This window comes from Ovis aries, chromosome 1 (assembly GCF_016772045.2).
Source record: "Ovis aries strain OAR_USU_Benz2616 breed Rambouillet chromosome 1, ARS-UI_Ramb_v3.0, whole genome shotgun sequence".
Lineage (NCBI taxonomy): Eukaryota > Metazoa > Chordata > Mammalia > Artiodactyla > Bovidae > Ovis > Ovis aries.
The window spans coordinates 121,720,049-121,791,663 of record NC_056054.1 but is presented as its reverse complement, the minus strand read 5'-3'; the positions used below and the strand labels follow the sequence as shown (position 1 = coordinate 121,791,663).

Below are 71,615 nucleotides of genomic sequence, written 5' to 3'. Positions count from 1 at the left end.
ATAAAAGAGTCTAATGTGTTGGAGATGCTGTCGCCGAGTGGGAAGCAGCAGGACGTCAGGGTGTGACCACCCAGGAGGCAAGGCCGGCTGGTCCACGGGACGAAAAAGCTCGGCTTTGGCGCCACCTGGTGGCACTCACCTAAATAAGAGCGAGGCGTATTGCTCATTTAACCTCAGAAAGTGACAGAAAAGGTCCCTAAGGTCATCGAAAACATTATTTCATGAGTTTTTGCACTGTGAGCAGTTGTGAAAAAGAATGACATGGGCCTGGTTCTTTCATTATAAAACTTGAGTCCGATGGAAAATAGTCTCTGAAGCCTTCATGCCTCAATTTTTTATCTTTTATATTGTTTTTTTTTTTTTAAGTTTTTAAAAAAATGAAGTGCAGTTGACCTACAACATTGTGTTGGTTTCTGGTGTACAACAAGGTGATTCAGTTACACACACATGTGAGTCCTGTTTCGTATTCTCTTTCATTATGATTTATCACGGGACTTCCTAGGTGGCGCAGTGCTAAAGAACCCACCTGCCAATGCAGGAGACACAAGAGATGTGGGTGTGATGTCTGGGCTGGGAAGATCCCTGGGTTAGGCAATGGCAATCCACTCCAGTGTTCTTGCCTGGAGAACCTCATGGACAGAGGAGCCTGGAGGGCTACAGTCCATGGGGTCACAGAGTCAGACACGACTGAACACACGCACATGTGATCAATCGCAGGATACTGAATATAGTTCCCTGAGCTCTACAGGAAGACCTCATCCTTCCTTTATGATGCAAGCGACTTGAGCGTGTGAATTCAATGCCTTGTGCCTGGGGTTTCTTATCTGTATAGTTGGGGCAATGCTGAAACCCATTTCATGGGATTATTGTGAACCTCAAATGAGCTAATATATGTGAAGAATTAAACTTTTTGAGTTCAAGATTATGACTTCTGGTCATCATTTCCTCATCTCTCAAGTCTCAGATGGGGCTTGCAGGTTGGGGTAAAGAACAGAAGTGCCTCAAACATTGCCTGGCATATAGCAGGTGCTCAATAACTAGGAGCAGCTGAGCTAGTGGCAATGGCTTTGACATTACTGCTGGGCAGGGGTAGGGTGAACCTGGGAAAGCTGGCAGTGGGCTGAAACCTTCGACAGTATTTGAACTTTGATATTGTTAGTGATTTCTTGAGAGAAAGGGATGCAATGGTCCATTAGATCTGTGCAAGAAACCACAAGAGCAGCCAGAGCCTGGTTTCTTCAATGACCGCTAAGTGTGAGGTTGAACTTCCTGAGCAAGACTTCGCTCCAAGGCTTGAACACCACTCTTAGGCCCTGGTGGCTCAGATGGTAAAGTGTTTGCCTGCAATACGGGAGACCCAGGTTTGATCCCTGAGTTGGGAAGATCTCCTGGAGAAGGAAATGGCAACCCACTCCAGTATTCCTGCCTGGAGAATCCCAGGGACGGAGGAGCCTGGTAGACTACAGTCCATGGGGTCGCAAAGAGTCGGACACGACTGAGCGACTTCACTTCACTTCAAACTTTGACAAGTTCACAGAACCATCAGAGAGGAGACAGCTCTGCCTGAGACTGTCGTCAGGGCAAACAGGGAAGACGGTGACAAGGGGAGAATTGAAGAAAGTGGAAATGATGGTTGGGACCCTTCTCTGTGTCTTGGTTCCTCTCTGTGCTGGACTGGAAGATCTTTAAGACCCCATATTGTCCTAATATTCTACCCAGGGTTCATAACCATGGATACAAAACACAAAGCTGTGCTGGTGAGGATATGGAGAAACTGGAATTTTTCACTCCTTCCTGGCTGGAATGTAAACTGGTATCGCAACTCTGGAAACTAGTTCAGCAGTTTCTTAGAAAATTAAATAAGCATCTGCCCCATGACCAAGCTTGGGAAGAAAGCTATGACAAACCTAGACAGTGTATTGAAAAGCAAAGACAGAGTGGGGAAAGATGGCGGAGTAATAGGACGGGAAGATCACGTTCTCCCTCACAAACTCCTCAAAAGAACATTTCAACGCCGAGCAAACTCCACAAAACAACTTCTGTAGGCTGGCAGAGGACATCAGGCAACCAGAAAAGCAGACCATTGTCTTCAAAAACAGGTAGGAAAAAATATAAAAGACGAAAAAGGAGACAAAAGAGGTGGGGAGGGAGCTCCGTCCCGGGAAGGGAAGCCCGTCCCGGGAAGGGAATTTTAAGAAGAGAGGTTTCCAAACACCAGGAAACACTCTCCCTGCCGAGTCTGTGGCGAGCCTTGGAAACACAGAGGGCAACATAACAGGAAGGAAAAATAGATAAATAATTAAAACCAACAGATTACAAGCCCACCAGTAACTCCCCCAGCGGAAAAGCAGCACAGACGCCTGCATCCGCCATTGGGAAGTGGGGGCAGGGCAGGGACGCGCGGGAGGCGCGGGCTGCAGAGCTTTGTAAGAATCGGGCAGGAACGCCCCACGCGCAACCAGAACGACCTAACTTGGGCTAGCAAACCAGACTGTGGGATAGCTGCCACGCGAAAAGCTCGAACATAAGACACCGCCAGGACCGAGCACAGAACAAAGGACGGAACGGAAAAAGCCGGCTGCAGACCATCCCCCGCCGGGGACAGGCAGCCAGAGCCGTAAGGACTGGAAAGGGGCAATTGCAGACCCGGAGAGACTTTACTTACCTAACTGGAAGCAGGCTCCTTTGCTAAGACTTCTGGGGGTGCTGGACAGTCACAGTCTGCCTCACGGGGTGCGCCAGCGGTCCACCCAGAGAGCTGAGCGGCAGCGGCGGAAAAGGTGACAAGCCGCGGCGATCGCGCTCGCCAAACTCCTGAGCTACTCGGACCTGGGAAGGGCACAAAGTGCAGTCCCAGCCGCATTTGTGCCTCTGAGGGCTGCCTGAGGGCCGAACCTGAGCGGCTTGGACCGGGGAAGTGCACGCAGCCTAGGGCCGCCCCCAGACGGTTCCCGGCTGAGCATCGTAGAGCCGGAGCGGTTTGTGCGCCGCGAGAAAGGACAGGTCAAGCGGGGCAGAGATACTGTGTACACACGAGAGTGCTATTTGTTTGCAGCATCCCCCCTCCCCACAGCGCGACTGAACTAGTGAGCCTAAAAACCAGCAAACAGAAGAAGTTAAACAGAGGGAACCACCTTGGAAGTGAGCCCACATGGCCCATAACATCAGAGAAGAGCCAGATATATTTTTAATTTTTTAATATTTTTAAAATCATTCTTTTTTTTTTTTTTTGCTTTTTGCTTTTTTTTTTTCCTTTTTTTCCGAGCTTTTTTTTAATTGTTAAGTCTTCTATTTCTCCTCTAATTTTTATTTCTATAACCTAGTATTACTATTTTAAAAAAAAAAAAGACTTTTTTTTTTTAAGGCAAACACCATATATACTCTTTGGATGGTTGTTGGTGTGTTTTTTTGTTTGTTTGTTTGTTTGTTTAATAATTCTTTTTTTTTCTTTCTTCCCTTTTCCTTCTGCTTTTCTTTACTATTATATCTTTGAAAATCCAACCTCTACTCTAGATTTTTAATCTTTGCTCTTAGGTTTTTGTTGTCAATTTTGTACATTTAAAAACCCAAACTTCACTACCCAAGTTTACCTGAGAGCGAGATTACTGGCTTGACCACTCTCTCCTCCTCTGGACTCTCCTTTTTCTCCACCAGGTGGCCTCTGTCTCTTTTCTCCCCCATCTCTTCTCTAACCAACTCTGTGAATCTCTGTGTGTTCCAGACGGTAGAGAACACCTAAGGAACTGGTTACTGGCAGGATTTGTCTCTCTCCTACTCATTCCTCTCTCTTATCCTCCTGGTCACCTCTGTCTACTTCCTCCCTCTCCTCTTCCCCGTATAACTCTGTAAATACCTCTGAGCGGTCCAGACTATAGAGCGCACATAAGGAAGTGACTACTGGCTAGCTTGCTCTCTCCTCTCTTGATCTCACTGCATCTCATTCCAGTTACCTCTAACTACCCCTCCATCTTCTCTTCTCCTTGTAACTCAGTGAACCTCTCTGAGTGTCCCTCAATGTGGAGAAACTGTTCATCTTTAACCTAGATGTTTTATCATCGGTGCTGTATAGATGGAGAAGTCTAGAGGCTACTGTAAAAATAAAACTGAAAACCAGAAGCAGGAAGCTTAAACCCAAAGCCTGAAAACATTAGAAAACTCTTGAATTCAGGGAACATTAAGCAATAGGAGCTCATCAAATGCCTTCATACCTACACCGAAACCAAGCTCCACCCAAGGGCCAACAAGTTCCAAAACAAGACATACCACCCAAATTCTCCAACAACACAGGAACACTCCCCTGAGCCTCAATATACAGGCAGCTCAAAATTATCCCAAAACCTTTGATGTCTCATAACCCATTACGGGTCACTCCACTGCACTCCAGAGAGAAGAAACCCAGCTCCACCCACCAAAACTCCAACACAAGCCTCCCTAACCAGGAAACCTTGACAAGCCACTGATAGAACCCCACCCAAAGTGAGGAAGCACCATAATAAAGAGAACTCCACAAATTATCAGAATATAAAAAGGCCACCCCAAACACAGCAATATAACCAAGATGAAGAGACAGAGGAATACTCAGCAGGTAAAGCAACAGGAGAGTTGCCCACCAAACCAAACAAAAGAGGAAGAAGTAGGGAATCTACCAGAGAAGGAATTCTGAATATTGATAGTGAAAATGATCCAAAATCTTGAAATCAAAATGGAAACACAGATAAATAGCCTAGAGACAAGGATTGAGAAGATGCAAGAAAGGTTTAACAAGGACCTAGAAGAAATAAAAAGAGTCAAAATATAATGAATAACACAATAAATGAGATCAGAAACTCTCTGGAGGCAACAAATAGTAGAATAACGGAGGCAGAAGATAGGATTAGTGAAATAGAAGATAGAATGGTAGAAATAAATGAATCAGAGAGGAAACAAGAAAAACGAATTAAAAGAAACGAGGACAATCTCAGAGACCTCCAGGACAATATGAAACGCTCCAACATTCGAATTATAGGAGTCCCAGAAGAAGAAGACAGAAAGAAAGATCATGAGAAAATCCTTGAGGAGATAATAGTTGAAAACTTCCCTAAAATGGGGAAGGAAATAATCACCCAAGTCCAAGAAACACAGAGAGTCCCAAATAGGATAAACCCAAGGCGAAACACCCCAAGACACATATTAATCAAATTAACAAAGATCAAACACAAAGAACAAATATTAAAAGCAGCAAGGGAAAAACAACAAATAACACACAAGGGGATTCCCATAAGGATAACAGCTGATCTGTCAATAGAAACTCTTCAGGCCAGGAGGGAATGGCAAGACATACTTAAAGTGATGAAAGACAATAATCTACAGCCCAGATTACTGTACCCAGCAAGGATCTCATTCAAATACGAAGGAGAAATCAAAAGCTTTACAGACAAGCAAAAGCTGAGAGAATTCAGCACCACCAAACCAGCTCTCCAACAAATTCTAAAGGATATCCTCTAGACAGGAAACACGAAAGGGTGTATAAACCCGAACCCAAAACAATAAAGTAAATGGCAACGGGATCATACTTATCAATAATTACCTTAAACGTAAATGGGTTGAACGCCCCAACCAAAAGACAAAGACTGGCCGAATGGATACAAAAACAAGACCCCTCTATATGCTGCTTACAAGAGACCCACCTCAAAACAAGGGACACATACAGACTGAAAGTGAAGGGCTGGAAAAAGATATACCACGCGAATAGAGACCAAAAGAAAGCAGGAGTGGCAATACTCATATCCGATAAAATAGACTTTAAAACAAAGGCTGTGAAAAGAGACAAAGAAGGCCACTACATAATGATCAAAGGAACAATCCAAGAAGAAGATATAACAATTATAAATATATATGCACCCAATATAGGAGCACCACAATATGTAAGACAAATGCTAACAAGTATGAAAGGGGAAATCAACAATAACACAATAATAGTGGGAGACTTTAATACCCCACTCACACCTATGGACAGATCAACTAAACAGAAAATTAACAAAGAAACGCAAACTTTAAATGATACATTAGATCAGTTAGACCTAATTGATATCTATAGGACATTTCACCCCAAAACAATGAATTTCACCTTTTTTCAAGTGCTCATGGAACCTTCTCCAGGATAGATCACATCCTGGGCCATAAATCTAAACTTGATAAATTCAAGAAAATCGAAATCATTCCAAGCATCTTTTCTGACCATAATGCATTAAGATTAGATCTCAATTATAGGAGAAAAACTATTAAAAATTCCAACATATGGAGGTTGAACAACACACTTCTGAATAACCAACAAATCACAGAAGAAATCAAAAAGAAATCAAAATATGCATAGAAACTAATGAAAATGAAAACACAACAACCCAAAACCTGTGGGACACTATAAAAGCAGTGCTAAGAGGAAAGTTCATAGCAATACAGGCATACCTCAAGAAACAAGAAAAAGTCAAATAAATAACCTAACTCTACAACTAAAGCAACTAGAAAAGGAAGAGTTGGAGAACCCCAGAGTTAGTAGAAGGAAAGAAATCTTAAAAATTAGGGCAGAAATAAATGCAAAAGAAACAAAAGAGACCATAGCAAAAATCAACAAAGCCAAAAGCTGGTTCTTTGAAAGGATAAATAAAATTGACAAACCATTAGCCAGACTCATCAAGAAGCAAAGAGAGAAAAATCAAATCAATAAAATTAGAAATGAAAATGGAGAGATCACAACAGACAACACAGAAATACAAAGGATCCATAAGAGACTACTATCAGCAATTGTATGCCAATAAAATGGACAACGTGGAAGAAATGGACAAATTCTTAGAAAAGTACAATTTTCCAAAACTGAACCAGGAAGAAATCGAAAATCTTAACAGACCCATCACAAGCACGGAAATTGATACTGTAATCAGAAATCTTCCAGCAAACAAAAGCCCAGGTCCAGATGGCTTCACAGCTGAATTCTACCAAAAATTTCGAGAAGAGCTAACACCTATCCTCCTCAAACTCTTCCAGAAAATTGCAGAGGAAGGTAAACTTCCAAATTCATTCTATGAGGCCACCATCACCCTAATACCAAAACCTGACAAAGATGTCACAAAAAAAGAAAACTACAGGCCAATATCTCTGATGAACATAGATGCAAAAATCCTCAACAAAATTCTAGCAATCAGAATCCAACAACACATTAAAAAGATCATACACCATGACCAAGTGGGCTTTATCCCAGGGATGCAAGGATTCTTCAATATCCGCAAATCAATCAATGTAATTCACCACATTAACAAATTGAAAAATAAAAACCATATGATTATCTCAATAGATGCAGAGAAGGCCTTTGACAAAATTCAACATCCATTTATGATAAAAACTCTCCAGAAAGCAGGAATAGAAGGAACATACCTCAACATAATAAAAGCTATCTATGACAAACCCACAGCAAACATTATCCTCAATGGTGAAAAATTGAAAGCATTTCCCTAAAGTCAGGAACAAGACAAGGGTGTCCACTTTCACCGCTACTATTCAACATAGTTCTGGAAGTTTTGGCCACAGCAATCAGAGCAGAAAAAGAAATAAAAGGAATCCAAATTGGAAAAGAAGAAGTAAAACTGTCACTGTTTGCAGATGACATGATCCTCTACATGGAAAACCCTAAAGACTCCACCAGAAAATTACTAGAGCTCATCAATGAATATAGTAAAGTTGCAGGATATAAAATCAACACACAGAAATCCCTTGCACTCCTATACACGAATAATGAGAAAGTAGAAAAAGAAATTAAGGAAACAATTCCATTCACCATTGCAACGAAAAGAATAAAATACTTAGGAATATATCTACCTAAAGAAACTAAAGACCTATATATAGAAAACTATAAAACACTGATGAAAGAAATCAAAGAGGACACTAATAGATGGAGAAATATACCATGTTCATGGATTGGAAGAATCAATATAGTGAAAATGAGTATACTACCCAAAGCAATTTACAAATTCAATGCAATCCCTATCAAGCTACCAGCCACATTTTTCACAGAACTAGAACAAATAATTTCAAGATTTGTATGGAAATACAAAAACCTCGAATAGCCAAAGCAATCTTGAGAAAGAAGAATGGAACTGGAGGAATCAACTTGCCTGACTTCAGGCTCTACTACAAAGCCACAGTCATCAAGACAGTATGGTACTGGCACAAAGACAGACATATAGATCAATGGAACAAAATAGAAAGCCCAGAGATAAATCCACACACATATGGACACCTTATCTTTGACAAAGGAGGCAAGAATATACAATGGAGTAAAGACAATCTCTTTAACAAGTGGTGCTGGGAAAACTGGGCAACCACTTGTAAAAGAATGAAACTAGATCACTTTCTAACACCCCACACAAAAATAAACTCAAAATGGATTAAAGATCTAAATGTAAGATCAGAAACTATAAAACTCCTAGAGGAGAACATAGGCAAAACACTCTCAGACATAAATCACAGCAGGATCCTCTATGATCCACCTCCCAGAATTCTGGAAATAAAAGCAAAAATAAACAAATGGGATCTAATTAAAATTAAAAGCTTCTGCACAACAAAGGAAAATATAAGCAAGGTGAAAAGACAGCCTTCTGAATGGGAGAAAATAATAGCAAATGAAACAACTGACAAACAACTAATCTCAAAAATATACAAGCAACTTATGCAGCTCAATTCCAGAAAAATAAACGACCCAATCAAAAAATGGGCCAAAGAACTAAATAGACATTTCTCCAAAGAAGACATACGGATGGCTAACAAACACATGAAAAGATGCTCAACATCACTCATTATTAGAGAAATGCAAATCAAAACCACAATGAGGTACCACTTCACACCAGTCAGAATGGCTGCAATCCAAAAATCTGCAAGCAATAAATGCTGGAGAGGGTGTGGAGAAAAGGGAACCCTCCTACACTGTTGGTGGGAATGCAAACTAGTACAGCCACTATGGAGAACAGTGTGGAGATTCCTTAAAAAATTGCAAATAGAACTACCTTATGACCCAGCAATCCCACTTCTGGGCATACGCACCGAGGAAACCAGAATTGAAAGAGACACATGTACCCCAATGTTCATCGCAGCACTGTTTATAATAGCCAGGACATGGAAACAACCTAGATGTCCATCAGCAGATGAATGGATAAGAAAGCTGTGGTACATATACACAATGGAGTATTACTCAGCAGTTAAAAAGAATTCATTTGAATCAGTTCTGATGAGATGGATGAAACTGGAGCCGATTATACAGAGTGAAGTAAGCCAGAAAGAAAAACACCAAAAAAAAAAAAAAAAAAAAAGAAAAACACCAATACAGTATACTAACACATATATATGGAATTTAGGAAGATGGCAATGACGACCCTGTATGCAAGACAGGGAAAGAGACACAGATGTGTATAACGGACTTTTGGACTCAGAGGGAGAGGGAGAGGGTGGGATGATTTGGGAGAATGACATTCTAACATGTATACTATCAAGTGAATTGAATCGCCAGTCTATGTCTGACGCAGGATGCAGCATGCTTGGGGCTGGTGCATGGGGATGACCCAGAAAGATGTTATGGGGAGGGAGGTGGGAGGGGGGTTCATGTTTGGGAATGCATGTAAGAATTAAAGATTTTAAAATTTAAAAAATAAAAAACTAAAATTTAAAAAAAAAAAAAAATGAAAAGCAAAGACATCACTTTGCCAACAAAGGTCTGTAGAGTCAAAGCTATGGGTTTTCTAGTAGTCAAGTACAGATGTAAGAGTTGAACCATTAAGAAAGCTGAGCCGGAAGAACTGATGCTTTTTGAATTGTGGTGTTGGAGAAGACTCTTGAGAGTCCCTTGTACTGCAAGGAGATCCAACCAGTCCATCTTAAAGGAGACCAGTCCTGAATATTCATTGGAAGGACTGATGCTGAAGGTGAAACTCCAATAGTTTGACCACCTGATGTGAACAGCTGACTCATGGAAAAGACTCTGATGCTTGGAAAGACTGAAGTTAAAAGGAGAAGCGGGCAGCAGAGGATGAGATGGTGAGATAGCATCAACTCAATGTACATGAATGTGAGCAAACTCCGGGAGATAGTGAAGGACAGGGAAGCCTGGTGTGCTGCAGTCCCTGGGGGCCCATGGCTTAGGGACTGAATAGCAACTGTATGACCCAGCAGTTGAGCTCTTGAACATTAATATTGGAGAAATGAAGAACTTACGTTCACATCCAAACCTGTGCATGAATATTCGTAGTACCTCTGTTTGCCATAGCAGAAAACTGAAAACAATTCAAATGTCCTTCAGCAAGTGAAAGGTGAGACATCGCTAGAGTGGAGTACTACTCAGAAACGCAAAGAAACCAGCTATAGACATACACGGCAACTTGGATGGATCACAGGGACATTATGCCAAGTGGGAAAAATCCATTCTCAGAAGGTTGTTTACGTATGATCCTATTTACAAAACATTCTCAAAATCACACTTTTATAGAGGGTGAAAACAGAAGATAGAGGGTGGAAGAGAGGGGTGCAAGTGTAAAAGGGATTGTTAGGGGGTTTCTTGATCTTCCCAGATGGCACTAGTAGTAAAGACTCTGCCAGCCAATGCGGGAACCACAGGAAACACAGGTTCGATCCCTGGGTCAGGAAGGTCCCCTGGAGGTGGAAATGGCAATTCTTGCTTAGGAAATCCCATAGGCAGAGGAGCTTGGCGGGCTGCAGTCCAAGCGGTCACAAAGAGTGGACTCGACTGAGCACACAGAGGCTTTCTTGGAGGTGAGATGGGGGTGGGGCAGTTCAGTATCTTGGTGGTGGTAGTTTCATGAATCTACACATTAGAGGAAAATTGCACCAAACTATACACGCACATTGATTCAGTGGACATGAACTTGGGTGAATTCCAGGAGATGGTGAGGGATCAGGGAGGCCTGGTGTGCTGCAGTCCATGGGATTGCAAAGAGTCGGACATGACTTGGTGACTGAACAACAGCAACAAGCACACAGAGATGAATGTCAGTAAAAACAGTGAAATCTGAATAAGGCCTGTGGTCTAGTTAACAGCATTGTATTGGTATAGATTCCCTGGTTTTGATATTTCACACAGGTTTATAAGATGTCATTTACTGAGGAAAGCTGAGTGAAGGGTACATGGGACTCAACATGTTTGCAACGTCTTCTGACTCTACAGTAATTTCAAAATAAAAATGATTTAAAAAAGCAATGTATACAACAGTTGTATCCATCACTGCCTAATATAAAAATTAATAAATAAATAAGCCCAGACCTTGTTCAGGGCTATTGGCTGTGAGATCCAGCAGGGAGGGAAGCCCAGCGCCCAGAGCACAGCGCATCTCTGATGCCCAGTGCTGACCACAGCTGGACCACGCGGCTCTGTGAGCCAGGCACGCCTGACAGTGCTGTGGGGACACAGTGTGGTCGTTATGAGCACCGCAGCCTCTGGTTTAGATTTGCTTTCCTAGCCTGAGCCAAGGAGAACCTATAATAAACACCGTGCCTAGTCAGGTCTGAAAGACCATCAGCAAGAAAGAGGTGGTCAGGAATTCTCCAGACAGCAGGCGTCATCCCTCTGGGCCATCTCTCTTCTGGATACCCATAAAGCTGTTCTGCCTCCTTGAGGTGGCTAATCTGAAGCAAATTCTTTTGCTTTTAATTTAATTTAATTGTTGTAAGAACATTTAACAGATTTACCCTTAAAAAAATTTTTAAGTGTACATTACTGTTGACTAGGTGCAATGTCGTACAGCAGATCTCTAGAGCTTGTTCATCTTACTTGACTGAAAGCTTATGCCTAGTGATTAGTAATTTCCCATTTACAAGCCCCCCCCCCCCCACAACCCCTGAAACCACCATTCCACTTTTTGATTCTATGGATTCGACTATTTCAGTGTCTCACATAAGTGGAAGTATGCAGTATTTGTCTTTCTGTGACTGGTGAATTTCCGTCAGCATGATGCCCTCAAGGTTCCTTTGTGTTTCGACATACCACAGAATTTCCTTCTTTGTAAAGGCTGTATAGTATTCCATTATAGGTGCCTACCACATGGTCTTCATCCATTCATCCACTGAAGGGCACTTAGGTTGTTTCCATGTCCTGGCTCTTGTGAACAGTGCTGACATGAACATTGGGGATGCAGATATCTCTTCAAGATCTTGATTTGGACACGTCTGGATAAATACCCAGGGCTGGGTCACTAGATCACATGGTAATTCTAGATTTAATATTTGGGGGGCCTCTGTACTGTTGTCTATAGGGACATGGCCGTTCTGCATTTCCACCAACAGTGCGCAGGGCTTCCAATCTCTCCACATCCTCTCCAACATTTGTTGTCTTAAATAATAATAATAATAATAATAGCCATCCTGACATGTGGGAAGTGAAGCAGATTCTTTAAGCTACCACACTTTGGAATCTAGGAGAGTCCTAAAGACAGTTTTCTCCCAGACAAGGCAAGGACTTGTTCTAAATGTTCAAGGAGATGGAATTCTTACAAATCACTTAAGGAGTGGGTACTTGAGTTTGGTGGATGTCCCTCCTTGAGATCCAATCTGAGTGCATCAGAAGGGCAGAAGGGCTGGGTGTCCACAGTAATGGGGCCTAGGTAGGGTTGCTGGGACATCTGGGGGTCTCTTCCAGCCCTGGACACTCCCCATCCCAAGCTTCTGTCTTTGAATCAGACACAAAAGTTCCAAAGAAAACCCACTCAACAATCTGCCTAAATGAAGCAGTCAGGACTAAGGAGAGATGTTGTCATGGACACATCTGGGAAGCATTTCACCAGAGGCATTCACAAGAAGCTGGGTTCTAAGTAGAGACAAAAGGTAGGTCTGATTCTTGGCAAAACTGGAAAGCAAGACGAAGTTTGCTCGTGAGAATCCTCTTCTCTGTTCCCCTTTGGGGTTGATCTGCTTTTCCCTACAAGCGTCCAAGGCCTCCCACTACTTCTAGGGGAGACAAAGCCCCCATGGTTCTCCCTTCTCCACTTTCCATCCAGTTTCATTTGCCCCCACACCTGTGGCCCACATGTTGAGGATTCTTTTTCTTTTTTTGATTCTCTTCCTCTTTGAAAATCATCTTTGTAAAATAATCCTGGTATCACAGTAAGGCAATCATTCATTCCAGATTAGCACAGGGGAGGAAATGATGCCAAAAGCTCAGTTTCTAGGTACACGGGTGCTGAATGGAATCTCAGAGACAGAGCTTCGGGTGAAGTGGGAAAGGAAAGATTTATTACCTTGCAGGAACTGCAGGAGACGCAGCTTTGATCCCTGGGTCAGGAAGATCCCCTGGAGGAGGAAGTGGCAACCCACTCGTGTTCTTGCCTGGAGGATTCCCATGGACAGAGGAGCTTGGTGGACTACAGTCCATGGGATCACAACGAGTTGGGCATGACTGAGGGGCTTAGCACACCCATGAATCTGGAAAGCACCAAGAGCTTTTGTTCAACCAGACTCAGAATGAGAAATTACAGACAAGATTCCTGCTGTTGTGGAACTCAAGTTCTAGTTAGAGACAGGGCATGGGGATCAATAAAACAGGGTCACTTCAGAATTCAGAGATGCCATCGTGCAAGGTGGTACAGTCTGTGCACAAATTCCTCTAACACTCTGAGTGAAGGGTGTCCCCCAGTTGTGCACTGACAGTGTATGGAACAGGATGGGGCAGCCCTACACAATTCAGATAATTTAAAATTGTTTCAGAAATAAAATAAAATTGTTCCGAGTGACTGATGACTGGGCTGAGCATCCATGTTACAGATCTGGTGAGCAGGGGAAAAAACTTCTCTGAGAATATGTCATTTGAAGTGAACAAGAAGCAAACCGTACTAAGATCTGCAGAAATATTGTTCCAGGCAGAGAGAACAGCTGATGCAGAGATGCTGTGGCAGGCCAAATGATGGCCCCTCAAAGATGCTCAGCTCCTGATCCTTGGAACCTATGAATAAAGTTAACTTACATGGCAGAAGGGATGTTGCAGCTGTGAGTAAGTGAAATGCCTTGAGGTGAGATTATTCTGGATTATTTGCACAGGCTAGGTGCAATCACAAAGTTCCTTAAAAGAGACAGGCAAGAAGGTCAGGGTGAGTGGTAAGAAATGTGAGGATGAAGCAGAGGTTGGAGTCACATGAAGAAGGGGCCATGAGCCAAGGAATGTAGGCAATCTCTAGAAGCTGGAAAAAAAAAAAAAAAAGGAAACAGGTCCAAACCCTCAGAATCTCCAGAAGGAATCAGCCCTACTGACACCTTGGTTTTAACCCAGCGAGACCCATTTTGGACTTCTGACCTCTAGAACTTTGAGATAATAAGTATGTGTTGCTTTAAGCCCCTAAGTTTGTGACAGTTTATTGCAGCAACAATGAGAAACTAATACAGACACTAAGGCACAAACCAGGAGAACAGGGAAGCACGATCAGGTTACAAGGGGCAGATGAGATCAGAGAGGGGACCAGGGGTCCTATACTGGCTTGCAGGCTGCACTAAGGAGTCTGAATTTTACTCCAAAGGTGATGGGAAACCAGTGGAGAGTTTTACACAGGGCAATAGCGTGTTCTGATCTATGTTTCTAAAAGGTCATGCTGGTTGCTCTTAGACCTGGAAGGATGAGGACAAAGAGCAGAAGAGGGCTGAAGGCAGAGAGCAAGCCATGACAAAACCACAAGGCGGGTGGTTCAAAGTAGATGGACTTGGGATGTGCTCTGAAGTGTCAGATTAAAACATGAAACCACAAAAGCAGTAAGAACTAAAGCTGAACCCATTGCTTGCCAGACAAAAGGACACGATCAAAAGGTCTGCCTGTGCAGAAATAGGAAGAACAAAACTTAGGGTAACAATAGAAAAAGAATTACAGCAGAGGAGGACAGGTTTCTGAGAACAGGTGTCCAGTTGGTGTATGAGATGGACTGCAACTCTTCTTTGCAGTTGGCCATCACACCAGCTACAACACAAAAGCCCAGACGCAGTTTCCAATGAAGCTGAGTTGGGTTGCCACAGTTCCGGTGGGTTCAATGTTGCCCAGAGATCATACTTACACATCCAAGCTCAAGACTTGGAGAGATTTTTCTCGACGGGAGTGAATCTACAGTATCTGCTGATGGATTGGATATGGGAGGTGAGGAAAAGAAAGGAATAAGAAAGAAAAGAAAAAGGAAAAGAAAGAATAAGAAAGCTTATTCTTGAGGTTTTGGCTTAAGGAACTGAGAGGATGGTGAGTGTACCTTTACTGTGATGGTGGAGGAGCAGATCTGGTGGAGAATTAAGCATGCTGTTTGGACCTTTAAGGCAAGATGTCATCAGACAAGCAAGCAGAAATGTCAAGAAAGCATCTGGACATTTGAGACTGAACTTCACAGGAGAGAATTGGGCTGGAGACATAAATTTATAAATATGGATTTTTAAGATAGCAACTCAATCGTGGTATAGTTTACATCAAGTTACACATACCCATTTCAAGTGTACAGTTGTAGGACAAATGTGTACACTCGGGTGACCACCACTGCAATCAAGATGCAGAACAATTCAGTCACCCGCAAAAGTTCTCTCTTCATCCTTTGCATTCATGCCTGTCCTCACTTGGCCCCAGGAAACAACTGATCTGCTTTCTATCACTATAGATTACTTTTGCCCTTTCTGGAATTTCTAGAAATGGACTTACACAGTAACACCCCTCTTTTGTCTGACATGTTTTGCTCAGATAATGGTTTTGAGATTCATCCATGTGGTTGCATGTATCATTGGTTTGTTCCTTTTTATTTTTGAGCAATAGTCTATTGTATAGATGGACCACAATTTGTTTACTTGTTTGTCTGTGGAAGGATATGTGGGTTATTCCCAGTGTTTATATTTTGAATATAATTGTTATGAACATTCATATGTAAGTCTTTGTGTGGACATAATTTTCCATTTATCTTGGATAAATACATAGAAGTGGAAATTGTTGAGGCCCTTTTTAAAAATTAATTGATTCGGCTATGCCAGTCTTAGTTGTGGCATGTCGGATCTTTCTTGATTGCAGTGTATGGCATCTAGTTCCTTGACCAGGGATTGAACCTGGGCCCCCTGCACTGTGTGGAGTCTTAGCCACTGGACCACCAGGGAAGTTCCCATTGGGACCCTTTTGCTAAGTTATTCAGAAACTACCAAACTGTTTCCAAGTGGTTGTGCCATTTTCCATTCCCACCAGCGATGAGGAAAGTTTCAGTCACTCTTCAGCCTCAACACCAACAATCGGTGTTGTCAGTCTTATTTAAAGCTTAGCCACTCTAGTATATGAGTGGTGGCATCTCACTGTGCTCGTAAATTCATTTCCCGGCTGAGTAATGATGTTGAGCCACTGAAGGGTATAGGAAGGAGTTCAAGTGTAGCTAAAACAGAAAAGAAAAGAAAAGAAATAATGATTAACTCCAAGGGAAGGGGGAAAAACTTGTACAGGAAAGATGTAATTATGGCTCACAATGTAAGTCATCAAGGGACAAGGTTTCTATTACCATAGAAATGCAGACTCTAAGATTGGATTTAACCCTAAATTGTGATGTAACTAACTTCCCAGGTGGCGCTAGTGGTAAAGAACCCAGGAGATGTAAGACACACGGGTTTGATCCCTAGGTTGGGAGGTCCCCTGGAGGAGAAAATGGCAACCCACTCCAGTATTCTTACCTGGAGAATCCCATGGACAGAGAAGCCTGGTGGGCTACAATCCATAGGGTCGCAGAGAGTTGGACTCTACTGAAGTGACTTAGCACACACGTAACATAACTGCATTTGGAGGGTGTGGAGGAAGGCAGGTGCAGGGGGTACAGCCACCAGCCGTCACAGGAAAACAACAGAGGCAGACTGCACAGGGGATCTCTCCTCGCAGGACTGAGGCAGAGACTGACTGATCTGCAAAGACAATTAGCAGCCCTCTACCTTCCCCGTCATCTGTCATCAGAGCTATGTTCTTCTTAAGAAGTTGTGGTAGTCTCTTGGTTTGTATCCATAGTGGTGCCTGAAGAACACTGCAGGGAGCTTGAAAGGCAGACAATTCTTCTTTAATTTTTTAAAAATTTTATCAATACCTTTGGGGCTTCCCTAGTGGCTCAGTGGAAAAGAATATGCCTGTCAATGCAGGAGACAAATCAGAGTTCGATCAAATCAGGGTTTGATCCCTGGTCTGAGAAGATACCACGTGCCATGGAGCAACGAAGCCCCACACGCCGCCAAAAAGAGGGCTTCCCTGGTGGCTCAGCCGGTAGAGAATCTGCCTGCAGTGCAGGAGATCCAGGTTCAGTTCCTGGGTTGGAAAGATCCCCTGGAGGAGGAAATGGCAACCCACTCCAGTATTCTTGCCTGGAAAATCCCATGGACAGAGGAGCCTGGTGGGCTACAGTTCAGGGGGTTATGAGAGTCAGACACAACTGAGTGACTGAATCACCACCACGTGCCCTAGAGCCTGTGTTCCACAACAAGAGAAGCCACCGCAGTGAGAAGCCACTGCAACTCTTCTTCCGCAAGCAGAAAAAAGCCTGAGCAGCGATAAAGACCCAGCACAGCCAAAAAATGAAATAAAAAAATAAATTTTTTAAAAAATTTAGCAATACATTTAATGCAAACTAATATATACAAAATATTATCATTTTTATAACACAATAATATAAAAATTATTAATAAGATGTTCTGTATTATTTGTCATAAGTCTTCAAAATCTGGTTTGTATTATACACTTACAGCACATTTTGATTCAGATCAGCCATAGTCTTAGTTCAGTAACTGTCTTATGGGACAACATATATTTAAATGCTGAGAAGGAAAACTGAGTCAGCTATCTAGTTCAAGCTGAACAAACAAGCCAACGTACTTTTCTTTGCATAAGTTATTTAGATATTTCAAGATAAAATGGTTTTAAGCCTATGTGTTTACTCCAGGTATTAAATTTGTTTCATCTCATTGATATTTGGGATAAAAATCAAATCCAATAGACTTGAAAGAAAAGTCAGTGTTAAGTTCTTATAAGTATTTAAGCTAGCATACTGCTATTTTATAGGGTTTCCCTGGTGGCTCAGTGGTAAAGAATTAACCCGCAATGCAGGAGACATGGCAAGAGCTGTGGGTTTAATCCCTGGGTTGGGAAGATCCTCTGGAGACGGAAATGGCAACTCATTTCATTATTCTTGCCTGGGAAATCCGATGGACAGAGGAGCCTGGCAGGCTATAGTCCATGGGGTCACAAAGAGTCGGATACAATTTAGGAACTAAACACACACACACAGTGCTATTTTGCATGTGTGAAATTCACCAGATTTGGTGTTCAAGTTTTCCAAATATTCCATAACTCTGTTTTAACCAATTTATTATCTGAGTTTGCATAGTTGAAAGGCAGACCCCGTTCTAAACAGTCTTCTATGCTCTTCTCTTTCAAAGGAATTTTGGGTTTTGTTAGTGCTGGATGCCAGACTGAATTTTAAATCCAAAAGCGGATTCAGCTCTCTAGATTTTAAAAAACATGCCCTGTGTAGGCAGAGGTAAGTAAAGCTGTATGTGAAAATGTGGACTGCAATGTAGTTTTGAAGGAGAATTTTTACTTTCATGTCCCTTGCTTTCTGGGCAGGTAGCATTTTATTGTTGGGGACAAGGCAGAGTAAGTCTATGGAGAGCCTTCTGCAGAGGTCAAGAAGGCTGATGTCCATCAAGGGAAACAGGAGACAGCTCTGTCCCCCTTCCACTTTCTTCTCCAGCTTGTAACAGATACTTCAAAGAAAGTGAAAAGTGTGAGTCGCTCAGTCATGTCCGACTCTTTATGACCCCACGGACTGTAGCCTGCCAGGCTCTTCTGTCCATGGAATTTTCCAGGCAAGAATACCGGAGTGGGTTGTCATTTCCTTCTCCAGGGGATCTTCCGAAATCAGGGATCGAACCCAGGTTTCCTGCACTGGAGGCAGATTCTTTACCTTCTGAGCCACTGGGGAAGACCCTTACTTACGAAACAGAATCACAGACATAGAGAATGAATTTAAGGTTGCCCAGGGGACGGATGGGAGGAAGGGATAGTTAGGGAGTTGGGGATAAGCATATACACACTACTATATTCAAAATGGATGACCAACAAGGTGTACTGTACAGCACAGGGAAGTCTGCTCCACGTTGTGTGGCAGCCTGGAAGGGAAGGGAGCCTGGGGGAGAATGGATACGTGCATATGGGCGGCAGAGTCCCTTTGCTGTCCACCTGAAACTATCGCAACATTGTTAACTGGCTATTCCTCAATTAACAAAAAAACAGCTGCCCTTCTCATAAAAAGGCTGGCCAAGTTGTGCTTCTCACTGCCACGTCCTCTTTTTATTTCTCTGAAAAATAATAGCAAAAGTTAGCATGTGTGAGGCACTTACTGTCTTATTACGTGCCAGGTCTATACTAAGTGCTTTATGTTCTTCATCTCGTCTCATTTTTTGACAGCCCAGTGAGACAGAAACTCCTTTCCATCTTGCAGCTGAAGAAGCCACAGATCAGGAACACAATGTAATTTGCTCTCCAGGTTTGTCAGCCTCCAAAGCCAAGCTCTCAGCCTCCAGGATATATCACCTTCCAGTCTCGCTCTAATTACCAAAGTGTAGACTCACTTACTCTTTTGATTCTTCTTAGCTCTGCACCAGGAAAATTCAAGTTATAAGGTTAAACTGATGCTGAAGATGAAGCTCCAATCCTTTGGCCACCTGATGCGAAGAGCTGACTCATTTGAAAAGACCCTGATGCTGGGAAAGATTGAAGGCACGAAGAGAAGGGGATGACAGAGGATGAGATGGTTGGATGGCATCACCAACTCAATGAACGTTAGTTTGAACAAGCTCTGAGGGTTGGTGATGGACAAGAAGGCCTGGTGTGCTGCAGTCCATGGGGTTGCAAAGAGTCGCACATTGAACTGAACTGAGGCTGAACTGAGCCAAGCTGAACGGAAGGTTAAACCACCAGGGCTGCCTGAGGGAGATCAGCATTGTTCCTTGTTTCACCAGCAGGGGGCATAGTCCTCTCGGTGGAATTTACCAGGGAGATATTTAAATATCCTGCTTCTGTTTCTGTGAAGGCACTCTCAGTCCAATGGGCCCATCAGATCCATCCTTTCTGGGGGAGTTTGTCTTGTCTTGTTTAGAGAAGGCAATTTTAGAAAACTAATGGCCTCATAAGAAGCTGGTGCAGAGTTTTAGAAATCCTTGTATTTCTTCAGCTCAGTTCAGTTCAGTCACTCAGTCGTGTCCGACTCTTTGGACCCCATGGACTGCAGCATGCCAGGCCTCCCTGTCCATCACCAACTCCCAGAGCTTGCTCAAACTCATGTCCATTGAGTCGGTGATGCCATCCAACCATCTCATCCTCTGTTGTCCCCTTCTCCTCCTGCCCTCAATCTTTCCCAGTATCAGGGTCTGTTCCAATGAGTCAGCTCTCCGCATCAGGTGGCCAAAGTATTGGAGTTTCAGCTTCAGCATCAGTCCTTCCAATGGACACCCAGGACTGATCTCCTTTAAGATGGACTGGTTGGATCTCCTTTCAGTCCAAGGGACTCTCAAGAGTCTTCTCCAACACCACAGTTCAAAAATATCAATTCTTCTGCACTCAGGTTTCTCTATGGTCCAACTCTCACACCCATACATGACTACAGGGGAAAAAAATAGCCTTGATAGATGGACCTTTGTTGGCAAAAGTAATGTCTCTGCTTTTTAATATGCTGTCTAGGTTGGTCATAACTATCCTTCCAAGGAGTAAGCGTCTTTTAATTTCATGGCTGCAAGTACCATCTGCAGTGATTTTGGAGCCCAGAAAAATAAAGCCAGCCACTGTTTCCACTGTTTCCCCATCTATTTCCCATGAAGTGATGGGACCGGATGGGTCATGATCTTAGTTTTCTGAATGTTGAGCTTTAAGCCAACTTTTTCACTCTCCTCTTTCACTTTCATCAAGAGGCTCTTTAGTTCTTCTTCACTTTCTGCCATAAGGGTGGTGTCATCTGCATATCTGAGGTTATTGATATTTCTCCTGGCTATCTTGATTCCAGTTTGTGCTCCCTCCAGCCCAGCATTTCTCATGTTGTACTCTGCATATAAGTTAAATAAGCAGGGTGACAATATACAGCCTTGACATACTCCTTTTCCTATTTGGAACCAGTCTGTTGTTGCATGTCCAGTTCTAACTGTTGCTTCCTGGCCTGCATACAGATTTCTCAGGAGGCAGGTCAGCTGGTCTGGTATTCCCATCTCTTTCAGTATTTTCCACAGTTTCTTGTGATCCACACAGTCAAAGGCTTTGGCATAGTCAATAAAGTAGAAATAGATGTTTTTCTGGAACTCTCTTGCTTTTTCCATGATACAGCAGATGTTGGCAATTTGATCTCTGGTTCCTCTGCCTTTTCTAAAACCAGCTTGAACATCTGGAAGTTTAGGGTTCACATATTGCTGAAGCCTGGCTTGGAGAATTTTGAGCATTACTTTATTAGCATGTGAGATGAGTGCAATTGTGCAGTAGTTTGAGCATTCTTTGGCATTGCCTTTCTTTGGGATTGGAATGAAAACTGACCTTTTGCAGTCCTGTGGCCACTGCTGAGTTTTCCAAATTTGCTGACATACTGAATGCAGCACTTTCACAGCATCATCTTTCAGGATTTGAAACAGCTCCACTGGAATTCCATCACCTCCACTTGCTTTGTTCGTAGTAATGCTTCCTATGGCCCACTTGACTTCACATTCCAGGATGTCTGGCTCTAGGTGAGTGATCACACCATGGTGATTATCTTGGTCATGAAGATCTTTTTTGTACAGTTCTTCAGTGTCTTCTTGCCACCTCTTCTTAATATCTTCTGCTTCTGTTAGGTCCATACCATTTCTGTCCTTTATTGAGCCCATCTTTGCATGAAATGTTCCCTTGGTATCTCTAATTTTCTTGAAGAGATCTCTAGTCTTTCCCATTCTATTGTTTTCCTCTATTTCTTTGCATTGATCGCTGAGGAAGGCTTTCTTATCTCTCCTTGCTATTCTTTGGAACTCTGCATTCAAATGGGTATATCTTTCCATTTCCCCTTTGCTTTTGGCTTCCCTTCTTTTCACAGCTATTTGTAAGTCCTCCCCAGACAGCCATTTTGCTTTTTTGCATTTATTTTTCTTGGGGATGGTCTTGATCCCTGTCTTCTGTACAATGTCACGAACCTCCTTCCATAGTTCATCAGGCACTCTGTCTATCAGATCTAGTCCCTTAAATCTATCTCTACTTCCACTGTATAATCCTGAGGGATTTGATTTAGGTCATACCTGAATGGTCTAGTGCTTTTCTCCACTTTCTTCAACTTCAGTCTGAATTTGAATTTCTTCAGATCACATCTAATACATTGTATTTCTTCAGATCACATCTAATACATTAGCTACAGTACTGGGTTGTTGCTGTGGTTCAGTCTCCAACTCTTTGTGACTCCATGGACTGCAGCATGCCAAGTTGTTCTGTCCTTCACCATCTCCTGGAGTTTGCTCAAACTCATGTCCATTGAGTCAATGATGCCATCCAACCATCTCATCCTCTGTGGTCCCCGTCTCCTCCTGCCTTCTATCTTTCCCAGCATCCGGGTTGTTTCCAATGAGTTGGCTCTTCACATCAAGTGGCTATGGTACTTTGTAGGTCATTTTAAACCCCAGCCCTCTTCTGCTTGCCAGCCAGAGTACTGCAAAACTTATTGTTCAGAGCACCACTTAATGAGAAAATCCAAGATGAAACAAAGTTAACGTTCCTTTACACTGGAACATTACTGCATAATGACCAGTCCTGTGACTCTCAAGTGACTTTGGTGGAGTGTAACTTCTGCAGCCGCCATTCAAGAACCAGACTCAAACCCTGACTCTACTTCTTTAAAAACAAACAAACAAAAACTTGCTTTTAAAATTTATTCATTTGGTTGTGTCGGGCCTCAGTTGTGGGACGAAGAATCTTCCTGTGTCTTGGGAGACATTTTTTTTTGTGCCCCAGAGAGTTTCCCAGGTGACTCAGTGGTAAAGAATCTGCCTGCCAATGCAGGAGACTCAGGAGACGTGATTTTGATTCCTGAGTTGGAAAGATCCCCTGGAAAAGGAAATGGTAACTCAATTCAGTATTCTTGCCTGGAAAATCCCATGGACAGAGGAGCCTGGCAAGCTACAGTCCATGGGGTCACCAAAGAGTTGGACATGACCTAGCAACTAAACAACAACAACACGGACTCTCTAGTTGTGACTTGAGGGCTTAGTTGCTTTGTGGCACATGGAATCAATTTACACCATCGGGAATTGAGCTCATGTCCCCTCCATTACAAGGTGGATTCTTAACCCCTGGACCACCAGGGGGATGTCCCTGGCCCTGCTTCTATTTCATTCCAACCTGTTGACCTTACTGTGCCTGGATTCCCCAGTTGTCAAGTTCACAGTACTTTTCACACTGGGTTGTGGAAACAATCACATGATGCTGATACAATAAAAGCATTTGAGAAGAACCTGGCACGTGGTAAGTACTCATGTGTGTCAGCTTCTGTTAAGTCCCACTCTGCTCAGTTCCAGTGTCTCCAACTACCATAGAAAGGATCATTCAGTAAGTAGAATTTGTTCAGTTTTTTGTATTTTTTGCAGACTTGCTTCCATTTCCTCCATATAACACCTTTTGTGACCAGTTTCTATTTTACCAGACAACAGTGTTGTTATAATTCATTTGGAAATTGTTCCCAGAGAGAGGTGAAATGAAGTGAAATGAGAGTCTCTCAGTTGTGTCCAACTCTTTGCAACCCCGTGGACAATACAGTCCATGGAATTTTGCAGGCCAGAATACTGGAGTGAGTAGCCTTTCCCTTCTCCAGGAGATCTTCCCAACACAGGGATCGAACCCAGGTCTCCCTCATTGCGGGCAGGTTCTTTACCAGCTGAGCCACCAGGGAAGCCCACAGTATTTGAACAAAATTTGGCTTATGAGGAGGTGGCCAGAATAGGAAGTCCTGCCTTGAAATATACTGACCGTCTTCTCACTTCAGTTCAGTTCAGTTGCTCAGTCATGTCTGACTCTTTGTGACCCCATGGACTGCAGCACACCAGGCCTCCCTGTCCATCACCAACTCTTGGAGCTTGTTCAAACTCATGTCCATCGAGTTGGTGATGCCATCCAACTATCTCATCCTCTGTCTTCCCCTTCTCCTCCTACCTTCAATCTTTCCCAGCACCAGGGTGTTTTCCAAGGAGTCAGATCTTCGCATTAGGTGGCCAGAGTAGTGGCGTTTCAGCTTCAGCATCAGTCCTTCCGATGAATATTCAGGACTCAACCCACACCAACCACCCACGGCATATTCATGGCAGCTCTCTGGGACGCATTCCCCCTCATGAGGTCTGCAGGGTAGGGTGCTGTCCACTGAGATTTGCCCTGGAGAGGGAGGCTCCCAGTACCCCGACTGGAGCTGGCATCACAGGGCTGGAGGGGGGGAACTTGTGCCCAAGGCCAGACTCCACCCAGGCACACCCCCTCCAGACACCAAGGTGAATTCCCAACTGCTGGTCAGTATTTGACTTTCCACATAAGATTAGATTAAATATTTGGGTTCATAAACATCTAGGACTGCAGACGGCAGTCAGCAAGGGTTTGGCTGGCTACAGGCTGAAGCTGCACACAGGCCAGATTTATGCAGCACCCTGGAAGCTCCCCAAGCCAGCAAGAAGGTGCAGCAAAGAATTCCCTACTGCTCACACACCACACAGGTAAGGTTCCATCAAAAATTCTTTATTGTTTTAGAATTAAGTAACAAAGCTATTTTTTTTTTCACCAGAAAATGATAAAAGGAATGATTTTCCTGGTACAAGACCTGGCCTTTCCTTCCTTTCTGCTTTCCTTCCTTGCTTTCTTCCCTTCTTCCTTTTCTGCACCCTTTTGCTCTCTCTCTCTTCTTTCTCTCTTCTTCCCCTCCCTCCTCTATTTTCTTCTTCTCCTTTCCCTCTTTTCCCTCCTTCTTTTTGTAGGGCTTTCTGTAGTTGTTTCTTCTGTAGTTGCCTTTGCCCGGGCACTTTGAATGTGTATTTCTTTATTGTTTTAAATATTTTATTTAACTAATTGCACCAGGTCTTAGTTGTCATATGTGGGATCTAGTTCCCTGACCAGGAAATGAACGTGGGCCCTCTGCACTGAGAGGGTGGAGTCTTAGCCACTAGACCACCAGGGAAGTCCCTGAATATTTAATTTTCTAAATGGAAGTTTCATGGTAAATGCAGATACTCGTCTTTTTCTATTCCTGTTACAAAAGGTAAAGACTGCTGCCTTTTGTAGCTCCGGATGATACTAGTGAGCCACAGTCTTTGTAGGAAAGAGAGCTTTGGGTTTGAGAATCAAGGGCATGTTGCTTTCCTCATAGTGTCCCTTTGTCTTTGTCATGAATTATGCACATTTATGACAGGGGCTCCCCTGGTGACTCAGACAGTACAGAATCTGCCTGACGTATAAGAGACCTGGGCTCAATCCCTGGGTCGGGAAGATCCCCTGGAGAAGGGAATGGCAACCCACTCCAGTATTCTTGCCTGGAAAATCCCATGGACAGAGGAGCCTAGTGGGCTACAGCCTATGGGGTCACAAAGAGTCAGACACCACTAAGCCATTGACACCTTCATTGTGTGACAGTTTTAGGGGTTATTATGTATCCTGAAGATAGGGCTTAACCCACTGATGTGTGTGGAGTCAAGCTTGGATCTTGGTCTCATTTCTTTTTGCCCAGTGAGCTGACCGGTTGCAGGCGATGTAAACAGAGAGTTTCTGGACTTCGTGACCTCTGCTAGGACAAAGTAGGGGCTGGGTGCCAGCTTGGGTGAGTTGGGTTTCGAGACTCAGCACTGTGACCTTGGATGGGGGTTCGAGCTTGTCTCAGGCTATAGTTACTCTACTCCCCCAAAGCAGCAGGCAAGCCCCAAGAATCTCTAGGGACCCATCCTTTATTTGACTGAGCAAGAACCATCTATTAAGAATGCCTGATAGTGTAGACCCATTTGTATTAAATTATATGACCTTGCCAATATTTGACCATTTTTAACCTCTATAAACGGCAACTTCAAATGGTTCAACAGGACGTAAATAATAGTGGCCTCTCCAGTCCTTCCTAAGGTGAATGCCTATTATGGTATTCTACTTAGAGGAGGAAAAACTGTTCATACTAAATGCGGTCAACGTCTATCAGTTAAATAGTTATTCTGGGTATCAGAGATGTTAATCTGTTTGTTTCAGCAGAATGTCCATCAGTGAAACAGCTTTCACACACCATGATTTGGTTTTTGCCTGTGGGTATGGGACAGACGATGAGTTGCCCAGCCATGTCTTACGCAACAGCTTCTGAACAGTGAATACTCCTTGGCCTTAAATTTGTCAGTCTGGCCGGGGGTCAGCACTGAGGCATTTTTTTCCCAGAGGCCCTTTTCAGCTCTGTGCTTAAAAAGCACTTCCTGATCTGCTTGTCAATGGCCTCTGTCCATATAAAAGAGCTGAACAAATAATCAGTAGTATTAGCTCTAAGAGGCAGTCAATGCAGCTTCATCCACACCCAGAAACAAAGCCAAATCCAGGGGATCTCTGAACTCCTTCATTTCAAAGATACTTTGTGGCAGAGATTCTTTGTTGGGTTTCGGGGGCCCAGGAGTCCCCCAAAAGTGAATGTAGAGCTTCGTATCTGCATACATATACTTTTCTGGGGGAAAATAGTCATATTTTTCAATTGTTTTTCAAGGAATCTGGGGACCTTCCCTATCCCTCCCCTCCCACAAATAAGTTAAGAATAACTGTTGTAGTTTCCAGTTGAAATCTGCAGAACACAGGGTAGGAATGTTCATTCATTCAACAAACCAGTAATAAAAGTCAGCTCCCCACCAAACCTGGGCTTCCCTGGGGGCTCACATGATAAAGAATCTGCCTGCAATGCAGGAGACCTGCGTTCATCCCTGGTTGGGAAGATTCCTTGGAGAAGGGCAATAGCAACCCACTGCAGTATTCTTGTCTGGAGAATGCCACGGGCAGTGGAGCCTGGCGGGCTACAGTCCACAGAGTCGCCAAGAGTTGGACATGATTGACTTTCACTTCACCCAACAACCCCTGTGCAGGCCCCGGGATTCAGAGATGCATATAACGATCCCTGCCCTCCAGCAGCTCTGCTCTCATGTCTTTTGGAATCAAAGGATTCATTCTCTAAACATCAGTTTCCTCGTTTGTAAAACAGGTTCAATTCAGTTCAGTTGCTCAGCCATGTCTGACTCTTTGCAGCCCCGTGAACTGCAGCACGCCAGGCCTCCCTGTCCATCACCAACTCCCGGAGTTTACCCAAACTCATCTCCATCGAGGCAGTGATGCCATCCAACCAGCTCATCCTCTGTCATTCCCTTCTCCTCCTGCCCTCAATCTTTCCCAGCATCAGGGTCTTTTCCAATGAGTCAGCCCTTCGCATCAGGTGGCTAAAGTATTGGAGTTTCAGCTTCAACATCAGTCCTTCCAATGAATATTCAGGACTGATTTCCTTTAGGATGGACTGGTTGGATCTCTTTGCAGTCTAAGGGACTCTCAAGATGTCTTCTCCAACACCACAGTTCAAAAGTATCAATTTTTTGGCACTCAGCTTTCTTTATAGTTCAACTCTTACATCCATACATGACCACAGGAAAAACCATAGCCTTGACTAGACAGACCTTTGTTGGCCAAGTAATGTGTCTGCTTTATAATATGCTGTCTAGGTTGGTCATAGCTTTTCTTCCAAGGAGCATCTTTTAATTTCATGGCTGCAGTCACCATCTGCAGTGATTTTGGAGCCCCCAAAATAAAGTCTGTCACTGTTTCCACTGTTTCCCCATCTATTTCCCGTGAAGTGATGGGACTGGATGCCATGATCTTAGTTTTCTGAATGCTGAGCTTTAAGCCAACTTTTTCACTCTCTTCTTTCACTTTCATCAAGATGCTCTTTAGTTCTTCTTCACTTTCTGCCATAAGGGTGGTGTCATATGTGTATCTGAGGTTATTGATATTTCTCCTGGCAATCTTGATTCTAGCTTGTGCTTCATCCAGTCCAGCATTTCTCCTGATGTACTCTTCATATAAGTTAAATAAGCAAGGTGACAATATACAGCCTTGACGTACTCCTTTCCTGATTTGGAACCAGTCTGTTGTTCCATGTCCAGTTCTAACTGTTGCTTCTTGACCTGTATACAGATTTATCAGGAGGCAGGTCAGGTGGTCTAGTATTCCCACTCTTGAAGAATTTTCCACAGTTTGTTGTGATCCACAAAGTCAAAGGCTTTGGCATAGTCAATAAAGCAGAAATAGATGTTTTTCTGGAACTCTCTTGCTTTTTCAATGTTCCAACAAATGTTGGCAATTTGATCTCTGGTTCTTCTGCCTTTTCTAAATACAGCTTAAACATCTGGAAGTTCTCAGTTCATGTACTGTGAAAGCCTGGCTTGGAGAATTCTGAGGATTACTTTGCTAATGTGTGAGATGAGTGCAATTGTGCAGTAGTTTGAGCATTCTTTTGCATTGCCTTTCTTTGGGATTGGAATGAAAACTGTCCTTTTCCAGTCCTGTGGCCATTGCTGAGTTTTCCAAATTTGCAGACATATTGAGTGCAGCACTTTCACAGCATCATCTTTCAGCATTTGAAATAGCACCACTGAAATTCCATCACCTCCACTAGCTTTGTTCGTAGTGATGCTTCCTAAGGCCCACTTTTGACTTTGAATTTCAGGATGTCTGGCTCTAGGTGAGTGATAGCACCATCATGATTATCTGGGTCATGAAGATCTTTTTTTCCCTAGTTCTTCTGTGTCTTCTTGCCACCTCTTCTTAATATCTTCTGCTTCTGTTAGGTCCATACCATTTCTGTCCTTTATTGAGCCCATCTTTGCATGCAATGTTCTCTTGATATCTCTAATTTTCTTGATGAGATCTCTAGTCTTACCCATTGTATTGTTTTCCTGTTTCTTTGCATTGATCACTGAAGAAGGCTTTCTTATCTCTCCTTGCTGTTCTTTGGAACTCTGCATTTAAATGTTTATATCTTTCCTTTTCTCCTTTGCGTTTCACTTCTCTTCTTTTCACAGCTATTTGTAAGGCCTCCTTGGACAACCATTTTGCCTTTTTGCATTTCTTTTATTGGGGATGGTCTTGATCACTGTCCCCTGGAGAAGGAGGTAACTGTCTACATTTTAGAGAGGTTTTGATCATCCTGTGAATAGCACACAATAAACAGGAAATTGAAACTAAGCAAGCAAGTAAACATGACGAGGAGCTTAGGGAAACGCTTGTGTTGGGGTGACCACTGAGCTAGGTTCCTGAAACGACAAGAGCAAACCACCTTTCACCATGTGTGAATCTTGGCCTTTCCTGGTGGTCCAGTGGTTAAGAATCCATCTTGCAATGCAAGGGACACTGGTTTGATCCCTGGTCCAAGAAGATCCCACATGCTGTGGAGCAACTAAAGCCCATCGGCCACAACTTACTGAGCCAGCGCTCTAGAGCCCACAAGGAGAAACCACTGAGCCCACATGCTGCAACGACTGCAGCGCATTCACCTTGAGCCCATGCTCTGCAACAAGAGAAGCCCCCGCAGTAGCAGCCTGAGCATCACACTGAAGGGCAGCCCCCACTCATCGCAGCTAGGGAAAGTCATGTGCAGCCGCAAAGACCCACCACAGCCCCAGACTAAATACGTCTTAGAAAAACAAAACAAAATAAAATGTGTGAATCTGGAGACACTCAGCTCCCTCCTCTGTGGCTGCTGCTGCTGCTAAGTCGCATCAGTTGTGTCCGAATCTGTGCGACCCCATAGATGGCAGCCCACCAGGCTCCCCCGTCCCTGGGACTCTCCAGGCAAGAACACTGGAGTGGGTTGCCATTTCCTTCTCCAATGCATGAAAGTGCAAAGTGAAGTCCCTCAGTCATGTCCTACTCAGCGACCCCATGGACTGTAGCCTATGAGGCTCCTCCGTCCATGGGATTTCCCAGGCAAGAGTACTGGAGTGGGGAGCCATTGCCTTCTCCGGCTCCCTCCTCTAGTGGAGCTGTATTTCTTCCTTCCTCTGCAGTGACCCTCCCCTCAAGATTCAAAGCGCCCTATCCTCATTCCAACATGAACAACTGGGGCTTCCCTTGAGGCACCCCATCCTGGATGGCCTTGCTAAACATCAAAACACGCCTCTCCTGTGACCACTATGTTCCCTTGGAGCCCTGAAGGAACAGGGGGCTAATGACTGAACTCTTCTTATGAGTCAGGCTCTGGCCCAGAGTGTTCATAGGTAGTGAAGAGCTTAGGAGTTGCTTTGGTGAAAACATTCACAGAACAGTGTTGGCAGTGAGCATGACCAACTCTACTATCCCTTCCATGTGACACTGGGACTCTACTGCCTCCACCTGGAGGATACAGGAATTACAGGCACAGAGACAGCCCACAAAGGAGACTCATGGAAGGCTGGTAGGCCAACGAGCTCAGTGCACGGAGGAGCTTATAATGTGACCATCTCTCTGGGGGAACCCAGATCCTACGTGGGCCTCCAAGGTGGGCCTCAGGTGGCCCAGGGCATGCTGGAGCCACATCACAGAACAGCACTTCAGTGAGTAGAAACAACTAGAATAGTTCATCTTGACAGAAAACACACACACACACACACACACACACACACACACACACACACACACAAACAACAAAACATGAAGGGGATCCAGTTCTCTGTCTAGAAGAGGTCCCATCTTCCCCTTCGCAGTTGTGTCCTACTCCACAGTCGCTCAGGGTCTTCTCCCAGACTCTCTCATCACCCACCAACCAGTCTTTTTATTTTGTAAACTTAGTCTTCTGGGATTTTTGTTTGTTTTGCTGATTTTTTCCCCCCAGTGTCTCTATGTTCCAACCATTTTTCTATTTGACTTAACTGAAGGAAACTGAATTCTCTCTAGAGGGTGTGGCGGGGGATGTATACACTGGGAAATCAGTTTTCTTTATTGGCTGAAGCTGTGGGAAAGGGTTGGAAGGGCCAGAGGGTGAGAACACCGGTGGGTGGAGTGGTTGGGCTCCATCACGTTTGTGAGGTGAGCCCTGGAGAACACGGGAAGGGCTGGTGGTCTGTTGATGCATAAGACACATGTGAGGTCCCCCAGATGAGTAGACCTGGGCTCTTCAAGGCTGAAGAAGCTAGTGATGATGATGTCTTGAGTCCAGTTAAAGTCAATCCAGCTATGCTCTTAAACAGTGAACTGCTATTTTAAGGGGGACAAGCATGCCTCTGTCACATTGCTTGGAAAATGTGCTTGGCGAGTTGCTATTCAGTCGCTCAGCCAAGTCCAACTCTTTGGGACCCCACAGACTGTGCATGACGAGTACCTCAGGGCCATCTTATGTCTTTGTTAAATTTCTCTTTGACCCGCTCTGTTCACACCTGTTACAACGCTTTGCACCTTGCATGCTCCTTTGTTTCCATCTCTCCCACAACATTCAGGCTCCACAGGTAGAATTCTCATATTTGCTCTTGCTGCATTTCCAGTGCCGGCACATACCTGGCACATTCATTTATTCATCAAATATCCACTGTGCGCCCAGTGTGTGCCAGGCTCTGTGCCAATGTTCGCTAAACCAGGGTAAACAGAGGCGATGTGAGCCCTGCCCTCAGAGGCATGGTGACTGATGGGAAAAATGAGACCACAAGCCAATAATCACACACATATACAGAGTGACATATACACGTAATTACCACATATTGGAGAGAGCGCTTTGAAGAAAAGTACAAAGACACTGGGCTTACCTGGTGGCTCAGTGGTAAAGAACTCGTCTGCTAATGCAGGAGATGCGGGTTCGATACCTGGGTTGGGAAGATCCCCTGGAGAAGGAAGTGGTAACCCACTCCAGTATTCTTCCCTGGAGAATCCCAAGGACAGAGGAGCCGGGCAGGCTCCATGGAGTCGCAAAAGAGTTGGACCTGACTTAGCAACTAAAACAACAACAAAACAACAACAAAAGACACCATTGGAGAGAACTGGGGGAGGGGAGAATGGCTGAGAGCAGGACCAGGGATATTTTCTCAGAAGCAGCAGCTAAGCTGGGCCCCAGAGGTTGAGGAGGCAGCAGAGGGAAGAGATGGGGAAAAGTATTCCCGGCTGAGGGAATAGAATGTGCAAATGTCCTGATGCAGAACAGTGTATACTGACCTGGAAGAAGCAGGCCAGGCCAGTAAGACCAGCTGCCATAAGGGAAGAATAATTGGGGATGTGGTTAGGGGCTGGCCTGGCCAGGCCAGGAAGGAGGATTTTACTTTGAGAACAACAGGAAGGTATTGCATGTTTTCAAAACAAGGGAACAATATGCTCCCATTTTCCTCTTAAAAAGAGCACATTGACTGGGCAGAGATAGGCAGATGTGACCCCGGGGAGGCGGTTTTAGGGAGGGTTGTATCGCATTGCACTGTGTCTGCCAGGTGAGAGACGCTGGTGGCCGGGTAGTGGGGACAAGGATGGAGTTGCGAAATATGAGTGATCTCTCAAGTTGTTCTTTGTATCACTTAACAAAAGTGCTTCTTTCAAATACGGAAGGACATACTCATACCTTAGGGATACCTGGACTAAATCACAGCCTGCACATAGGAAACGGAGGGCATCACAATGTCTGTCCATGGCCCTTGCAAACTTCTGCCCCATAATTCTCTAAGAACACAGAACATACATCAGTCATTGCTTCCTTCAGCTAATGTCTGTGGAATATCTATTATGAATAAGGCATTGTGCTAGCTATTGTGAGGTGACCCAACTATTTAGAAACAAAGTAATGGATCAAAGGCAATCGACGAAAAATTTGAAGGTAATAAAAATATAAGGAAGAAAAAAAAATCTGAGTATACCATCCATGTTAACACTTTAAGCTAATTTATTTCCAGGCTTTTTTCATTTTCTTCTACATATATTATTTACATATGCAAATGTAAATAATATGCAAACATAATACATATAGTTTTATGTGCTCTGTAACTATTATGTGCTTATGATACTTTTATTGTAAGATCAGTCAGTTCAGTTCAGTTCAGTCGCTCAGTCGTGTCCGACTCTTTGTGACCCCATGAATTGCAGCACGCCAGGCCTCCCTGTCCATCACCAACTCCCAGAGTTCACTAAGACTCACGTCCATTGAGTCAGTAATGCCATCCAGCCATCTCATCCTCTGTCGTCCCCTTCTCCTCCTGCCCCCAATCCCTCCCAGCATCAGAGTCTTTTCCAATGAGTCAACTCTTCCCATGTGGTGGCCAAAGTACTGGAGTTTCAGCTTTAGCATCATTCCCTCCAAAGAAATCCCAGGGCTGATCTCCTTGCAGTCCAAGGGACTCTCAAGAGTCTTCTCCAACACCACAGTTCAAAAGCATCATTTCTTCGGTGCTCAGCTTTCTTCACAGTCCAACACTCACATCCATACATGACCACTGGAAAAACCATAGCCTTGACTAGACTATGTTGGCAAAGTAATGTCTCTGCTTTTGAATATGCTAACTAGGTTGGTCATAACTTTTCTTCCAAGCAGTAAGCGTTTTTTTTTTTTTAAATTTCATGGCTGCAATCACCATCTGCAGGGATTTTGGAGCCCCAAAAAATAAAATCTGACACTGTTTCCACTGTTTCCCCATCTATTTCCCATGAAGTGATGGGACTGGATGCCATGATCTTCATTTTCTGAATGTTGAGCTTTAAGCCAACTTTTTCGCTCTCCTCTTTCACTTTCATCAAAAGGCTTTTTAGTTCCTCTTCACTTTCTGCCATAAGGGTGGTGTCATCTGCATACCTGAGGTTATTGATATTTCTCCCAGCACTCTTGATTCCAGCTTGTGTTTCTTCCAGTCCAGCGTTTCTCCTGGTGTACTCTGCATGGAAGTTAAACAAGCAGGGTGACAATATACAGCCGTGACGTACTCCTTTTCCTATTTGGAACCAGTCTGTTGTTCCATGTCCAGTTCTAACTGTTGCTTCCTGACCTGCACACAGATTTCTCAAGAGGCAGGTCAGGTGGTCTGATGCTGTGCATGAAAAACTGCTGCATAAAACATGCAAAATTTAAAGAATAATAAAATATACACTTAATCACCAGCCATGTAAAGAAGAAATAATATTACTACCCCCTCCAACCTTGTCTGCCCCTCCCTCCATTCCTTAAGGCAGCCAAATAGAGAAAGAATTCATTTTCTTAAACTTGTTAACCTATTTTATTTAAATTGCAGCAGGACAGAAATATGCCAACTCTATCCAATCTGACACAGACACTGGAATATGTCTTCAAAAGGGTTTTTATCACTTACATGGAAAACTGGCGCAGGAACACAACGGTTGAGCAAGAGGCCCTGCAAGCCAAGGTTGATGCTGAGAACTTCTACTATGTCATCTTGTACCTTATGGTGATGATTGGAATGTTCTCTTTCATCATTGTAGCCATCCTGGTGAGCACAGTGAAATCCAAGAGACGAGAGCACTCCAATGACCCATACCATCAGTACATTGTGGAGGACTGGCAAGGGAAGTACAGAAGTCAAATTGTGAACCTAGAAGAATCAAGGGCCACCATCCATGAGAACACAGGTGCAGTGGCGCTCACGATGTCTCCTTGATCAGAGGTGGAGGCATGGAGTCAACGTCTGATACGCAAATAGGAAGAGATGCTGGTTCTATGGAGTCAATCCAAGTTGTCATCCTTCGAAGACTCTAAGTTCCTCACTCTCTGTTGATAATTTTCATCGAGATCCCGTAGTTGATCAGCTAAGAGGACATTTCAAGCTCATGCTTCACATTTGCTCTGTGGAGCAATAATTTATGTCAAAGACCTCTTTTCCTTTCTGTGCAATGTCAGTGTCATTTTAATCAATGTCAATAGTGAAAATAAAACCAAATTTGAAGTAATGTGCCTGGGCAGTGGCAGTGGGGATAGAAAGGAGAAATTAACAAATCATTGAATAGTCTCCCTTGTGAAATATTATTCTGTATGTTTGACTGATTCAATTTATAAGTAGCCAAGGTGTATTATTCAGAAACGGAGGTTCAAAAATCTATCACTTGCTCACTAGATTGAAGTAGGAGCATTTATTTATTAATTCATGAATATAGAGTCTGAAGTGACAAATGAACAGAACCACAGGTTTCCTTTATGTGTATTGCTTCCTTGGCATTGAGCTTATTTGGAAGTCGGAAGACAGAACCAACATTTCATAAGGCAGAGTCCACATCAGATAAATAGAATCTTTAGGAACTACCGAGTATAACAAAAAGATATTTTTAATTAACATTTTAAATTTTACAGAAGACTAACCTAAAAGTTCTTGTTATTATAGAAAAAAAATAATATGTGAAAATGCTGCCTAATAAACCACTCATTCTTTTCACTCAATTTATTTTCTTGGTTACAATTACTTATTTTATGTTTCAAGAAATCTATTTTCATGAATGTATGGAAAGTGGCTGAATTGCTGAGGTCTATTGAAGAGCTAGACGGTAACTACTTAATATTTTGACCATGGGGTCATGATATTATAGAATGTCAGGGCCAAAGGGCACCTTGGAGATCACAGAATCCTTGTCAGACCATTTCATTTATGGATAGGCAACTCCAGTTCACAGGTTCGGTGACTTCATTCCTTAATTCAATCAAGTACCATTTATTATCTGTCTATTTGGGTCAATGGCTTCCCTTGTGGCTCAGCTGGTAAAGAATCTGCCTGCCATGCAGGAGAACTGCGTTCAATCCCTGGGTTGGAAAGATCCCCTGGAGAAGGGAAAGGCTACCCACTCCAGTATTCTTGCCTGGAGAATTCCATGGGTTGTATAGCACATGCGGTCACATAGAGTCGGATATGACTGAGTGACTTTCACTTTCACTTTCTGGGTCAATGGCCCAGACCAGGAGTATACAGATGAATGTGATTCCCTGAGCTGGAGAAACTCACTCAGCAGAGAGGGAGGCAGACACAGACAGGGAGTCAGAACATCCTGATGATATAACAATGACAGGGTTATAATGGAGACCAACACAAAGTGGGAGGAGCCAGGACAGAGGGCCTGCCTAACTCGGGTTAAGGTCCAGACAGCAGCTGAGAGGGGAAAGTCAACAGCAAGACAGATATATGGGGTGTAGCCTCATGAAGTTCATGCCCCCTTGCTTATACTCTGCTCCTTCCCCAGCTCCCCGTCTACTCAGCAGAGACAGGGCATTGTGAACAAAGCCTCAAGTCTCAGAGCACTGAGACAAAATTGAAAAGAGGAGTCCTTCTTCAGCATCTTATATGGATTACAAGATTTGTCTCTTTAGAGTGAAGTACAGTATGTCTGTTTCCTAATAACAAGCATGCGATTGTGCTAACAGAAGCATTAAATACACTGTTGAGGAAAGCCACCCATATTCCAAGAGCATTTATGGCAAGAGTAGTTTCTCTCCTTAGATGAGAAACCCAGAAATGCTGAACCACACAGAACTTTTTTTAATTAATTAATTTGCTTATTTATTTTGGTTGCATTCAGTCTTAGTTGTGGCATGCAAGCTTAGTTGCCCTGCGGCATGTGGGATCTTAGTTCCCTGACCAGTTCCCCGATCAAATCCATGTCCCCTCATTGGAAGGGAGATTCTTTCTCTTTTTTAGTTTTATTATGAAAAATTGTTAAACATTTACAAAAGAAGAGAGTAGTTTGGAAGGCATATTCTTAACCACTGGACTGTCAGGGAAGTTTCCAGAACATTTTAATCAACATGCCCAGAGCAGCAGATGGATAGCATCACTGATTCAATGGACATGAGTTTGAGCAAACTCCAGGAAGTAGTGAAGGACAGGGAAGCCTGGCATGCTGCAGTCCATGGGGTCACAGAGAGTTGGACATGCCTGAGCAACTGAACAACCAGAGCAGCAACTCGGGCAACAAAATCTCAGCTTTGGATCTGGATCCAGACAGGAATCCAAGGTTTCTACTGACTGACCAAATTTACCTCCTTGACCAAACCCTGGTCAGGCTCCTTTGAACCTTCTTCTTGAAATGACCTCAACCTTGGCCTAAAAACCTTGCAGATTCTTGGCACAAAAGATATAATCTACCTCCTCACACTAAGAGACTTGAACAAACACTACCTGCATCCCTAAGGAGATCCTGGCCTGCTTTAAGGTGCCTGCCTAGGAAAACTTGAGGAGGAGCCAGGAGAATGTACTATTTGTTCAGGCCAAAACCTGGTGGTAGACAAATCAGCCCTGAATCCCTGCTAGAGCATTTACTTTAGAAACCTTTCGATTATAAATCCTTTTTCTCCTCCTTTGAGGTATAAATCATTTACCACCCAGAACTGCCTTGTCTCTTTGATACGCTAGCATTCAAGGAGGTAACAGCTTTAACTTGCACCACTGCCTCCAGTCATAAAGGCTGAACTTTGTTTCTCCTCCAGGTAAGTGTCTATTGACAGACTCAGACGTGGTTGACCCAGTCCCCTTCACTTTTTATGAATTTCCACCAGACTCTGCTCAAGTAGCTGCTGTCCAACCCCTTATCTCTTTTTTTTTTTTTTTTTAAATTTTGGCTGCGCTGGGTCTTTGTTGAGGCACACAGACTCCGCTTTCTGCAGCACGTGGGCTCAGTTCCCCGAAGGCAAGTGAGATCCTAGTTTCTGGTCCAGCGATCAGATCAGGGAAGTCCCCCTCCTTCTCCTTTTAAAATGTTCAGTTACCTCTGTACAAACCGAGCTTGGTTTATGCTGGGTTCTCTTCCCTATTGTGATAGTTACTGAATAAAGTCCATCCTTTACACTTCAACTGATGTCAAGCTTTGTTTATCTTTGACACAGAAAAACAAATTAAGGGGGAAAATATCTAGGTTCCCCTAATTAAGTACATTTTATTATCATCACCTAAAGTATGGAGCCAACACAGATGGTTAGCAGCCAACTTCACTTTGGGGGAATAGGAGAAATGCCCAATATTTACCAGCATTTCAGGTCTACAGCCGCTGGTACCTGCTCCACTTTGTCACTCCAGCATCAATTCCCACTGAACCCAGCCTTGCCACATTCAACCTGGCAACTAAAAAAACGCCAGTTTCAACAAGTTGCTGGTTTTCTTTCCCACCCGTCTGCTTTTAGAGTTCTTTCCGGTTGATCCATATAAACTGAGTCCCATTCACTTTTTACAGCAGAGCTCAGAAGCCATTTGAATAGGAACCCATGGCAGTGGCTGCCCTGATAGTCGAGGTTCAGATTACCCAGATTCAGGTCCCAGCTCTGGCACTTGCTGGCTTTAAAACCCTGAACAGTTTAATCAGTTTGTGTCTCCGTTTCTCCATCTGTGAAATGGTTATAGTCACATCATGTCTTTTATAGGCTTGTAAGACTTTTATTAGACAATAGCTGCAAAGTGCTTAGAGCAAAGCTATTTTTGCTACTCTCTCCAGGAAAACTTGGCAGAACTTGTTGACAGAACTAACCCCCTACTCCCCAGTCCCTCAGTTTGTCCTTTCCTCTGCACTCCCAACAGGATTCCATGAGACTGCCTGGGTTCAAATATCAATTTTGCCACTCCAATTCACACATTTCCTTGAATCAACCACTTAACCTCCCCCTGCCTCAGTTTCCTCAACCAAAAAAGGGTGAACTTCCCTGTTGTTACCCTGGAATTTTGGGCGTCCACTTCGCACCCTCACTTGGGATTGGGCTCAAATTCCACTCTGGTTTACTAAGCGCTTGTTGAATGAAGGAATCTGGGAACCTAGTAACGGTCACCCTACCACTATCCCAAAGGAAAAGGAATGCATTTTTGGCAGAGAATATAAAGGCTAAATTTGGAAACTTCTGAGGACCCACATCAGACTGGTTCCAACAACAGACTGGTTCCAAATCAGGAAAGTATGTCAAGACTGTACATTGTCACCCTGCTTATTTAACTTACATGCAGAGTATATCATGAGAAATACTGGACTGGATAAAGCAAAAGCTGTAATCAAGATTGCTAGGAAAAATATCAATAACCTCAGATATGTAGATGACACCACACTTAAAGCAGAAAGTGAAGAACTAAAGAGCCTCTTATAAAAGTGAAAGAGGAGAGTGAAAAAGTTAGCTTAAAGCTCAACATTCCCTGGTGGCTCAGATGGTAAAATGTCTGCCTACAATGAGGGAGACCTGCGTTCAATCCCTGGGTTGGAAAGATCTCCTGGAGAAGGAAATGGCAACCCACTCCAGTAACCCATGGACAGAGGATCCTGGCAGGCTACAGTCCATGGGGTTGCCAAGAGTTGGACACAACTGAGCGACTTCACTTTCACTTTCAGAAAACTAAGATCATGGCATCCAGTCCCATCACTTCATGGCAAATAGATGGGGAAGCAGTGGAAAGAGTAACAGACTTTATTTTGGGGGGCTCCACAATCACTGCAGATAGGGACTGCAGCCATGAAATTTAAAGATGTTTGCTCCTTGGAAGAAAAGCTATGACAAACCTAGACAGCATATATACTTGGCCAACAAAGGTCTGTCTAGTCAAGGCTATGGTTTTTCCAGCAGTCATGTACCAGTGTGAGAGTTGGACTATAAAGAAAACTGAGGGCCAAAGAATTGATGGGTTTGAACTGGTGTTGGAGAAGACACCTTGAGAGTCACTTGGACTGCAAGGAGATCCAACCAGTCCATCCTAGAGGAGATCAGTGCTGAATATTCATTGGAAGGACTGATGGTGAAGCTGAAACTCCAATACTTTGGCCACCTGATGCAAACAGCTGACTCACTGGAAAAGACCCTGATGCTGGGAAAGATTGAGGGCAGGAGGAGAAAGGGACGACAGAGGATGAGATGGTTGGATGGCATCACCGACTCAATGGACATGAGTTTGAGTGAACTCCGGGAGTTGGTGATGGACAGGGAAGCCTGGCATGCTGCAGTCCATGTGGTCACTAAGAGTCGGACACGACTGAGCGACTGAACTGGGGACCCTCTTGCCCTCGGCGGCACACACCGAGGAACACACAAGGATGAGAGACAGCTGAGGGGATGGGCCCCGCGACGCCCCGCTCTCCCGCCGCCGTCCTCCTCCTCGAGCTCCGGTCAGTGGAGAACAAGAACGTGGCCCCGCCCTCCCCCGGCGTGGACGAAAACACCTGGCCCACGCCCCGGAAGTTCGCCCCTGGCCCAGCCAAGTCTGTCCAGTGACCCATGTTGCGGCCGCACGAAGGCCGCCCGGGCCCATAGCGCGGATTCCAGAAGCGGGAAACTGTCTCCGTGGCCCGGGCCCACTGCGCCCCGGAGCCGCTTATCCGCCATAGCGGCGCAGGTTCCCTGCACCGGCGCGCGGAGCGGTGCATTTCGGGACGTGTAGTTTCCCCGTGAACTTCCCTGGTGGCTCAGATGGTATAGCGTCTGCCTACAGTGTGGGAGACCTGGGTTCGATCCTTGGGTCAGGAAGACCCACTCCAGTACTCCTGCCTGGAAAATCTCATGGACGGAGGAGCGTAGTATGCTACAGTCCATAGGGTCGCAAAGGGTCGGACACGACTCAGCGACTTCACTTCAGTTTCCCCGCGGCATGGTGGGAATCGTGGTTTGTGTGCGCCCCCGCCTACCCACTATGTGCGCAGGCTCATTGCGCCGGCGCGCGGAGCGGTGCATTTCGGGACGTGTAGTTTCCCCGCGGCATTGTGGGAGTGGTGGTTTGCGCGCGGTCCGGGAGCTGGATCCTCCGCGGCCTTGAGCTGTAAGTGGGCGGTGTCGGTGTCCGCAGGTTCCGGACCGAAATCCGGCTGCTCTTTTGGGGGCGCCCAGGCATCGCGTTCGCGCTTTCTCTCCTTGACGCTCTCCAGCGGGACCGTGGGGGTGCCAGCCACCACGGCCCACCCCCGCGGAGCGTCCGGCCTGGCTGGCTTGTCCAGGCACCCCAAAATGCACGGATCCAGTGGCAGGGGGTGGGAGGGGGGAGGCATGTGGAGGCTGGCACGCAGGCCGAAGAGGGGGACCCAGATGTGGTTCCAAGCGAGAGAGGTTTGGGGGCGAGCGAAAGTCCCAGACGCCCTGTTGTGTAGGTGGGGTAGCGGTGGTCGCCCTTGGCCCTCATCCTCGGGTCTGGGTGGGGCAAGTTTTGCCCCCAACCCCAGTGCGGAGGCTGGAGAGGACCTTTACCTGGCCCTCCAAATCACGGAGGGGCAGAGGCCCAGTTCCTCGCTCTGGGAACCCCCGCAGACCCCGGCGTGGGGCTCAGAAGTCAGCCCAACTGATAAAACCCACTTCATCTGGAACTACAGCCGCCCCGCCGCCCCACCCCGCCGCCCCGCCACCCCGCCGCCCCTCTACGCACTCATCACTACTTCAAATGATGGGGTGAAGGGTTGGGATAGAAAGAGGCTGGGAATGAGAGCAATTTCGGGAAATTCAGATTAAGGACACAGCGTAATGAATGGCTGGAGTGAAACACCAAGAGACGGACCGACCCTTGGGTCTGTTAGGTGGAGCAAGAATGAAATTGTGGACTATACCTTGTTCATATTGCTATAATTAGCCTAATCAAGATAAGCCAGTAGTTTTTCTGTTTTCTTTAGGAGAAATCTAGCAAAGGAAAAATCAGGATATTTTTGCAGTAATGGAAATAGAGCCATCTCTTTCTAAGCCACTGTTATCTTTGAGTTTAAAGCTAAGACTGGATAGTTCCAGGGGAAGTTTAAAACTTCCTGCACTTCATAGATTTTATGTCTTTCAAAACGGTCCCCATCTGGTTGGCTTTTGTAGTTCAGCCCTGAGACACCAGCTGCCTCCTGGTTCTAAGATTGCATTGGGTGTACATATGGCAGCAGAGCACTAGCCTGCTGATATTTTTAGCTTTCTCAGTTGTTCTCACTTGCTGGAGTCCTGCAGGGAGCTGAAAAAATGGCTGAGTGGCAACCTGTAATTTAGCTAGTGGAGGTGATGGAATTCCAGTTGAGCTATTTCAAGTCCTGAAAGATGATGCTGTGAAAGTGCTGCACTCAATATGCCAGCAAATTTGGAAAACTCAGCAGTGGCCACAGGACTGCAAAAGGTCAGTTTTCATTCCAATCCCAAAGAAAGGCAATGCCAAAGAATGCTCAAACTACTGCACAATTGCACTCATCTCACATGCTGGCAAAGTAATGCTCAAAATTCTCCAAGCCAGGCTTCAGCAATATGTGAACCGTGAACTTCCTGATGTTCAAGCTGGTTTTAGAAAAGGCAGAGGAACCAGAGATCAAATTGCCAACATCTGCTGTATCATGGAAAAAGCAAGAGAGTTCCAGAAAAACTTCTATTTCTGCTTTCTGGACTATGCCAAAGCCTTTGACTGTGTGGATCACAATAAACTGTGGAAAATTCTGAAAGAGATGGGAATACCAGACCACCTGGCCTGCCTCTTGAGAAACCTATATGCAGGTCAGGAAGCAACAGTTAGAACTGAACATGGAACAACAGACTAGTTCCAAATAGGAAAAGGAGTACGTCAAGGCTGTATATTGTCACCCTGCTTATTTAACTTCCATGCAGAGTACATCATGAGAAACGCTGGGCTGGATGAAGCACAAGCTGAAATCAAGATTGCCGGGAGAAATATCAATAATCTCAGATATGCAGATGACACCACCCTTATGGCAGAAAGTGAAGAGGAACTAAAAGCCTCTTGATGAAAGTGAAGTGGAGAGTGAAAAAGTTGGCTTAAAGCTCAACATTCAGAAAACTAAGATCATGGCATCTGGTCCCATCACTTCATGGCAAATCAATGGGGAAACAGTGTCAGACTTTATTTTGGGGCTCCAAAATCCCTGCAGATGGTGATTGCAGCCGTGAAATTAAAAGATGCTTACTCCTTGGAAGGAAAGTTATGACCAACCTAGATAGCATATTCAAAAGCAGAGGTCCATCTAGTCAAGGCTATGGTTTTTCCAGTGGTCATGTATGGATGTGAGAGTTGGACTGTGAAGAAAGCTGAGTGCCGAAGAATTGATGCTTTTGAACTGTGGTGTTGGAGAAGACTCTTGAGAGTCCCTTGGACTGCAAGGATATCCAACCAGTCTATTCTAAAGGAGATCAGTCCTGGATGTTCTTTGGAAGGACTGATGCTGAAGCTGAAACTCCAATACTTTGGCCACCTCATGCAGAGAGTTGACTTATTGGAAAGACTCTGATGCTGGGAGGGATTGGGCTCAGGAGGAGAAGGGGACGACAGAGGATGAGATGGCTGGATGGCATCACCAACTTGATGGACACGAGTCTGAGTGAACTCTGGGAGTTGGTGATGGACAAGAAGGCCTGGCGTGGTGCGATTCATGGGGTCGCAAAGAGTCGGACACGACTGAGTGACTGAACTGAACTAACTGGGGAAGAGTTTATCATTTGGAGGCAGTGGGTGGGAACGAGTTTGATTAATTTGCCTTCTCCTCCACCCTCAACACACTCCTTCCACTGCTTTGCAGATGGACTTTTAAACGTTTTTCTTTCCTGAAGAGATGGAATTTTGTCACTCTAGATACGACGATGAGGCAGCTGCCAGTAATGTTTTTACAGTTAGATGCTGTGATGTCAAAGAGAATGTGACTTAGGAATTTCACAGTTGCAGCGCTGTTCTTTGGATTTTTAAAATGGTAACACTTTGGCTTGGAGAAGCTAATGGACTGCCCCCAGGTCAGATTCCTTGTCATTGGTGCCACCAAGCGTAGAGTACAGAGCTCCAGTTTTTCTGGTCATCCTGTGAGGTTCTTTATCCCATGCCCTGCTGTCTCATTTGCCCTGGCCACCACTTGCTTATGTTCTTCAGCTTACCATGTCCGTTACTGGAAAGACATTTATCAGAACAGTCATGGTTGGTATTTGTTTAGTGTTTTTCATACGCTGAGCCTGGTGCTTAATGTTTTTATAATCTAGTCTTTGAAGGAGAATTTACAGAGTAGGGAGCTGAGGTTTAGAGAGGCCCAGTGACTCATCCAAGATCACACTACTAGTAAACTTAGCACATGATTGCCAGAGGGCCAGACCACCAGGCATTCTTTTTACTTCCTCCTATAAGTTTTTTTGCACCTTTTGTGGTCCTTGACCTTGCTAATTAATATCTAACTGACTTCACTAAGTAAGTCATTTGGTCTCAGAAAATGTGTGGAAACAGCCAAACCTGTCTACTTATATATGTAGACAACTCAATAAAAATAGAGGTGAGAAAAATAAAGTTGATACAACCTTCAGTTCAGTCGCTCATTCATGTCCAACTCCTTGTGACCCCATGGACTGCAGCACGCAGGACTCCCTGTCCATCACCAACTCCTGGAGTTTACTCAAACTCATGTCCATTGAGTCGGTGATGCCATCCAACCATCTTATCCTCTGTCCTCCCCTTCTCCCGCCTTCAATCTTTTCCAGCATAGACATTTTAATTTACAACATGGATCATTCCTGAGATTATCAGAGATTGTTCAAAGTGAAAATTCCAGCAACAGGTTGTAACCTGTTGGGAACATATTTTCCAGGGCAGTCAGAATCTACTGCTCCTTATAGACAAATCTTTTATACACGAAGGTAATGAGCACCTTCGGGCTTCCCTGGTGGCTTAGATGGTAAAGAATCCACCTGCAATGTGGGAGACCTGGGTTTGAACATTGGGTTGGGAAAATCTCCTGGAGGAGGGCATGACAACCCATTCTAGTGTTCTTGCCTAGAGAATCCCATGGACAGAGGAGACTGGTGGGTCGCAAAGAGTTGGACACTGAGTGCCTTAGCACATGAGTGTCTTCAATCATGGTCATCTCATTTAAACAGATTTATGGTGTAAATTCCTGTCGTGAGCTTATCTGACTTTGAAAAGTCCTGGGAAAGCTTGGCTATCTTGTGCCAGCTGCTTGCTTGTATTCGAGATACTATGACCTTGGATGTGAAGTTTAGATGCTTTTGTAAGTGAAAGTTTTCAAAAAACATGTCTGAAGTTTATCTCATTTTCCCCATTCTAAAGGCCTGTGAATTTTTCTTAATCCTAATTGTAAGTCCATTTAAAGAAAGGTATCCCTGTGATTTTTAATGCAGAGCTCCTTGTCTCCATTAAGATCAGACTCTGGGGCCGGACTGGATGAGTTACAATCCCAGTCCCTACTGTGAGTGTGGACGTGCTGCTGTCACGTGAACTGGCACTAGTGGTGAGAACCCGCCTGCCAGTTCAGGAGACCTAAGAGGTGCAGGTTCAGTCTCTGGGTCAGGAAGGGCCCCTGGAGGAGGACGTGGCAACCCACCCCAGTGTTCTTGCCTGGAGAGTCCTGTGGACAGAGGAATCCGTGCGGCTGCACAGAGTTGGACATGACAGTGCACGTGTGCACGCACACACACGTACTCCAGAGTATAGACGATAAACTACACCTCTTGGGGCAGGTGTGAAGACGAGCTGAGTTATTGGCACGCAGTGCACTTTAGCGTGGCCGGGTACAGTAAAGTGAAGCTGTGATTCCTAACGCTGAAAGTCTCCGAATGGTAGAAGTAGAGGCCCCCAGAGCCCATGTAGTTGACACTCCCTGTCTTCATTTACAGATGGGATGGAGGCCTCCAGAGGGCAGTCACTTCCCAGAGTGTGTAGGCCCTCCATCTAGAGCTCAGGTCTTCTGACTCGTGGGGTATGTGTCCTGGTCTAAAATAGTGACGTGGGAGGCCTCAGAGCAAATCCTGTGTCCTGGCCGTATCCCTGCCTTGTCTTTTCCGCTTCACCTTCCCCTCCAGCTCCCTGACGTTTTAGAGGGAATTTTAAGGTCGGAATGACTTTCTTAATACAATTTTCCCCCATCCTTGATTCCCTTCCCACCAGATATTTTTGAAAACCAGTTTTAGCTTGAGGCTTTCCTGGTGTTCCAGCAGTTAAGAATTCATCTTTCAGTGCAGGGTTCAGTCCTCGTCAGGGAACTAAGATTGCACACGCTATGTGGCAGCTAAGCCCACATACCTCTACTGCTGAGCCTGAGAGCCACAATAAAAGATCCCATATGCCACATCTAAAACCTGATGCAGCCAAATTTATAAGTAAATCAATAAATGAACACTAAAGCAAAACAGTATTCCTTTAATTAATACTCACAGGACCCGAGACATAAAATGATACCCCCATCCACAGACCAGCTCTTATTCAGGGCAGGAGGTGGGGAGAGGGTCAGATTAGGGCCTGGGCACCTTTGTCCACAGATGAATGGAGTGGGAGCATGCTTTCCCTTAGGAGCAGGGCCAACACCTTTGCTTGGCTGTGCTCCCTTCCCGGGTCAAGAGCAGCCAAGGAGATCGTTCTGCTCAGCAAGAGCCGAGGCTGTCTCACTCGTTGGGGAGGACTAACCCTCTTCTCTGCAGAGCTTGCTCTCTTGGCTCGTGGGCCCTCTCTCCCCATCAGAGAAAAGTCTTCCTAAGGCGGTCTGTCTAGAAAACTCAAATTGACCTGTTTCTTCTCTTCTCCATCAGAACAGTGGGACCTGCCCCAACCGGGTTCCCTCTCCTCCTTGTCTGCGTGGCCCACACGACCAGGAGTGGAGCCCCAGTTGATCCAGCATGAACTGGAAGGTAAGAATATCATCAAACATTTATGGCTTGTGGGTTTTCTTTCTCCTGATTGTAAAAATTCAGAATAGTTCTGTAGAGATAAGTGGACTAAGAAAAAAAAAGAAGAAAATGCAGGAATCATGATATATAATACTTTAAGTGAACACATAAATGTACATTTTTTTTCACCAGACTTTCGGAGGAAGACCTTTTCTTTGGGGGGCTTCCCTGGTGGCTCAGAGGTTAAAGCGTCTGCCTGCAATACAGGAGACCTGGGTTCGATCCCTGGGTCAGGAAGATCCCCTGGAGAAGGAAATGGCAACCCACTCCAGTATTCTTGCCTGGAGAATCCCATGGACGGAGGAGCCTGGTGGTCTACAGTCCATGGAGTCGCAAAGAGTCGGACACGACTGAGCGACTTCACTTTCACTTTTCTTTGGGAGGACGTTGACTGCCCTCAGATGTGCCTCACCTTGTTCGCAAAAACCACCCCTTCGAAGTTTCACCTATAATCTCACATTTTGGTTTCTTCAAAGTGGATGAAAAAGATTTTAAGAAGCAGTCAACATACAATATCCTTCCTGATTTTTACACTCTTCCTTAATCTTTCCCATTTGTGTTGCCAACAGTATTTTTTTTTTTCTAATTCAAATTGAGTCTTTCAAAACAGACACCTTAGTTCTCATGGAAATAGCCTTTCTTTTCTGTGGTCATATTTCATGAGTGCCATATTTAAATAGATTATCCATTATGACATCAAGTGCTACTTAAATATATTGACTGGCATAAACACAGCTGACCCCTGTAAAACCTTCAATACAGCTGGTGGAAGCAGAAGTTCAAGGGTAACCAAAGAGTGTCCTGTGAGCTGCAAGCCTGCAGAAGGCTGTGGGCCACAGTGGGCGGGTCTTATAGGGACAGGGGGGTGTCACGTTATGTCCTCTAAGGAAGTGGCGTGGGGTAGGTGCAGGGTGGCTACTAGGGCAGTCATGAAAATAGACGCTTTGAAAAGAATCAGATCAAGTCAAAATCATATGTCTTTTCACTATCCAGAGATGGCTGCTATTAATATTAACAATTTTGGTGTATTTTCTCCGCACGTTTTTCATATATATGTGTGTAATGTGTATATCTCCAAACTTAGGATCTCATTATATGTATTTTTCAGTTATCATAAGCATTTTCTGATTCAGAACAGCCACTGGCTTTCATCACAGGAAATGGAAAGATCTGGAAGCAGGATCAGGGAGTCAGGAGACTACAGTTCAGTTCAGTCACTCAGTTGTGTCCAACTCTTTGTGAGCCCATGAACTGCAGCACGCCAGGCCTCCCCTGTCCATCACCAGCTCCCAGAGTTACTCAAACTCATGTCCATTGAGTCAGTGATGCCATCCAACGTCTCACCCTCTGTCATCCCCTTCTCCTCTCTTCAATCTTTCCCAGCATCAGGGTCTTTTCCAATGAGTCAGTTCTTCACATCAGGTAGCCAGAGTATTGGAGTTTCAGCTTCAGCATCAGTCCTTCCAATGAATATTCAGGACTGATTTCCTTTAGGATGGACTGGTTGGATCTCCTTGCAGTCCAAGGGACTCTCAAGAGTCTTCTCCAACACCACAGTTCAAAAGCATCTATTCTTCGGTGCTCAGCTTCGGACCCCCTTCTTCCCCAGCCCCATGGGTCCTAGAGGCCGCACAGTGGGGCTCTGGGGACTCTTCTCTAGGAGGAGCCTGGCCAAGGTTCAGGAGGTGGAGTGAAGACACTCTGAGGGCTTAGAGATGTAGGAACGCGCGTGTCACACGTGTGGGGTGTTCCAGAGCTGCCCATAGAAAGGCCAGGAAGGAAAGACAGGGGGATGAGAGCACGTGGGGCGATGGGGGCGAGGCGCAGCATGGGCTGAGACGTACTGAAGGGTTTGTAGCATGGGCAGAGGCTGAAGCGAGTAGTTGGTGACGGGGCGGCAGCTGGTACAGAGGCCGCATCAGCAAGGGCCAGCGTGTGTGCTTGGTGCTCCGAGGCCAGAGTGCGTCTCACAACCACCTCGACGAGTTAAAATATGAATTGCGGTCCCACCCACTGGAGTTTGATCGCGTTGGCCTGGGGGTGAACGAGTTCCTGGGTGGTGCTGATGTATCCCGGTGAGCCATTGCACAGAGAAGGCTTTCTTTTTAGTTGTGCAGTGACAGCAACCCACTTGACTGCCCAGGCCAACCTGACTTGGCACAGGAGTCCTTTCCTGTGTCAGGAACACAGTTTTGTACAGAAAATTGTACAAAAACCGCCTGTACCTTCGTGACCTTTGGGCAGACACACAGCTCCAGGGCTACCAGGAGCCCTTCCAGGTAGTGTCTGAAAGGAATGGCCTTCTGCCCAAACTGCAGTGACCCCCTCTGCAGGAGATTAAAGGACTGTGGGACCCCCAATACATCCTGTGCTTCCCTGTCTACCTCCATCAGCCTGTGGCCATGAGCAGCAGTCAGCAACAGCAAGCACCCAGTGCCTTAGTACCTCAGCATCTGGGGGTATTGAAAATGTCAGTCATCGCGGGACTTCCCTGGTGGTCTGGTGGTTAAGACTCTGAGCTCCCAACACAGGGGGCAGGGGTTTGATCGCTGGTCAGGGACCTAAGATTCCATATGCCGCAGGGCGGCCAAGAATAAATTTTAAAAGGCAGTCATTCTCATTACATGAGTACCGGCGTTTATTTAAAAAACTGATGCAGAGCTAGACCACCCAACTATGTTTTCTTGATTCACTTCCCTGAAGGTTTGGGAGTTAATCTGAGGGTTTTGTTAGAAGGGAAATCAAAGGAAGAGATTTCATAGGACTAAAAACTAAGATCATGGCATCCGGTCCCATCACTTTATGGCAAACAGATGGGGAAACAGTGGCTGACTTTATTTTCTGGGCTCCAAAATCACGGCAGATGGTGCTTGCAGCTATGAAATTAAAAGACGCTTACTCCTTGGAAGGAAAGTTATGACCAACCTAGACAACATATTAAAAAGCTTTGTCAACAAAGGTCCGTCTAGTCAAGGCTATGGTTTTTCCAGTGGTCATGTATGGATGTGAGAGTTGAACTATAAAGAAAGCTGAGAGCTGAAGAATTGATGCTTTTGAACTGTGATGTTGGAGAAGACTCTTGAGAGTCCCTTGGACTGCAAGCAGATCCAACCAGTCAATCCTAAAGGGAATCAGTCCTGAATATTCATTGGAAGGACTGATGCTGAAGCTGAAACTCCAATACTCTGGCCACCTGATGTGAAGAGTTGACTCACTGGAAAAGACCCTGATGCTGGGAAAGATTGAGGGCAGGGGGAGAAGGGGATGACAAAGGATTAGATAGTTGGATGGCATCACTGACTTGATGGACATGAGTGGGTGAACTCTGGGAGTTGATGATGGTCAGGGAGGCCTGGTGTGCTGCAGTTCATGGGGTTGCAAAGAATTGGACACGGCTGAGCAACTGAACTGAACTGAACTGAACTGAGAGATCTTGCACACCTGCCTGAAAGAGTTGCAGGAACCGTGGCCCTGAAAGTTTTCGCTTTAGCCTGTGTGGTGTCCTTGACTCCCACTGCACTGCCCGCTCTCAGTCCCAAACTTCCGCTTCCTCCCCACAGCCTTTAAAAAGAAAGTAAATACCAAAACCACTTCTCTGGCTTTTGTTTGTTGACATGCTTCTATTTCAGTGGGTTTCTAGCTTCTGATTTCTATGTACATCCTGTCGCTGCTAGAGCTTAGTTTTGGGTGTAGATCTTGGAGAACTGTGAGCTGGGCTTTCCCGGGTGGCGCTAGTGGTCAAGAACCTGCCTGCCAGTGCAGGAGACCCAAGAGATGCAGGTTTGATCCCTGGGTCTGGAAGATTATCCTGGAGGAGGGCATGGCAGCCCACTCCAGGATTCTTGCCTAGAGAATCCCATGACCAGAGGAGCCTGGCAGGCTATAGTCCATGGGGTCGCAAAGAGTTAGACACGACTGAAGCGACTCAGCACTCAGGCATGAACTGTGGGCTGTGATAGGGGTCTGATTATGACAGGACTCCAGGGGCTCATCCATAGGGATGGAGAGAATTGGGAGGGAGTGACTTGCCAGTGTCTAGGGCTAACTAGGGCTCAGCCTGGAGCAGTCCCAGTGAACATAAAATGAAGTTTATATCTCCAAACTGGTGATTTTTGTCTCCAAGGAGGTAAAAGTTAACATCTTTTCTTTCTTAGCTGGCTTATGAATGTAGAGCCAAGCCTCACCTCTAAGATGTGACCCTTCAAGAAATTAGATGAATTAGATGAGTTGGAGGGTTGTTGGGGAAGTCAGGAGATCAGCCATAGGTCTGAGGCAGGAAGGGCCTGGACACCAAGTCAGTGTTCGAAACAGGTTGCATTCGTCAGGGTCTTTTATACTGTTTGCCAGAGTGAGCTTTCTGAAGTGTATAGGTTATGCTTATTCTTTACTGATTAACCCAATTTTGTGGTTGAAAACTATTATCTAGTTACTCAGAGTGTTCTTGGGACATAACTTATTGATGTCAGTTAATTCCACTTCATTGAAATCAAGAGTCAGTGGGAAGACGGCTGGCATAGGTGTCAGAGTGTTTGGTTCCAACTCTCGCTCCTCCTGAGTTAGCCATGTGATGCGGGGGCTTGCCACCGGCCCTGAGCTTTACTCTCCTCCTTTGTAGAACAAGGTGTAGACCCAGTCCTTGTTCAGATCCTTTCACAGCCCTCCACATCTGGAGCGGACTGTTCTCGGCTGAAGTTTTCATTAACCCGTTTCAGATCAGCTTTAGTTAAACCATCAGAGGGAGGGACAAATGCAGTCTCCCTGGAAGGGTCTCCTTGTCCCAGAGCAGCATAGAGTTAAGTGATGCCTGGCATTTCACTTAAGGCATAGCTTTTTACTTTATCTGGGAAAGAATTTTTAATCACACACAAAAAGCTCATAATTATTATTCAGGTCCTACTAATCGTGTTTCCCAAACTAGTATACTATTTGCCTTGAGATACTTGTGATATATAGAATTTCATAATAAAGCCTGCTCATGCACAAAGTGAGCAATTCCAATCCCCTAGTTATTCCCCAGTTCTCATTTTAGCCAGTGGGTTAAAACTTCCGTCCAACAAAAGAATTACAGGAACAGTGAATTAAGTAGCCAAGCTTTAACATTTTAAGTTTTACTTTATTTTGCAGTAAAGTCTTACTGTATTTTACTTGTATATTTATTTTACCTTCAAATACCAGTGCTAACGCATAGCTGGAACCAAGAGCCAATCATCGCATCCCATAAGGGTGGAGATTCAGAAGGAAGATTTGGTCCAGCCTCCCTTTGCAGGTGAAGAGGCAGAAGCTGGGGAAAGTCAAGTGACCAGTGCGGGTCGCACGTGCTGTGCGTGGGTCAGTGAGTGGCCCGAGCGGGGCTGTGCCCAGTCCCCTGGCTCCAGCTGCTCACTGCAGACCGTGCCGCTGCCTCAGGCACAGGGGCTGAGGGGTAAAGTGCATGGTCAGGTTGTGAGAGAGCACAGCCATGGCATCTGTGAAGCCGGCAGCCAGGGGGTGGTGGAGGGCACCTGAAACCAGGCTGCCTGCAACCTGGAACCGGGCCCTCATCTCTCCTGCGTCCGGGAGGCCCCCCACCCAGCCTAGTGCCCAGTGCTTAACAAGGTGCACAGGAGATGTGTGCTGAGTGAAGCGATGTGAAAGAAAATTCCTTATCCATGATCGAATGTCTCCACGAGTTTTTTATCTTCTTTAAGGTGCTTGAACACTTCCCCCTGCTGCTGTATATCTTGGCGGCGAAAACACTCATCCTCTGCCTGGCGTTTGCCGGAGTCAAAGTCTACCAGAGAAAACGATTGGAAGCAAAGCAGCAAAAGGTGGAAGCTGAGAAGAGGAAGCAGGCGGAGAAGAAGGAGAGCTAAAGGGGAGTGAAAGGTATGGGCTTTGCCGACTGCACCGTGGGTTAGGGCGGGCCTGCCCCGGATGTGACTCTGGGAGGCGCAGGGCCCCACCTGCCCTGGGAGGTTGAGCAGCCCTGTGTCAGGCCCAAGTGCAGGTCCTGACCTTTGAGCCCCATCTGCTTGGGAGCCCCGGGGGATGGACAAGTTCTCGTCTCTGCTCCGAGCCTGCAACAGTTCTCCCTTCACAGGAGCAGGGATGTTTGACAGGATTTGGGTCACAGAACTCTTGATACTTTCAGGAAAGTTGTGGACCTCCCTGGAGAAGCTCACATACTAGAAACACCTAAATTGGACCTAACATTGCAGATAGGGATGGGGAGGACGTGGGATCGCAGGTCACGTAAAACCCCTACCTGTACCTAAGATTAAGAAACCCTGCTGACCTCAAAATGATTCGGCATGAAGTCCTTTTCCACGCGTCCTCACCCAGGTCACGTGTCCCCCGCTGCTGCCCCTCCCCACGCTCCTGCAGACCACCTTGACCACGGTAGATTCTCTTGGCCTTTGCTGGTTAGTCCCCTGGCCCAGAACGCCTTCCTTATGACCACTCCACCAGCACAAAATCTTCCTCATTGCTATAGTCTGGTGCCTGTCTCAGAGCTTATCTGTGTATGTGTGTGCACGTGCGCACTCAGTGTCCAACTCTGTGACCCCCACCATGCTTCTCTGTCTCTGGGATTCTTTAGGCAAGAATCCTGGAGTGGGTTGCTATTTCCTACTCCAGGGGATCTTCCAGACCCAAGGATGAAACCCAGGTCTCCTGCATTGGCAGGCAGATTCTTTACCACTGAGCCATCTGGGAGCTGTCCCATAGCACAGGGGCTGCCCAGAATGTGTTTGTTTTTAAGGCACCAGGAGGAAGTTATTCACCCCTCCAGCTTACACGTTGGACTAATGACAGTCAACAGGTTCCTTCATTCTCCTGTGCTCACCCAATTTCATCGCTTCTCAAGTTGAGGTCTGTGCTTTTCTCTAAAAATGAGAGGACTCACATGTGGTAGCAGGGAATCCTAGATCAGTGGTTTCCAAAGTTGATTAATGATCAGGACTTGCCTGGGTTCTTTGTTACAAGGCAGATTCCCAGGGTCCAGCCTCAGAGCCACTCCGTTACATCTGTGGCTGGATCTGGGCACCCGTTATTTAGAAAACCTCTCAGGTGATTCTTCCACTGTCTTCTCAGCAGCTGGGTTTGGTGACCTCCAGAAGCCCTGTTAACGCTGAGATGGGCTTCTGTAGAGATGATTTCTTTTACAGAACTCACAGCTTTTTCATTAATAATAATTGCAGTATGTCTCGAATGATTGTTCTGTGCTGAGCATTTTCCTGAGCATTTCACAGACAGCCATGTTACTGACCGCTCCTGGCAGCCCTGTGTGGTCCATTCAGACTGAACACGGTCAAGGACAGATAAGCAGAATTGAACCCAGGTCAGACATCCAACCGCAGGGCCTCACCCCTGGCTGCACTGTGTCCTAATCTCAGGATGGAGCCGTGGGAAACACTGGGCTCCTGGTCCTCCCCCCAGGATAGGGGACAGTCCTCTCATCGCCCACTGCTCCCTGGGCCTTGGCGAGCTGTACACGTTACAGGCAAAGGAAGTTACTGTTATTAAACCTTGCCTTCTGGGAAAAAAAAAAAAAAACATTTTTATTGACTGAAATTTAGGAGCAGGCACTAGAGTGGGGGTGGGGGGCTGGGGTGGGGCAGTGGGGTGCTTCCCAGGTGGTGCAAGTGATAAAGAACCCACCTGCCAGTGCAGGAGACATCAGAATCATGGGTTCGATCCCTGGGTCAGGAAGATCCCGTGGAGGAGAGCATGGCAACTCACTCCAGTGTTCTTGCCTGGAGAATCCCCCTGAACAGAGGAGCTTGGCGGGCTACAGTCCATGGGGTCACAAAGAGTCGGGCACCACTGAAGCAACCTAGCACGCACTGGAGCAGGGAAACGGGGGGTACTTGGAAATTAAAAAAGGTGAGGGAAGGCAGTTTCCATTGAAATGTTGCCTGGATTTCTAATCCAGACAGAGTCATCATTTTGTGTGTTAACTGCAGAGAGGAAGCAGAGATTAGATGTGAGATCACAGGTACGTCTTCCCTTCCCCAAATGTCCATGGCAGTCCAGTGTGAAGGAGAGATGCCTGGCTTGCCCACCCAGCCCCGAACTGACCAGGGGGTTACCCTCCGGTTACCCTCCCAGGCTGGGGGCTTATCGATGCTTAGCCCAGAGCCTTGTTTTCCACCAAAGGGATTTTTAGATGAAAAGAAATTGTGATGCTAAAAACACATTCATCAATAAACAAGCTTCTGCGGTTTCTGTTTCAGTTTAAGTAGCTGAGCATAAACGTAGATGCTGAGCAAGTAAAACATTCACAGTTATTCTGCCAGACAGTCTTTGGTTTTCCTTTCTAGATCTTGTGGTGTAAATGTCAGCTCGAGTGGACTCCAGCTGAGAAGAAAGTCTTAATCATTGAACGATATGTCAGAAGACAAACGCACAGCCTCTAGCCTAACTGAAAATGATGTGAATTTTTATATGCTTTTAGAAGAACCAGTATTTTGTTTGCTAAAATAAAATAACCTTTGTAGAATAAGCCAGAGTACATGTGTGCCTGTCTCTCTCCCTCCCCCTAGCTCTCTGTGTAGTCAGAAGAGGAGGGATTTTTGCGTTTCCAGCATTACCTCGCCGTGGGCGCCAGAGCAGAGGTGCCCCTCTGTAGAGGCCTGGGCTGCAGGCGGCCCTGTCCCCCAGCCCCCGTCCTTCTCGTCTGCTCCCTGGTGCATCCGCTCCTGTCTCATCTTTGGCTCCTCCTCCCAGCACTGGCCCTTTCTCGTGTTTGCATCCTTGGGGTGGAGGGAGGCCGTTCACTCCTCCAGCAGCATTGGCACCTCTGCTGAGCCTATGAGGTCCTTGCAGGAAGGAGCTGGGGTGAGACCCACCTGCCAGGGTGGGTACCAAGTCTAGGAAGAAGTCAGGCTGCCAAATCCCTTTGCGAAGAAGAAAGGGGGGCCCAGGTGTGCTTTGTCCTTTTCCCACCAGTTTGCTTGTTGGGATTTGGTGGCATGAGATGAAGGACAGGATGCCAAGAAGACTTTCAGATTTGAGATAGTGGGGCCCATAAGTATTTTTCTCTGCATCTAACAGATTGAGGTCTCTACTAAAAAGTTCCTGTTTCTTCACTTCTCTCAAGATAACGGAGAGGATGGGGAATGAGGAAATAGTAACCAAAGCCACAGATACGGTGGAATATTTGATCTCATTGCTGGCAGCCACGTGGGCAATTTGCAAGAGTGCCTATTAGTAGACACTCACCCCGACCCCCATGCCACCCTGGCCCAGATTGGTGGAACTTGGATTTTTAAGCATGAGGGATAAAAGGAATTACATTTTTCTTACATTTTGCTATGAGTGCTGGATGCTCCTTATCACAACTTAGAAACAAAATTTATAGAGAATCAAAGTTTTAAATGGCTTCCCAGGTGGCTCAGTGGTAAAGAGTTCACCTACCTGTGCAGGAGACACGAGTTTGATCCCTGGGTTTGGAGAAGGAAATGACAACCCACTCCAGTATTCTTGCCACAGACAGCGGAGCCCGGCAGGCAACATTCCGTGGGGTCACAAAGAGTCAGACACGGCTGAGCGACTGAACACACAACACAAGGTTTTAAATATGGGAGATTTTGACTCTATAAGCTACAAATGCCAAAATAATCAGAGGGGGGCTTTCCCCCAACATTTCATGGAGAATCTATGCCTACCTAGTTCAGGTTTATTTTAAACACAGGTGATTGCCTAGACTTTGGGGTTTAAACCTCAGTTTTGGAAATTGTGGAACATTTTGCCATCTTGAAAAATTGGGTAGCAGATGACCTAAGAATGGGAATAAACCACTGACCATGCCCATGGGTTTTCTGTAAACCGTTGGGGGTTTAACTTCTGTCTGATACTCTCTTCTGCCACTGCTGCTGCTAAGTCACTTCAGTCGTGTCCGTCTCTGTGTGACCCCATAGATGGCAGCTCACCAGGAGAAGATGATTAATCACTGTTCTGTCGCTAAGTCGTGTCTGACTCTGCAGCCCGATTGCAGCCCTCCAAGCCTCCCTGTCCTTCACTGTTTCCTGGAGATTGCTCAGATTCATGTCTATTGAGTCAGTGATGCCATCTAACCATCTCATCCTCTATTGTCTCCTCCTCCTGTCCTCAATCTTTCACAGCATCAGGGTCTTTTCCAATGAGTTGGCTCTTTGCATCAGGGGCCAGAGTATTGGAGTTTCAGCTTTAGTATCAGTCCTTCCAATGAATATTCAGGGTTGATTTCCTTTAGGATTGACTGGTTTGATCTTGCAATCCAAGGGACTCTCAAGAGTCTTCTCCAACACCACAGTTCAAAAGCATCAATGCTTCGGCACTCAGCTTTCTTTTTGGTTCGACTCTCACATCCATGTGTGACTACTGGAAAAGCCATAGCTTTGACTATGGGGACCTTTGTGGGCAAAGTAATGTCTCTGCTATTTACATGGACAGAAACCATATGCGTGTTCAGGCCTTACTAGACGTGTCATGACTGTGCCACTGGGAGCTGGCCCAGTGCCTGCTACATAGTAGGTGCTCAGAATGGATGAACGAATAAATAAAAATATGACCCTCATGACCCACGTGGAAATGAGTCAGGAACTTGGCTCATCACTGTTAACAGGTTGCTGTCAGGGACTGAACTGTGTCTCCCCCAAATCTCTTGTTGAAGCCCTGACTCCCAGCACCTCAGAATGTGACTATATTTGGAGATAGGGTCTTTAAAGAGGTGATTAAGGTAAAATGATGTTCAAGGGATGGACCCTAATCCCAAAGAACTGGTGACCTTATAAGGAGAGGAGATTAGGACAGAGACAGGTGGAAAGTCCAAATAAGAACACAACAAGAAGGTGGCCATGTGCAAGCCAAGGAGAAAGGTCTCAGGTGAAACCAGACCTGCTGATACCTTGATCTTGAACTTCCAGCCTTCAGAACTGCAAAAAAATTAATTTCAGCTATTTTGTTATGCAACCTTAGCAAACTAACACAACCGTGAGTCTCCCTCCAGACCTACTGCAGATGTGATGTACCGTCATGGATGGCTAGCAGTTCCCATTCCCGTATCATAGAAGCCAGACAGGAATTATTCTCATTGTGTTCCATGATGCTTTAAAATCCCAAGTGTATCCATGGGACCAGCTCAGCTGTAAGAAAGCCCTTTATGAGGTCATCATCCTTCTCTGGCCAGAGGGAGACAGGCAAGTTTTGAAAAACACTTGAAGACCTCCCATGCCTCACTTTGCAAAACCTCTTTTGAGAAACATCATTACCAGAAATCTATTCAATAGCATCAAGAAGAAGCAATGTCTCCAGTATTTGCAAACACTGAGAACACTGCAATACGATGGGTTTACAACAGTATATTTTGGGGAAACTGATATCCCTGAGAGTCTTGTAACTGGGGAAGATTTTAGTGATGGTTATTACATGCCAACTCCAACCTGGTGTGTTGTGCACGCTGGTGGTAGTCAAGGATGGGTGCCGTGGAAATATCGAATGTTCCTAAGGGATGAGTTATGCATCAAACAGGAAGACAACCTCTTCTTTGAGTTCTGTGATGTGGTAAAGAAGGCCTATGGCAAGTGCGCCGTTGTGGTCAAAGAGAGAAGGCGGCAGGACGAGACGAGGCCGAAGGAGGGCAAAGAGACTGAGGCCCAGGCCCATGTCCCCTCGGTGGTCAACTTAACAAGTGTCACATGTTGTCCTGAGGTAGCCAAGTCCTATGGCCATAAACTACTCACTCTGCCTTCTCCTTACAATTACCTGAACCCTTTAGACTCAGCCTGGTCTTCTCTGAAATGGTTCATCATCAATAACAGGAAGGAGTTTTGTCTGCAGTCTGTGGATGGTGCCTATTCTTACCAGTATCTACTCTTCAGTGATTTAATCAGCAAAGGAGTTGAAAGGATAAACCTTAGCAAATGGAGGACAATAACTAACAAAGTACGGAGATGGGAAAATTACTATCTTGGTAAATTTTCTTAAGGGTGGTGATCCCTCCAACCCATGATAGGACGGTGCTGTGGGCATGATCTTTACTGCTTCTGTTGGCCTTGATTCTGGACCACTGTGGCCAAAGACACTCTAATAATGACCTCACAGGGATCCTGTGAGAACTGAGTTTCCTACGGGTTTTGGTAAAGTGCTTATGGGTTGCTGAGGGGTTTCATTAAATCTTGTTGGTAAATTAGTAATCTTGACTCTCATTCTTGTCAAGGCCCCTTTGAGGGCTATTATGTCCATGGAGGGATTCAGGTTAACCCAGTCCAAAGGAGCCTGGTGGTGAGTTGAGGTGAACAGAGCTAAAGGTTGTATGGTCAAAATTTAGGTCTGGGAGAAAAAGAGAACTGAGTGTGTGGTCACAGAAAGTTGAAATTAACTAGTGTGCCTACCGGTTTCAGTGCGCCAGAGTAATCCATGGGGAGGCAGTTTGCCATTGACAGCTGTGGTCTGGGTGGGGCTGAACTGGTTTTTTCTTTCCATTGCTTGAAAGCAAGGAGGCAGAGGGCTGAGCAAGAGACACCCAAGGAAGTGAAATCCCAGCAGATCCTCCAAGGCAGCTTGGTGGTCCCCATAAGAAAACTGGGAAGCTGTGGCAGTAGTTGGTTCAAGTAGGACTTGGTGGGCAACCAGATGACATAAACAAGAGTGTCTACGGCACCTACTTATCCAATTCATCTCATATTCCAACTGCAAGAGTCCCAACAGTTCAGTTCAGTTCAGTCGCTCAGTCATGTCCAACTCTTTGCCACCCCATGGACTGCATGAATTTACTCAAACTCATCTCCACTGAGTCGGTGATGCCATCCAACCATCTCATCCTCTGTCATCCCCTTGTCTTCCCACCTTCAATCTTTCCCAGCATCAGGGTCTTTTCCAGTGAGTCAGTTCTTTGCATCAGGTGGCCAAAGGATTGGAGTTTCAACTTCAGATCAGTCCTTCCAATGAATATTCAGCACTGATTTACTCTAGGATGGACTGGTTGGATCTCCTTGCAGTCCAAGGGTCTCTCGAGTCTTCTCCAACACCACAGTTCAAAAGCATCAATTCTTTGGCGCTCAGCTTTCCTTATAGTCTAACTCACATCTATACATGACTACTAGAAAAACCATAGCCTCGACTAGATGGACATTTGTTGGCAAAGTAATGTCTCTGCTTTTTGATATGCTGTCTAAGTTGGTCATAACTTTCCTTCCAAGGAGTAGTTCAGTCACTCAGTTGTGTCCGACTCTTTGCGACCCCATGAATCGCAGCATGCCAGGCCACCCTGTCCATCACCATCTCCCGGAGTTCACTCAGACTCACGTCCATCGAGTCCGTGATGCCATCCAGCCATCTCATCCTCGGTCATCCCCTTCTCCTCCTGCTCCCAATCTCTCCCAGCATCAGAGTCTTTTCCAATGAGTCAACTCTTCACATGAGGTGGCCAAAGTACTGGAGCTTCAGCTTTAGCATCATTCCTTCCAAAGAAATCCCAGGGCTGATCTCCTTCAGAATGGACTGGTTGGATCTCCTTGCAGTCCCAGGGACTCTCAAGAGTCTTCTCCAACACCACAGTTCAAAAGCATCAATTCTTCGGCGCTCAGCCTTTTTCACAGTCCAACTCTCACATCCATACATGACCACAGGAAAGCGTCTTTAAATTTCATGGCTGCAGTCACCATCTGCAGAATCCCAAAAGGAGGTCATTAGAGCATCATGCATTTGCATCTTCGGACCATGGTTGCTGAGCCACCTGTGGTTGATACAACAGCATCCTATTCAAGTTTGGAGCTGCTGTTGATGGTAGTTGTAAGTATTAGTAGTGGCATTTTTCATTTTTATAGAAAAACACCTGCCTCCTATTAAATATATCACAAAACTCACTCTTGTTTATGTATGTTCAAGCATTAATTTTACAATTGAAGTGATTATGCTAGGGTATGTTGAAAATAACGTCTGAAAATTGCTACCCAACTCCCAACAGATTTGCCTATACGTCAGATGGTGAGACTAGCTTTCTGCTGGCCAATATAAAAGTGAAAAATGTTGCCACTAATCCTTACAACTACCATCAACAGCAGCCCCAAACTTGAATATTTGCTTGTTGCCCTGCCCTACTCACTTCCTAAAAGTCTTTGGATTATGCAGAAACATTCTGTCAGAAAAGAGATGTTCAGTGATTTTCAGCAACTAAGTGGTGGACACCTATAGCATTTTGTTTTCATGCAGTTTATCTGGGGATGAATTTCACCCAGCACTGCCAGTCACTTGGAACCAGACAGTCTCAGCTGCACCTCCAACTTTACAGCCTACTGTGCTGTATGAGTTTCTTGTGACAGCTGTAACAAATGACTACACACTTGTTAGATTAAACAAACAAAAACTTATTCTCTCCCCGTTCTAGAGGCCTGATGTCTGAAATCAGTTCCACTGAGTCAACACTGAGTTGTAAGCAAGGCCACCACCCCTCCACAGGCTCTAGGGGAGAATACATTTCTTGCCTCTTTCAGCTGCTGACGGCTGCCAGCGTTCCTTGACTTGTGGCCGCATCACTCCAGACTCAGCTTTGGTGGTCACATGACTTTCTCCTCTTCTGTGTCAAATCTTCCTTTGTTTCCCTCTTTTTTTTTTTTTTCCCCCTTGAGGACAAGTAATAGGACTCAGACCTGCTTGGTGACTTCAGTGTCAGGGGCCTGAGTGTGGGGATGTTGAATGCCCCCACATCACAGTTTTCTCACACCTGTCCAGAGTTCCGTATTGACAAGCACTAAGAGCTACACAGACTTACCTCCTTTCATCCTCACAACAGCTGGCGATGTAGGAATTGCCATTATCTCCATTTCTCAGAAGGGTAAACTGAAGCACAGAAATACACATAACTCGTTCCAGTGTGGAGGAGCTGAGTTTCAAATCCAGAGTTCCTGGTTAAGAGTTGTTATTCACACAGCCCCTCCACCAATGAGCATTCATTCATTCTCATAACAATCCCTCCCTTTTACAGATGGGGAAACTGAGACCTTGAGCAGACACTTGGATCAGTCAGATTCTAAAGCCTACGTGTCCAGCTGCATGCTTGGCTTGGTTAATGAAGCCCACCTTTTCTTTCTCACCGCACAATTCACAAGGCATAAGGCTCACCTCTGACATCAGACAGGCATCAACCAACAAAAGAACTGCCTCCAACTGGACACCACAGTGAAATGTATTTCAGCACACAATTGAGCCAGAGGAGATGCCTTTTCAAGACACATGATTTTACAGTGAGAAAAAAAAAAAAAAAGAGGAGGTTTTAAGTTATCAAATGAATGAGATAGACCAACAGGAGTTGTTTTTCTTTGAAAGCCAAAATGATCGAATAAAGTCAGATTAGGACTGTATTCCTTTGAGGATTTGTTCAGTCATTAGGAAAACAAGAAGGGGAAAGAGAACGTTGGTGTAACTGGAGATCAAAGGGCCACTGTCAATGTGCTGTTGGGGTATGTAACATCACACTCGTCATTAAGCAATGCTGCTTTATGCCCAGCGTGGGAACTCCAAGCAGAAGAGAATGGGAAGCGCACTGGGCTTTAGGAATCAGATGGACCTCGGTAGAAGCTCAAGTTTCCAGCTTGTTAACTAGGAGATTTTGGACAAGTTACTTTACTTCCCTGAGGCTCAGTTAACTCATTTGTAAACTAGAGTTAAAGGTTTTAAATGCTTAGCACAAGCCATGCCACTACCTCAAGAATTCCCATTATTACAGTACAGGCTGGGGTTCCAGAAACACATCCACAGTTAGACCTACTGTCGCTGACCTCATTTCCTTTTCACTCTTTTAGGAAAAGTCTTGCTGCTTTTTATCATTTGGTTGTAATAAGGGTAGACACAGCCATCTTAAGATACTTTGATCAAAGGAAATGATGCTCACGGGCATTTCTTTTCAGACCACCTGTGATAGGTTAGGGAAATAAGGATGATAAAGTTTCTCCTGGTGGGGTGGACCAGAAGGGATGGTGAGGATAGCCTGGAATCTTTTGCGGCGGGGCAGTGCTTGTATGAAATAAACAGTGGGTGTGAAGACACAGCGGCCCTGGGTGCGTGGACACGTCCCCTGGAGGAGACTGTGATGTTGGTGGCACTGATTCCTTCCGAGAGCTTGGCTGATGGACCCTCTTGTCCTGTTTGGTCCTCACCAGCACTAACAACCACGTCGCCACTCCCTTTCCACAGGCCGGAGTGCTTATCCCCACACGCCCCCCACTCTAGGAGGTGAGATGTTGGAAAATGGCCCTGTCCTGGGATGAGCCAGAAGTAGGAACACAGAGCCAGATGCCTCCTGGCTCTGGCTTTGACCACTCAAGGAAGGTCCAGGCTCAGCTGGGTTGATGGAGCCCACACCTGGCCAATCAAGGGACCAAGCTGCACCCCCACCCCAGGCAGTACAAACTCCTTCCATCTGTGACTGTTTAACAGAACATTTTTACATACTTGACCTCTTTCAGTTTAGACAACCACCCTGTATATAGGCAGGGCAGTGATCTTGAAGCTCATTTTACAAATGAAGATGAGGCCAGGTGGTAACTGACTCACCTAGGGGCATGCACACACCCCTGTAGGGACAGGAGGGTCAAAGCTAGAATCCACGTCTTCCTGTTAGGAAGCCCTCACATCCCTCTCTAGCTGGCTGTATGGGTCAGCCAGGATCAGGCCAGGCTACGAGTAGTGGAGCCCTAACCACAGAGGTTTAAACAAAGTGGGAGATAACCCCTAACCCCGCAACCAACACAAGAAGTCCTAAGGTGCTAAGGTGGCAGTTCACGATTAATAGGATGGATCCATCATCATAAAGAGCTCAGCGTCCTATCTTTTTCTTCCACTGTCCTAGACTTGGTTGCATCCTTGAACTCCTAGTCCAAAACGGCTGCTGACCAAGTCATTGCATTAGCATTCCCAGTAGAAGGAGCAAAAGTGGAAAGAAGGACCCATCCTTTTTCTTTTAAGGGACTTTCCAGGAAGTCTCACCAACCAGACTTGGGCTCAAGGGAAGCTGGGAAAGGTAGTCTTTACTTTGGGTGGTGAGGCGGCCAGCTGAGCATCCCTGCTTTCCTTCCTTTGGGTGTGACCACTTGTCCACTCAGCAAAAATGTGAGCAACTTCTATGTGCCTATAGTCTGTGCCCTGGACGAGGGTCCAAAGAGAGCAGGCTTGGGCCCTGGAGGCAGTAGACTGGTGGTAAGGAGCACCTCTTGGTCAGTGAAACACTGGAGGTGAGGGAAGTGAGGGGTCAGAGTCCAGGGCTGGTCTGGGCAAAGTGGCAGGAAGAAACGAAGCTGGAGCCGAGCCCAGAGGAAGAGGTGCGGCTTATCACGGAGAGAGGGAAGGACCACCCACCCAGGCAGAAAGTCAAGTGTGCCCAGGCTACCAGCTTCCTTAGTCATGGGTTCTGTGAGCATAAAGCTCTGTGTGTGTGTGTGTGTGTGTGTGTGTGTGTGTGTGTAAGGGGGCATATGAAGAGTGGGGAGCAGTGTGTGTGGAATGAAAGGAAGAATGCAAGCGTGGAAAGGACAGGGTGGAAACAGGAAACAACGCATTGCGTGAGAAGGAGTCTGGGCTCTTCTAGAAGGAAAGGGAAGATACCGCAGGGTGCGGAGCAGGGCAGGGTCTACGGTTTCCAGGTTAGGGTGGGGAAGCATAACTTTGCCCAGTGAGGAGTCCAGCTCCTGGCTAAACACCCTTGTGTGGCTTTCCAGGCCCAACGGCGGCAGTTACAGAGGCGTCAGCCGGCAGGGCTCATGGGGACACAGGCTGCCCTCCCCCAGCAGGACTGGAGACCCGCCGTGCCCTGCCGTCTCTGCAAGGAGCTGTAGTCGAGGACTCAGGGCCCCCTGGCCTGCAGAGAGAGGGGACGGCAGACCTCAGGCCCCCAGCCTCTGCCCACTGGGGCCTTGGGCACCCCTCCTATGCTTGGAGCCAAAGGTGTTGCCTCAAGCAAAGCGGAAACTGAGGCCGTCAGCACAGCTCCCCTGGACACCCACTTAGCCCACATTTAGCAAGGCCTTGAGTGCCCAGGCACCTGGATGCCACCCACCCCCACCCAGCCAGCTTCCCTCCCCCCTATTCCTTTTGCGTCTCCCTCACCCTGTGACCCAACGCAAGCTTACTCCTGGAAAATCCTGTCCCTGCCCCCTGCCTTCCCCTCCGGCTCCCATTGGCTCTGTCCGCTCCCATGAGGTATGCAGCAGGCAGCAAAGCTGGGAGAACTTCTTTACAATTTTCAAATAACCAGCTTGCTGTGTTTTCAGGTGAAGTCCCTTCAAATTTAATTCAGTGGGGCTAATTGCGAATCTGAAAAAAAAAAGTACAGTACAAAAAAAATCAATATATTAGTGTTCAACACATCTGGAAAGGATTGGGCCAAGAAAAGTGAAAAGGGAAAGAGAAAGTCGCTCTGTTGTGTCCGACTCTTTGGGATTCTCCAGGCCAGAATACTGGAGTAGGGTAGCCTTTCCTTTCTCCAGGGGATCTTCTTAGCCCAGCGATCAAACCCAGGTCTCCTGCACTGCAAGCAGATTCTTAACCAACTGAGCTAGCAGGGCCAAGGAAAATATTGGGCCAATATTTGAAAACTAACCAGTTATTTGTAACGAACATTGCTCAGTGGACAGAGGAGCCTGGCTGGCTACAACCCATGGAGTCACTGAAGGGTTGGACACGACTTAGCCACTAAACAACAATGAATCTATTGCTCAGGCATAATTGGTTTCCTGACTTTGCAGACCACACACACACACACACACACACACCTTCATATACACACACACACCTTAACATACACACACACACACACACCTTCACATACACACATACACCCCTTCACCTATACACACACACCTTCACACACACACACACCCCTTCACACACACACACACCCCTTCACATATATACACACACCTTCACACCCACATACACACCCCTTCACACACACACACACCTTCATACACACACACACACCCCTTCATACACACACACCTTCACACACACACACACCCGTCACATATATACACACACCTTCACATACACACACACACACCCCTTCACATATACGCACACACACCCCTTCACATATACACACACCCCTTCACACACACACACACACACACACACACTGCCCTTCACATACACACACACCCCTTTGCATACACACACACCTTCACACACACACACACACACACACACACTGCCCTTCACATACATACACACAGATACCCCTTCACATATACACACACCTTCACACACACACACACACACACACTGCCCTTCACATAATACCCACGTTCACACACACACACACCCCTTCACACACACACACACGCACACCTTCACATACACACACACCCCTTCACATACACACACACACACACACACCCTTCACATATACACACACACCCTCACACACACACACACACCCCTTCACATACACACACACACCTTCACACACACACACACACACACACTGCCCTTCACATACACACACACACACTTGATATAAGAATGCAAATGGCACTGTTTCTTTTTTTTTTAATTGTTCATTTTATTTTTGTCTGTGTCGGAATCTTATCTTCTGCCCCAAGCTTAGTTGTCCCACAGCATGTGGGATCTAGGCTCCCTGCTTGGAGAAGGGACCCACGTCCCCTGCCTTGGAAGGTGGGTTCTTAACTGCTGGACCACCAGGGAAGCCCCCAAATGGGCGGTTTCTGTTTCCTCACGCCCTTCCCGCTCCTCACAGCCTGGCCTCTGTTCTCAGCGTGTCCTCTTAGAGACCCGATGGCCCACGACTTCCAAGACCAAGAACTGCCTGCCTGGTCCTTGCTCGGGGGTGGCAAGTGCAGCCCCAGAGCTGATCTAGAGGTCCGCATCCTCTCTGCCTTTGACAGAGAGGTCAGCCTTTCTGTGCCTTTGCTTCCTTATTTGTGAGATGGGGAAGATGACAACGGTTGGGGGTCATCGATGTCAAGCGGGTGTTCGAGTGAAGGGCTGAACGAGGATTCGCGGCTCCCATCTCTCACCCCCTCTTCATTCTACCTCTCCAGATGATCTTTCCCAGCCTGGCTTCTGCTTCACCTCCCATTCCCCATATTTAAAGCCCCAGAGGAAGTTCAAGAACCATCTCCTCGGAATCCCCTGAGGGGGGGTTTCAAATTTGTACCAGATTACCAGTCTCCCCCAAAAGGGTTCTGACGCTTGGATATGGAGCCCAATCCAGGAACCTGCATTTTAAACAGCCTCTTGTGTGCAAGAACTCAGCCTCAATCCTCTTTTCCCTGCAGATGCTCCATCACCCCTGACTTCCCTCCGGGGCAGAGGAGACCTGCAGGATCTCAGCACATCCCGGGCCCCTGCAGGTGGTTGGGAAGACGTCCTCAGGCAGGTGCGATTCCCTGAGATGAGAATTTCAGAGATAGACTGGTGAGAGGTGACCTTTTAATAAGCACCTCAGACCTTTTGTTTGAAATATTTAGCTGCTGAAATACATTATGGATGTCTCTGCCTTGTTAAGCAAACTTGCACCTTTTCTTAACCACTAGATTCATCCCGAGCAGGTTAACAACAAGGGGTGTTCACGATGTGGGCTCAGTGATCGTACAGACAAGGTCTCAAGCCTGGTGTGCTGCTCACAGACTGTCTCTCTTGCTCTGAGGTACGTCTGCTGCTAACAGCCTTTCTTCATTTCTGCTTCTAGTACGACCCAAGCTTGAAACCCAACCCCCCTTCCAAATGTGTTAGGAACTCGTCTAATAAGATTACATAGGATCCTACGCTCTCCTGTGTGTGGAGGACCCAGATTTCAGTTCACGCTCTTTGAAACATCTTCCAGTTGCCCAGGGATGGTTTTCTTCTTACAGATTCATTCTCCATTATGGTCCAGAGAAGGGCTGGATAGATGCAGTCAGATGGGATCCTGAGTGTGGGCTTTACCAGTCACTCCATCCACTGACATCTCTGTCATGTCCAACCAATTATTTAAAGTCAAACTAAAAATCTACTGACTTCATGTATACGGATTGGAATAGTATCAATAACGCCAACAAGTGATTAATTGTATAAACTACCATACAATTGCACTCATTTCTCATGCTTATAAGGTTATGCTCAAAATCCTTCAAGCTGGACTTCAGCAGTACGTGAACTGAAAGTTTCCAGATATACACGTTGGGTTTAGAAAAGGCAGAGGAACCAGAGATCAAATTGCCAACATTTGTTGGATCATAGAGAAAGCAAGGGAATTTCAGAAAAACATCTACTTCTGCTTCATTGACTACACTAAAGCCTTTGACTGTGTGGACCATGACAAACTGGAAAATTCTTCAAGAGATGGGAATACCAGACCACCTTACCTGTCTCCTGAAAAACCTGTATGTGTGTCAATAAGCAACAATTAGGACCTTGCATGGAACAACTAAGGAGTACAAAAAGGCTATATGTTGTCACCCAGCTTATTTAATTTCTATGCAAAGTACATCTTGAAAAATGCTGGGCTGGAGGAACCACAAGCTGGAATCAAGATTGCCAGGAGAAATATGAACCACCTCAGATATGCAAATGATACTACTCTAATGGCAGAAAGTGAAGAGGAACTAAAGAGCTTCTTGATAAGGGTGAAAGAGGAGAGTGAAAAAACTGGCTGAAAACTCAACATTCAAAAAATGAAGGTCATGGCATCTGATCCCATCATTTCATGGCAAATAGGGGAAAAAATGGAAGCAGTGACAGATTTTATTTTCTTGGGCTCCAAAATCACTATCGACAGTGACTGCAGCCATGAAATTAAAAGACACTTGCTCCTTGGAAGGAAAGCTATGAAAAACCTAGACAGCATATTAAAAAGCAAAGATATCACTTTGCTGACAAAGGTCTGTATAGTCAAATCTATGGTTTTTCCAGTAGTCATATATGGGTATGAAATGAAGATCATGAAGAAGGCTGCGCACTGAAGAATTTATGCTTTTGAATTGTGGCATTGGAGAAGACTCTTTAAAGTCCTTGGACTGCAAGGAGATCAAATCAGTCAATCCTAAAGGAAATCAGTCCTGAATATTCATTGGAAGAACTGAGGAGAAGAACTGACTCATTGGAAAAGACCCTGATTCTGGGAAATATTCCCTGGTGGATCAGACGGTAAAGCGTCTGCCTACAATGCGGGAGACCTGGGTTCAAATCCCTGGGTCGGGAAGATCTCCTGGAGAAGGAAATGGCAACCCACTCCAGTATTCTTGCCTGGAAAATTCCATGGACATAGAAGCCTGGTAGTCTACAGTCCATGGGGTCGCAAAGAGTCGGACATGACTGAGCAACTTCACTTTCACTGGGAGAGATTGAAGGTGGAAGGAGAAGGGGACGACAGAGGATGAGATGGTTGGATGGCATCACTGATTCAATGGACATGATGTTTGAGCGAGCTCTGGGAGTTGGTGATAGGCAGGGAGGCCTGGCGTGCTGCAGTCCATGTCAGACACGACTGAGCAACTGAGCTGAACTGAACATATGGACTTTGTGCCCACTGCCTGCCCACTTTAACAATCAAGAGTATTTTTTCCACGTGGCAGAAAGGGTATGGTGAATAGCAAAAGAAAGTCAGCCTGTGTGCCTGTCTTTCGCTGGGGCTGCAGTTCTTGAGCTAATTCAATGCCCTGCCTGCAAAGACTTGAATTTTGTACACGCGAGGCAAAATGACAGTTCACTTCAAACTCCAGCCGCCTCTTGCATTTCCTTTGTATTTTCTTATCTCCTTAGAGCTAAAGATGTTTCATAAATGTGCACAATGGACTCCGTCAAATGAAGATATGGACAAAATGATTTAGCAGGTCCTTCCCTGGTGGCTCAGAGGTTAAAGCATCTGCCTGGAATGTGGGAGACCTGGATTCGATCCCTGGGTTGGGAAGATCCCCTGGAGTAGGAAATGGCAACCCACTCCAGTACTCTTGCCTGGAGAACCCCATGGAGGGAGGAGCCTGGTAGGCTACAGTCCATGGGGTGGCAAAGAGTTGGACACGACTGAGCGACTTGACTTTACTTTTACTTTACTTGACTGTTGAATGGATGGGATTTTCTTCCCAAGGTTTTCTTGGGACTCAAGTTTAGGCAACACCAGACAATAGGATTGAATCTTGTGCTCTCCAAGCACCTTGCTCAGAGGACAGAATCAGTGGATTTGGGTTGACAATTGTGGCCATTTTCTCTTCGAAGTTTTCTTTTAGTAAGGGAACCATTTTCAGATCAAAATTGATATGGTTGCTTAATATGGAGAAGAGAAGTCTGTTTGCTTGGGTGAAGCGGTCATGGTAATCCTAGAGCCTCTCCCCTGTTCAACCACCCCTTTCTCCCCACTATCCAACAGGGCCCTGTAGCCTGGAGGAATGTGAAAACATTGTTTAATACAATGAAGTGAATTCTAAGACAGTAATTATTTTCTTCTCTCTCATCCAATCTTCAGTTATGTATGGATATAAGAAACATGCTCAGAAATATAGAAGAGACTGTATAACGTGACCTTTGTGTAAATACATGTGTGTAAATGATAAATAATATGCATATTTGCTTGCATCTTCAAATATAAACAACAGAAGAATAAACCTAACACTAAATAAAAATGCTTACCTATAGGGGAAGGGATATAACAGGAGGGAGGAAAAAAGTAAGAAATCTTTTCTGAATATACCTTGTTTTACAGCTTTGACCAGAAAATGTAAACATTTTACATTAAAAAAAAAAGAAAACTAAAACACAGTGATCTCTACAATATGCTAGAAAAATGAAACTAATGAACCTAATTGTTTCTCCTGTCAGTAAACAAAAGAAACAAATCCAGTAGCAATGTATACTCCTACCCTCCAGATTACAGTCTGCTGCTGCTGCTGCTGCTAAGTCACTTCAGTCGTGTCCGACTCTGTGCGACCCCATAGACGGCAGCCCACCAGGCTCCCCCATCCCTGGGATTCTCCAGGCAAGAACACTGGAGTGGGTTGCCATTTCCTTCTCCAAGGCATGAAAGTGAAAAGGGAAAGTGAAGTCGCTCAGTCTATTTATAGTATTTCCTGCACTTCCCTCTGGCTCAGCTGGTAAAGAATCCGCCTGCAATGCGGGAGACCTGGGTTCGATCCCTGGGTTGGGAAGATCCCCTGGAGAAGGGAACGGCTACCCACTCCAGTATTCTGGCCTGGAGAATCCCATGGACTGTACAGTCCGTAGGATGGCAAAGAGTCAGACATGCCTGAGTGACTTTCACATTGTATTTCCTACTGGAAGACTCAGGGACCCTTTGATTCTAGGTCTGGGGAAGGAAATGTACAAGATGAGCTTGGGACATCTTGTTCAGCCTGACAACAAGGAAGCCAACAAAGACCACTAGGATCCACCCTCACTGGCCCAGGGAGGGGCCAAGCCTGCATCCAGGCAGGACCAAGAAGTAGCCTGCCAGGCAGCAATGTGGGGCTTCAGTTCAGTTCAGTTCACTAGCTCAGTCGTGTCTGACTCTTTGCGACCCCATGGACTGCAGCACGCCAGGCTTCCCTGTCCATCACCAACTCCTGGAGTTTACTCAAACTCATGTTCATAGAGTCGATGATGCCATCCAACCATCTCATCCTCTGTTGTCCCCTTCTCCTCCTGCCGTCAATAATTCCCAGCATCAGGGTCTTTTCAAATGAGTCAGTTCTTCACATCAGATGGCCAAAGTATTGTGGCTTCAGCTTCAGCATCAGTCCTTCCAATGAATATTCAGGACTGATTTCCTTTAGGATGGACTGGTTGGATCTCCTTGCAGTCCAAGCTTGGACTGAAGCAAAATATTGCATCATGGATGGCTAGAGAAACTCACAGAACTCTTCCCTTCACTCCTTCTCCTGATGGGAGCCTTATTTATGGATGTCCTCTTTTTTACTTCAAGTTCCATTGGGGGATACTAAGGGCTTGGGAGAAAGAACAAAGGCTTTGCCAGAGTGAGTGATCCTTTGAAGATTTTTGCAGGATGGCAGAAGGACCACCAGGGGGCAGTATGTGCATGTCTCCATGATGACTTACTAGGCCACACCCTGTCAGTATCTCCCAGAACTGGAGACAGAA

The 71,615-nt window shown here is 45.6% G+C and overlaps 3 protein-coding genes across 7 annotated transcripts; all 3 read left to right on the top strand.

Moving 5' to 3' along the window:
- Positions 1-24,578: 24,578 nt before the first annotated feature.
- Positions 24,579-35,396, top strand: KCNE2 (potassium voltage-gated channel subfamily E regulatory subunit 2). Of its 3 annotated transcripts, XM_042229322.2 has the most exons (3): positions 24,579-24,741; positions 25,746-25,835; positions 34,240-35,396. In XM_042229322.2, the coding sequence occupies exon 3, from the start codon at positions 34,252-34,254 to the stop codon at positions 34,621-34,623; it is 372 nt and encodes a 123-aa protein (XP_042085256.1). In that variant the 5' UTR covers positions 24,579-24,741; positions 25,746-25,835; positions 34,240-34,251; the 3' UTR covers positions 34,624-35,396. The 3 variants fall into 3 exon arrangements, with proteins under 3 accessions (XP_042085256.1, XP_042085261.1, XP_042085252.1); XM_042229327.2 differs by lacking the exon at positions 25,746-25,835 and having other exon boundaries at positions 34,243-35,396; XM_042229318.2 differs by lacking the exon at positions 25,746-25,835 and having other exon boundaries at positions 24,581-24,741.
- A 5,261-nt stretch (positions 35,397-40,657) lies between these two features.
- On the top strand, positions 40,658-70,076 carry SMIM11 (small integral membrane protein 11). Of its 3 annotated transcripts, none has more exons than XM_042229307.2 (4): positions 40,658-40,719; positions 46,437-46,535; positions 52,262-52,439; positions 66,824-70,076. In XM_042229307.2, exons 2-3 carry the CDS (start codon positions 46,524-46,526, stop codon positions 52,424-52,426), a joined length of 177 nt encoding a protein of 58 aa, XP_042085241.1. In that variant the 5' UTR covers positions 40,658-40,719; positions 46,437-46,523; the 3' UTR covers positions 52,427-52,439; positions 66,824-70,076. The 3 variants fall into 3 exon arrangements, with proteins under 3 accessions (XP_042085241.1, XP_027833810.1, XP_027833804.1); XM_027978009.3 differs by lacking the exon at positions 66,824-70,076 and adding an exon at positions 61,519-61,894; XM_027978003.2 differs by lacking the exon at positions 66,824-70,076 and adding an exon at positions 54,875-55,056.
- Positions 57,646-58,622, top strand: C1H21orf140 (chromosome 1 C21orf140 homolog). The gene has a single exon (XM_012185999.5). The coding sequence runs from the start codon at positions 57,765-57,767 to the stop codon at positions 58,518-58,520; it is 756 nt and encodes a 251-aa protein (XP_012041389.1). The 5' UTR covers positions 57,646-57,764; the 3' UTR covers positions 58,521-58,622.
- Positions 70,077-71,615: the final 1,539 nt, after the last annotated feature.

Coding starts and splice junctions, on each gene's coding strand:
- C1H21orf140 (XM_012185999.5), top strand. CDS start 57,765: ATGCCTCACTTTGCAAAACCTCTTTTGAGAAACATCATTACCAGAAAT.
- KCNE2 (XM_042229327.2), top strand. CDS start 34,252: ATGCCAACTCTATCCAATCTGACACAGACACTGGAATATGTCTTCAAA.